Source organism: Magnolia sinica, chromosome 4 (genome assembly GCF_029962835.1).
Source record: "Magnolia sinica isolate HGM2019 chromosome 4, MsV1, whole genome shotgun sequence".
Classification (NCBI taxonomy): Eukaryota; Viridiplantae; Streptophyta; class Magnoliopsida; order Magnoliales; family Magnoliaceae; genus Magnolia; species Magnolia sinica.
The window spans coordinates 15,394,031-15,466,119 of NC_080576.1; the positions used below are offsets into that span (position 1 = coordinate 15,394,031).

Consider the following 72,089-nt stretch of genomic DNA (forward strand, 5'->3'; position numbering starts at 1 on the left):
TTGAAACATATCCAAAGCTCAAGTGGACCACATCAGAGGAAACAGTGGGGATTAAATGCCTATTGTTGAAACTTCTTGGGGGCCGCAGAAACTTTGGATCAAGCTGATATTTGATTTTATCCCTTCATCCATGTCTGTGTGGCCTTATGAACAGGTTGGATGACAAATAAAAATCACTGTGGGCCCTGGGAAGGTTTCAACGGTAGACATCATTATCCCCACTCTTTCCTATGGTGTGGTCCACTTGAGCTTTGGATACACTTTGATTTTGGTCTCATTCCCTAAAAATGAGCTGAAAAAACGGATGGACTGCGTGGATAAAACACATACATCACGGTGGGCCCCACAGAGGTACGTGGTGTTGGGTTCACCACGACATAGCCTACACGTACGAGCACGAAAAAATGTGCTCCACCGGATCTGGAGGTGTAGGTGGGCCCCACCATTGATCGGTTCCAAAACACCTAATTTGCCGGATCCTAATAATTTGAAAAGACAGGAAGCTAAAAACATAAATGGCCAACGGTTTGCATGGACAGGCAAGACTCCGTAGTCATCCAAATATTTGATTTCTGTTCTGTGGCCCACCTATGGCCTGTCCACATCTCCACATACTCCAATTACCCTATTGGTCAAAATCCACCAATCACAATCACCTTTCTTGCAAGAGACACCGTTGATTCCTCCAACGGGCGGCCGTCAAAGACAGGAGACGGATGGAATTTCATGTCATCTGAAAATCATTATTCGCAGTAGTCAGTCAAGTCAACACGACCCACTTTGCGTGGCCATTCATCAGGTGGGGCCCAATGTAATAATGACCTTAACCGCAATTCAGGACCGTCCATTCGCCTTGTAGGAAATTGGCCGCGGATTAGCTACTGACAGGGTCATGTCCCCACTGAAGTGACGTCACCAAGTTCTGTGAGCTCCACCATGATGTATATGTTGTATCCACACCGTCCATCCATTTGGATATAACATTTTAGCAGGGAAAGTTTGATTTAAAAGTGAAGTCTTATATGCCGAAGTGAGTTTCTAAATTCATTAAATAACAGTTACCTCATTCATTTCACTAAAATGCTTACTCCCATCTGAACATCCAAACGGCCCTTTAGAATTTTGACCGTTTATAAAAAGTAGTCATGTATCCAAAGAGTGATACCCACTTCGTAGAAGCCGTGTATCTAAAATGTTTAATCGTCTTGTCTACCAGGATGGCAATAGCTTAAGTAGCCTGCTCTATCCAATTTTGTGATGGACTTGGGCCCATAGGTTGGGCATGGACCTAGCATGGTCCGGTCAACCGTTTTCCAAACTGACTCGGCCCAACCCAACTTTATATGTATATGTGTTATATCTCATGAATATGTCATTCTAATCCTTCGCTGGGCAATTCAACCATCTTGAATGCAGACCGTTGATTAATGGATGAAGTAAAAGCATTTAAGTGAAAGTTATGAATTTCTTTAATTTCGTGTCAGGGCAAGTTGGGCTGGGCCTAACCAAGTTTTTTGGGCTTGGGCTCGGGGTTGTTATGCTCAGCTCATGCTGGGCTTGGGTTGGGCCGAGCCTTGGGTCGTAAGTGTATGAAATGGGCCCGTTGCCACCCTTATTTGTGTTTGGAATTTGATTTCCATTTGCATATGGATTTTGTATATCCAAACATGTCCTGAATTATAGCCTTGGGGGGTTGAGATAAAAATCGTCTCTTGTATTGGCCGCAAGCAATGCTTGCCAGTCTCTAATGTTTGAAAATATTTTGTTTAGGGCAGGATTTGTTGGAATATATAAGGAGTGCTGTGATCGATGTGATCACTAATTTTATCTTTCATGGTGTCTTTTAACATTTTAAGGGATGTGCTTTCACATTTTAAAAGAATGTACTTTTTTTAAAAAAAAACATTTTATAGAGGTGATTTTTTTTTTTTAAAATTTTATTTTATTATTATTGTAGGGTGATAATAATTTAGCAAAAAAACTTTTGAAATACTATTGTTTAATTAAATAATTTTAATTAATTAATTGGAGGAGACAGAGTCACACAATTAATTAGTTCTTTTAATAAGTTTGGAACCATATCATCTTTAAATTTAAGATTATTGGTTCATTTCTTTGTTGACTCAACATTGCAGTTAAATATATTGATCATATCTAGAGTTGTACACGAATCAAGATAGCTTGGTTAGATCGCTCGACTCAACTTGAAAGAGCTTGATTCGACTCTGTTCAAAATTGAGTTCGAGCCTAGTCAAGCTGATATTTTGAGCTTGTAAATTTTTTGAGCTGGAGCTTGCTTAGGCTCGAGTCGACTCGGATCGAACTTCAACTCAAATCGAACTCGGATCGAATCAATTCGATGATTTGGTTATTTTGATATTGATGTTGCTCACCAAGTGTTTGATGAAATAACTCAATGAAGTGACAGTTGGTGGCTAGGAATGTATGGATATGAAAAAAATACCTTGGTATCTTGATTTTGATGTTGCTCACCAAGTTTTTGATAAAATAACTCAATGAAGTGACAGTTGGTGGCTAGGAATGTATGGATATGAAACAAATACCCTTGTATCTTGATTTTGATGTTGCTTACTGAGTGTTTGATGAAATACATGTAAGTTGCTGTTGCTGTTTTACATATCGTGATAAATTGAAGGTGCACTCCATGTGTTTGAGAAAATGCCGCACAGGCTCAATCTTAGCTCGAACTCAACTCAAACTGGCCTGCTGACCAATTCGAGCCGAGCTGGCTAGTCAAGCTCGAGGACTGATCCGAGCTGAGTTCGAGTTGGGGTTAGCTAGTGGCTGAGCTGAGTCGAGCTATGTTAAGCTCGACTCGGTTCGACTCGCGTATAGCTCTACTCATAACCATTCATGCATAATAACGAATTAAGCAGAAAAAAGATCAAACTTAATTGATCTAAATTGTTAAACAAGCAAGAGGTGTTGCATAGTATAGATCTAAACCTTTGAAATTATTTAAGCAATCACTCATCACCATCAAGCTTCATCATTCGGTTCAATAATGCAAAGCATCTCGTGTGTCTTATTCAAGCACAGTTGCTAGTCTTATATATGAATGCTATGGTTTGTAATAAACTAGATATTTCATATGTGGTTAGTGTTATGAGTAAATACATGTTAAACCCCAACAAATAACATTGGGAAGCGGTGAAATGGTTAATTCGATATATATGAGCTGGTACGATGGAATACATCTCGTGTTTCAGAGATTTAGAAGAGAGACTTGTAATATTCATTCAGATTATACAAGGTCTACTTCTGATTATTCATTTATGTTAGCGGGTGGATCTATTAGTTAGATGTCTAAGCTTTAGTATATGGTTGCATTTTTCATTACTTAATACATGACAGTGACGAAGGCGGTCAAGGAAGCTGTTTAGTTGAAAGGGATGATAAATGAGTTGGGACTTCAATATGAAGTTGTGCTTGTGCATTGTGATAGTAAGAATGCAATTAATTTGGCGAAGAACTCGATATATCACTCTCCAACTAAGCATATTGATGTTCATTATTACTTTATTCGGCGTATGCTAGAAAAAGAAGATATTACTCTTGAGAAGATTCACATTAGTAAGAATCTGGTATACATGCTTACGAAGGTCACTCCTACAGAGAAGTTTAAGTTTTGCTCCACATCTACTTAGTAAGAAAAAAATAAGGGACAAAGTGTGCACAAAAGTGATGGTGGTAATACTTAGAAGAAAATTGGCAAGGGAGGGAAGTGATTTCACTATCAAGGTAAAGATTATTAAAATTGTAACACCAAAATCACTATGGGCATGTTTGGAAGCGTGGATTTGGAACCCCCTGGATTTGGATCCTCCAGGATTTGAAACCCCCTGGATTTGAAATCCTCCTAGTGTGTTTGACACCTTGGATTGTGAATCAACTTTAATCCAAAAGTAGCTATGTATGGTATATTTACAAGGGTTTGAATTTAATTACTAAATCAACTTTAATATCTCTAATTAGTGAGATATGTATTTTTTTGACACAATGGTTGTGATAAGCCTGCTAAAATATATGCCTTGCCTGAAAATTATGAAATTCCAAATCTCGGATAAGCCACAAGCACAAGATCATGTCTGAGTGACTAGCCAATGATCTTTAATAATTGATTTACACGGACAATGTTTGGACGGTGCTAATCATCATTAGTGGGTCATATGCCCAATAGAATGATATTATAGTGACACACATGTTACACCTGCAACTATTGAAATGATTTTAGGTGTAATCCAAGCTCACTATAGATTTCAAACCCCCTCAAAGAGGGGATTTGAAACCCTTAGTTACTTTATGCTGCCAAACAACCGGGGGATTTGAAACCCCCTCAAATCCCCTCGAATCCAGGGTGCCAAACGACCCCTATGGGTCTATTCACTTCTATGAGCCCATATGATTCATTTTTCACATGCTAAGCAGGCCCAAGTGTTAGTGAACCATTTGAAGGGTATTTTTGACATTTTCCTCTTAAAATAGTGGCTTTTACAATAAGTTATGTTAGGGTTAAGAGATAGCTATGATTTTTGGATTATTTTTTTAGTGTTTTGAGAGTATCCATCCTTGTAATCTTCTTCAAATAAATTGTCACTTTGTGCAGTGATTTTTTTTTTTTTTTTTTACAAGAATTTTTCACGTAAAAATTGTATGTTCTCTATGTGTGGTTGCTTAGATATTTCATTTTCTTTTTTTTGTTTTAATCTAAATTAAGGTGCTTCCGCAAGGCCAATTCTTTAAAAGGAGAAATGTTAAAATCCCTTAATATACATTGATATACCATCCTCCAACTACTCAAGCTTTTAGAGCAAGTGGTTATCTAATTTAAAGCTTATCTAACATTATGAAATTAAAATCTCATCTTGTTTGTGAAATTATATAATCATTAACAGGTTTGTTACATCTAAGGAAAAAAAAACACCAATTCTTAAAAAAAAAAAAAGATGTTCACCTTATAATGCTATATATAAAATATATAGTTACCAACCTTTTTCACCATCGTCATTCTCTAGATGATTTTCAATTATCAAAATAAATAAATATTATCCGTATCCCTTGATTTAGCAGCTGTAGCTGTTGTTAACTTTGGCCTATTGTTGTTGTTCTAGTTTTACCTTTTGCTACAAATAATATTTGTACGGGATGCATATATCGTTATCGAAATCATGGCTACGGATTTAATACGTAGCTATTTTTTGGAGTCACGGATTAAGACAGTGATTTTGTTATAGACTATTACCGTAGCTATATAGTGGCATTTTTCCACGTCCTCGATGTCTCATGCCCGCTGTTATTTACGTTAAAACCGACTCCAGTTGACATGAAGGCCAACTTATTTTTTTCCTCGTCCAAAAACTGCACCATTTTATCGCGGGGCTAGGAAAGAAAGAAATCATGTACTCGTCTACAGATAGGGTGGGTAAAATATCAGTACAGTTGTGATGTGGAGCCCACCACATGAAAAGAAGTCTTCAAACGGCATTGTGATGTGGAGCCCACCACATTGACATGCCAGTGATGGGCTACTGTCAGGGATGATGTGATTGGTAGGCTAACACCTGGTCCCACATCTCGTCCTTGCATAGACCATTACTCTGATAGATTAACTAAGCCATTGTTCTACTAGACCGTGATGCTCATACACGTCGCACTTCACTTTTAACGACTATAGAAAGACACATTTAGAAGACCACGGCTGTATTCTTTCGCATGGAATTTAGTGGTTTTCTTCATTGCACTCGTAGAAACATGGTACACTTGGGGAAGATCCAGGCCATTAAAATGCGGGGCCCAGTGCTTGCATGCCCTATACCAATGATCAGAAGGTCAGATCATCATCATCGTGGTTCTTTTTCTCTATCCATCCATTTTTCATGCATATGGAGCCAACATGATGAATGGATAGCATGATTTTACGTTCAGGGCATGTCCAAGGTGGGGAACACATGATGCATGGCTCTGATCTTTCACGTGCTTAACCACATTGCCATGTGCGGGGATTGTCGAACTACACTGGTTACTTTTGCAAGTAGCCGTAGCAATGTAAGAGCACGTGGGCCGAGGGTGATAAAATATGGACGCAGCACGCCACCTTTGCCAGACGAGAATATCTTTGATATTCTTGCAGAGTGTGATGGGTAATAAGCAGGCACTTAAGAAAAATACACACATTGATTATCTCATGTTCTAATTTGACGACATTTAATGGACGGCTAAAATTGAAAAAAAATCCAAGTCCCATTCTAAGTGAACCATGGCGTAAAAATCTCTAAGATCAGATGATAATAGCCATGAGTTTTGGGAACTGGTCTGAACCATCCATTTGCTGGACACAAACTGGAAAAATTAAGACTGGCCCAGGAAGGGAATTTTTATGGCAAGGTCCATCTACAACGCACTTCAACAAACCAATGGTCAGGATCATAGAAGCATATGGCCTCTGGTTCCAGTTGAGAACCCTAGTATGCAGTGCATGCTCATGATCATAGGGTGATCTTTATTTGCTACGGACAAACAAACTAAATGGAAGCGAGAAAGGACAAAAGATCCTATTTCAAGGGGATTTTTTTTTTTGATACTCTGGCAGAGTGTGATGGTTAATACGCAGGCACAGAGAAATTATAAACCTGGTGTATAACTAGCATGAATGGTCCCAATTCAGATGTATTATCGATAACTACACTGAATAAGTATTTCCTAACTGGCTAACGGTGGTTATTCAATGGACGGTTCAAGTGAAACATTGTGGAGGGTCCGAATTCAACCAACAGATGTCCTCTAATCACGGTTTAAGATGATTCAATCAATGAGACTTTGGGTGTATGAACCACCGTGGGTCGTGCAAACTTGACGGTATAAATTGAGTTAACGTATCCACGTGTACAATTTCTGAGTGCTGCGTATCAATCATCGCCGTTGCCAGAGTATTAAATAATTCCACTTTTATTTTTTTGCAATTGAGGTGTCCTAAATTTGAATAGGGCCGGCCCGACGGCCCGACCCGAAACAGTTTAATATACGGGCTGAGACCTGCCCGGGCCTGGCCCATTGACAGCCGTAGGTGTCGGTCAGGACGGGTTGTTAGTCGTCCACGCAGTCAGTCGTCCTGCCTCCATTATTTTTGTCAGTCCATGCGACATTCACATGCTTGGAACGATGGGTTGCCTATTAGAGTACAGGTTTGCTGGTCCTACGAGCCCTACTCTCCACATGTACTTTTACGTGCATCACGCGTGCCACTTTGGAAAGCGTGTGGGACATCTGATCGGTGCATAAGATGGTTTCACTCTGAAGATGGCTTAAAAATCTGGCCCATCTACTCGTCATGCAGGCCACATGTTTACGTCGAATGTGGAACGTTGTCAGTTTAGTTAAAACCGTTCATTATTTTTTAGTTAGGTGGTCCATCTGATGAGTCGATCGGTCTCTTTTTTTCATATTCTCCTCTTCAAAGTGGGGACCACCTCTCGGGCCAGCTGTAGTCATCTTGACCATAGACAGTCTGACGCTACTTGAAAGTGACTACTCAAGGCTAGGACGGCCCAGGATGATTTGGTGTGCTGGACTTGACTTGTCCAATTGGACCTGTACTGAATGGGTGAGTCAGTCCCAACTGAGTAAGCATTGCACAGTCTGAATTCAAATTCAGTCGAGTTTGAATTACGCAGTAATTTTATTCCGCTCAAATAGAAACTCAGTCTGACCATGTCTGACTCGATTCATAAACAAGCCAACTTAGACTCATGTATGTATAATAAAAAAAATCATACTTCTAAGTATATCCAACATTATATGCCGCCGACCTTGAATTTACCACGATTCGATCCCAATCTCTCTCCATCCCTCATCTTCTTTCTCTTTTAAGCCTGACAACCACCCATCTCTTTTAAGTCTGGCAACCACCTGCCATTGCGACCCCCCCCCCCCTCTCTCTATATATATATATATATATATCGGAATCGGTGCCGACCCAAACCGGCTTGGTACTTTCGACCAGGTTGGACTCGGTCCGATATAGTCTATGCCAAACCTAAACTCGGATCAGTTCGGACATGATAGACTCAATACCGAGTTGAGTCGAGTTCGGATCAGGCTTATTCCAAAACCAGATCGAGCCGGGTCAGCCTGACTTGGTCCTACTCGGCTCGATACGCAGCTCTATTAAGGGTGGGATATTTAATTCAGGCTTGTAATTTTTCTCTGTCTTGGTGAGTTAAGCACAAGTGAATCATGTTTGCTCACACTACGGTATAAGGTCACACCAATTATGTGCCAGCGTGGCATACGGGCATGAGATCCAACCCGTTCATTGTGTGAGTGGGGCAATGTAGATCTCGTGGGCCAAAAATCATGCAGGTGCACTGATCAGGTGCCTCGTAGTGAAATTATTTTGCATGAGCCGCAGAAGGGTTCTGTATGCTGTCTGCACGGTCGGATGATCCAAAGCGTCCATCTGGTATTTCTGCTCATAGGATAGACAAATTAAGCATTCAAGTCTACAATGTGGGGTTGATGAGAACTGCTCCAGCGACCTGCGTTCCATGGGGGGGTAAAAACATATCTACAGTCTCTTTCGGGATTCGGCTCAAACACGTGTGGGCCATGCGGCTGACTTAAATGCAAAACGAAAAAGAAAAAAAAGAACCGCTGTTTAATTTAAACGTCTCTCTTTCCTGGGCCACCGCTCTGATCTGATGGCCTACAATTTTAGGAATCGACTCATACACGTTCGGCCCCACTATCAGCGATCCTGATCTTCGTGCACAATTTCCAAGTAGACCTTGTTTTGGGCTTTGTGAACGGACTTCCGCTAAGAGTCCACAGAGAAAAAAACGAAAATGGACGTAGTTTTGACACAATTAATTAATATATAGTCATACATCCATCCAAATACCGCACTGACCATATTTTCCCAATTATTTCAACTGCTGCAAAAGATTATTTTCAACCATCCATTTTGTGACAGCTGATTGGATGGTTAGAATGGACCCTTCATGATTTGGACAGTATGGATTGACGCATATGAATGCCACATGGCCCACTAAAAAGAAACCGAGAATCTGGTGGGAAGTGATGCTTAGATCTGCTTCGTCCAGAATCAGGCAGTCCCACGATTCAGGTGGGCCACAACGTAAATAGTGAATTAACGGATAAAACATTTTTTTTTCCTAGCCGTTCATTTCTTTTGTGTAGAATTAAGAAACATCTTTAAAAAGAACCTAACAGTTTCACGTTGGAGGAGACCCAAGTGGGCCCCACCCTCTTTACCTATTTCTGTATGCCACGGTTGATGCCCTCAAGTGTCTAGGAACAATCTCTTGACTACGTATAAGAAGTGGGGATCAGCAGCATGTGGGTCCCAGGCCCCTTGGAACCACACATGCAGAGATGGTTGGAGGATCGGAGCCGTACATTCTCTATGCAACATCTTGAAAGTTATATGGTACAGTAATCATAGAGAAGGGATGATCGTGACCGTTGATTTTTTAGCTAAAATACGACCCATTGAGCACTTTCTTTCAGGGATCCACGCTCAGCTACACGCATCGATGGACATGATAATCCAATCCGTTCAAGTTTCTAACCTTGGAATGTACGGTCGAGATTCCAGTCATCTCTTATGTGGGCCCCAGTGGGGCGACAAATATGCATTTAGATGGCTAATCAATTCCGACATTCCAGTCTTCTTGTACTATTGCATTTAGAAGTATACACATAGATGCAGTCAATGTTCAAAGACGACGGCTAATCAATTCGTTGCTGACCGTTCATTTTTCTTTTAATCATAGAATTTGAATGTGGAAAGTTTCTCATAGGCTCCCAAGGAATGTAAGCCCAACTCTCTATAAAAGACATCTTTCCTCCCACTATCCAAACTCACTCAAGACTGCAGTGTTGAGTCTCTACCCTTCTCTAATTCTCACTACTTTTTCTAACTGAAAGAGAGAGAAAACAAGAAAGAGAGATGGCCATGAATGTAGAGAGAATGGAAGGAGGAGTCTCAACATCACCACCAAAGGACACCCAAAAACGGACCATAAACTGGTGGATGATAGCCATTAACTGCACCTTCACAGCGGTGGGGACCATCTGCGGCCCACTCCTCATGCGGCTATACTATCTCCATGGCGGGAGTAGGAAATGGCTAACCAGCTGGTTGCAGACAGCCGGTTTCCCTATCGTTCTCCTTCCACTCTCCATTCTCTACATACGCCAACGGGCTAGTGGGATGCCATTCTTCGCTGAACCCAAGCTATTGATGTCGAGTGCCGTGATCGGCCTCCTCATCGGTCTCGATAACTTCTTGTATTCTCTGGGGTTATCTTTCCTCCCCGTCTCCACCTCTTCTCTCCTCTTTGCCACTCAGCTTGCTTTCACCGCTTTCTTCGCTCTCATCATTGTAAGGCAGAAATTCAGCCCGTATTCGGTCAATGCCGTGGTGTTGATGACGCTTGGTTCGGTACTGCTCGGGATCCGAAAGAGCGGCGACCGCCCTCCAGAAGTGTCGAATGGGGAGTATTTGCTCGGTTTCATTATGACTATTGGTGCAGCTGCTTTGCTGGGATTCATACTGCCATGCACGGAGCTCGCCTACGCCAAGGCTAGAAAAGCAATCACTTATCCAGTGGTGTTGCAGTTTCAGTTCAACACGACCATGTTCGCCACCATTTTCTGCACCATTGGGATGATTATTAACAAGGATTTTCCGGTAAGGAATCACAAACAAATGTATAACCCTTCACTCAAAGCCTTACTAATGGGACTCGTACAAGCACACGTGAAAACATGATGCGCATGTGAAACATCAAAGCCACTCATCATCTTGCTAGTTGGGTGGACTAGATATGTACAAACAAAAGAAATGGGTAGTCGAAATTTGAAAATTCAACCCACAAGGAAATGGCCCACGAGATAACTGAACTGACCTGACATTTGGCCAGGGAACCTATACAATGAGAGGCTGAGATATTGCACACGTGTGTCATGTTGGCACTTGCCTCTCTTTGCTTTCACATATATTAATTATCTTTCTTTACTAATGAAAATATTTTATTTCAGGCGATTGCTAGGGAGGCAGCTGCATATGAGCTTGGGGAGGCAAAGTACTACCTGGTGCTGGTTGGTGTTTCAGTAGCGTTTCAGATGGTATTCGTGGGAACTCTCGGTATCATCTTCTGCACTTCATCTCTCTTCGCTGGCGTTCTCAGCGCCACTCTCCTTCCTGTAACGGAGATAGCAGCAGTCATTGTCTTCAAAGAGAAGTTCACTGGAGAGAAGGGAATGGCCCTGGCTCTCTGCCTTTGGGGCTTCACCTCTTACTTCTACGGTTCCTACAGGTTGAACAAGACGCAGGCACCTGAAGAAGAAGAAGAAGAATCCAAATAGCCCAAAAAATCAAACACAACCAAATCCGAATTCTAATGTTTCTGAATCAAGATGTGTGTGCATGTTCTTAGTTAGTTCATAGACGTTCTGTAACTGTACGTGGATGCCCCTTCTTGATTTCTATGGTTTCTCTCTTTTCCTTTTTTTATTTTTATTTTTTATTTTTTTGTATTTTTTTCTTCTCCCATGATGAAAGAGAAATGTTAACTATGATATTGAGATGCTTTTATCAAAATTTCATACCGCTTCCTTCCTTGGCTATAAGAAGATCATCCAAGCAATGTGGTTTTAGAGATAGACCCACGATTTGTACGGTTCAGATTACGCAGGATGTATGTATCTATCCGTTACGGAAGTCAGATCTTTGGTCCATTCTCCAGCAGCTTTTTGGGAGTTTTATGATACTCAGGCAGCGTATGACACTTGATGCGCAGCATACATTACCTCAAATTAAACCAAGTAAATTGTGGACCCCACTGTTGCTCCCAAAATAAGATTGAATGAACAATCCTAACCTGTGATTCGTGGACATTTGTTTGTTCAAATAGGACAATGTATTTTTATTTTTAACCGTCCAATAAATGTCCACAAATCCAATGATCAAATATTGAAATAAGCATATTTTATGGTTATTATACATCTAAACTGGGACCCATAAGACAGCTTAATTAGATTTAATTCAATGCCACGTATGCAAATTTAATTGCGTTGCTATTGTCATCCATCACACTTTGCCGAAGTATCAATCCAAAGTTTAAAAAACAGGAATTAAATTAAATTATACGTGGTCGGCATCAAAAGGGGCACACCACCGGTGGAATTTTCTTGGGCCCACTAAAGTTGATCAGGCTAATATTAGGTTTTTCCTTTAATTGTAGTGGGTCCACCTTATGAATGGGTTGGATGGCTTATAAACATTGTTGTAGCCCAAGGAAAGTTTCAATGGTGGCGGCTCCATTCCCAGTGTTCCCACTAGTGTGGATCACTTGAATTTTGGATCGCCATTAATTTTTCGATTATGTCATAAGATGTTGTGGCACAAATGATCGACGGAGTGGATATCACATGCATGAAAAGCTTTGTGTTGCACGGGCCACCAATCGCGGAAACGGATTGGCTGGCATACCACACACTACCGATCTGGCTGTTGCGTTGACGCCACCAAGTTCTGTGTTATATCAAAACTGCCCGTTCATTTGGGGAGCTCGTCGTGAGGCTTAATATGAAAAATAAGACAGATCCAAAGATTAAGTGGACACTGAAAAAAAATAGTTGGGGACTGAACGTCTACTTTACAGTGTGGTCCATTTGATGGTTAGATCTGTCTTATTTTTCGTCTCAAGCCTTATGATGAACTCGTAAAATGGATGGACGGTTTGGATATAACAAATACCTCATGATAAGATCCACAGAACTTGCTGACTTCAATACATTAGCTATATAGCTGATGTGCACCAGCCAATCCGCTTCCGGGGACACAACTCAGTACCAGCAGCGAAGGATGCTTCGCACGGATCCAGCATGTGCTGTTGCCCACTGGCGCCCAATTGCTGAGTGGTCCAGTGATCGATCGGGACCGTCCACGTTGTGGAATCTTCAGAAACTAAGGCTGAAAGTTTGAGTATTGTCGTCACTATCCGTATTCAATTTATAACAATGAAAAGAAAATTTAAATGGTTTACATTCAACTCTTAAATTCAAGGCTTAGATTAATTATTGATATCTCATAAAGAAGTAATAGCTTATCTATGATCTTAGTTACAGTATGGACGGTTCAAACCTTCAGTCTATCTTATCATGTGGGCCGCAGAAGAAGAAGATACACGCTGAATCCGGAACCGCTGCGAGTAGCAAAACGAACTACAATGAGCCTTTTGGACTTTCTTACATTAGTTCGTCCGTCTCCCGGCAAATGAATCTGCGAATGTACGTCGGTGTCGTCAACGTCAACAAAGGTTGACTGGAAATCGCTACCGCACCGTTTTGAATGCGGCGTGTACAACACCCGATATCTATGAGCCAACCGTTACTGTGTATGCTACATCCACTCCGTCCATCAGGTGGACCCTCATATTTTCGACTTGGACCAATAATCTCGATCCACATCCTAGATGGGCCACACAACAGGGAAAATGGGTGGAGATGCCAAGTGGGCTCAACATGGTGTGAGTATATTTCAACCACCTATTCATCAGATGTGAGTGATGAAAATTTAATCATTGAAAAACGCGATCGGGATCTCAGGTGGGCCGCAGCGCTGATTTTACATTGCTCTCCTTCTGAGTTTTGAATTGAGCTGATCTTTTGGACTGTACCGACTAGTTGAGAAGGTGCATCAGACGTAAGGGTGTATATCAAGTCGAACCGAGTTGAGCCGGTCTCAGCTCGACTCGGCTCGAACACCGGCTGACCTCAGTTTGAACTCAACTTGACTCGGTCCTCAAGCTTGACTGGCTAGCTCAGCTCAGTTTGGTCAGCAGCTCGGGCCAACTCGAGCCGAGTTCGAGCTAAGATCGAGTCGAGTTGGCCATTAAGGCATTTCCACAAACACCTGAATTGCAACTTCAAAAACTCACTATTTTACAAACAGAGGCAATGGTTTTACAAGTGTTTTATCAAACACTTTCTAAGTAACATAGAAACTAAAAAAAAAAAAGAGAGAGAGAGAAAAAAGGTATTTGTTTATTGTACGTACCTTGCTTGCCACTGGCTAAACCTTCCTTGCCACCCGCCACATTTCATTAAGTCAATTTATCAAACAGTTGATGAGCAACATCAATGGCAAAGTAATCGAGTCACCAAACTGGTTCAATCCAAGTTCAATTTGAGCTAGATTCGATCTGAATTGAGTCGAGCTGTGGCCTACTCGAACTCGGCTTGAACTCATTTTCAAGCTCAAAAAATCAGCTTAACTTGGCTTAACTTAGCTTCGAACCAAGTTGAATTGAGCTTTTTCGAGTCGAGTCGAACGAGCTAACTGAGCTAGCTCGGTTCGTGTACACCCCTAATCAGACGTGATGGACGGAGTGAATGTCACACTCGCCACAACATGAGTTCCACGAAACTTGGTTGTTGTACTCAATGAGTTGGGCTTGGGACCGTCGATATCTGTCCAAGGCCAGCCAATAAAGTAAAACCTAAGCCTGGGCTGGTGATGGACCGTGAACAATATGCATGACCTGAGCTTGAGTTGTGGATTTGTTAGAACTGTGGGCCCCGCGTGTTTCAATGGTGGCCATTTAACGTCCAAAATTTCCTTCCGTGTGGCCTACTTGTTCTGAGAGCTGTACGCAAGTCGAGCTAGCTTGGTCAGCTCGCTTAATTCGATTTGGAAAAGCTCGACTCACCTCGGCTCGAAATTGGATTTGGATCGAGTTAAGCTGGTTTTTGGAGCTTGAAAAACTTTCAAGCTTGCCTGAGCTCGACTCGACTCGGATCGAACCTCAACTCGAACCGACTCGAATCGAATCAGTTAGGTGACTTGGTTTTTTTATATGAATGCTGCTCACTGAGTGTTTGATGAAATGACTCAACGAAGTGTTGGTGAGGAGGGAATGGATACACCGGGTGTTTGATTTTGATGTTGCTCATTGGTTATATGATTTTGATGTTGCTCTCCAGGTGTTTGATGAAATACCTGTAAAATGTTATTATTGTTTTGCATTCGTTGAGAAATCGAAGATGCATTATATGTGTTTGATAAAATGTACCACAAGCTCGAACTAGCCCGAGCTGCTGACCAAACCGAGCCGATCTTGCCAGATAGGCTTGGGGACCGAGCCGAGTTCGAGTTGGGGTTAGCTAATGGCCAAGTCGAGACGAGCTGTGCCAAGCTTGAATGGGTTCAACTCGTCTACCACTCTACTTGTACTTTGGATCTACCTAATCTCTAGGCTCACTACCTAAAATGATATGTGGCTAAATTGTTGGAGGCAGATTTGTCACAAATATCACTGTGGGCTTAGGATGTTTCAATAGTGGCTGTTCAATATTACTGTATCATGACATGTGGCCCACTGAACTATTGGATCTACCTCATTTTTTGTCTCATGCCCAGAAATGACCATGTGAACTGGTGGACCGTGTAGATTTGTCAGAAATATAATGGTGGGCCCCAAGTGTTTCAATGGTGGGTGTTCAATCATCACTGTTGCCTTTTGGGCAGCCCACTTGAGCTTTGGATATGCTTCATCTTTGGGTTCACCACCTAAAATGATGTGGTAAAATTGTTGGACTGGGATTTGTCACAAACATTATGGTGGGCTCCTATGTTATATCTACTTCATCTTTGGCTTCACCACCTAAAATGATACGGTAAAACTGGTGGACTGGGACTATTTGTCACAAACATTATAGTGGGCTCATTAACAATGTTCGTTCAATACTTACTATTTTGTGTCATGTGGCGCCCCACTTGAGCTTTGGATCTACCTCATTATAGGGCCCACCACCTAAATTGATCCGGAGAAACTGGGGGACGGGGTGGATTAGTCACAAACATCACAGTAGGCTCCACCAAGCAATCCGCATCCCTTGCGCACATACTGACTAGTGAGAGGGAGTAAACCCTCACTATCCTCTCATTTCCTCTCACCTAGAGAGGCAGTAAACCCTCTCCAACCCTCGCTACAAAAAAGAGAGTTCAATATTGGGTGTTTCCATCTCCACTGTTTCCTATGATGTGGCTTACTTTTTTAGATATATCTAACTCATTTTTGGGCTCATGTCCTGATATGAGTTTCAAGAACTGATGGATGGATTGGATGTCAAGCAGGAAGGTGGGCTCCACAGAGCTCTTGGTTGGATGCAGACTGCGGGCCACTCCTGTCTCCAGAGATATCCCTACACCAGGGCCTGGTCTAAGATCTATGGGGCCTACCGTGATGCATGTGTTATCCACGCCGGCAATCTGTTTTGCGAGCTCAGTTAGGGCATGAGCCCAAAAATGAGGGAGATCCAAATCTCAAGTGGACTACAACATAGGAAACAGGGGGAATAATGACGCCCAGCGTTGAAACCTTATTAAGGCTCACCAGGCTGTTTATTTGCCATCCAATCTGTTCCTAAGGTTACACAGACCTGGATGAAGGGAAAATCACAAATATTAACTTAATTAATCCAAAACTTTTGTGGCCGCAACAAGTTTTCAACGGTAGGTGTGTAATCCCTACTGTTTCCTACGGTGTGGTCTTAGCAAACCTTCGGGTTTTTGCTCCAAAAGTCCCCAATATTTATGAATTTATCATGAAAGAAAAACCCTTATCTAAAGACTCTCTCAACAATGAGATTAGGATGAAACGACCAGAATACTATTTTTTCTATTCATGATCAGGTTGAGATGACACGGAATGGGAATCCATACATTGACAGGTGGTTTACAACAAAAGAGTAAGCCACCGTCAACAGACCACGTACAAGGACAAAGATACATAAATATTCAAAGGAACATAAATATATATATAAACGGAAACAGCAAAACCACTTCAAACAACTGCACAAAACAAGAGATAGCCGCCCAGAACAAGGGATATTAGCCGGTCTTCCTTGACCATTTTTTAGGGCTTCTTGGATTCGCTTTTGGTTGTGTTTGATTTTTAGGGGTACTTGGATTCTTCTTTTTCTTGAGCTTCTTGCTTCCTGTTCAACTTATACGAACCATAGAGGTAGGAGGTAAAGCCCCAAAGGCAGAGAGCCAGGGCCATTCCCTTCTCTCCTATGAACTTCTCTTTGAAGAATATGACCCCTGCTATCTCCGTGAAAGGGAGAAGAGTGGCGCTGAGGACGCCGACGAAGAGAGATGAAGTGCAGAAGATGATACCGAGAGTTCCCACGAATACCATCTGAAACGCTACTGAAACACCAACCAGCACCAGGTAGTACTTTGCCTCCCCAAGCTCATATGCAGCTGCCTCCCTAGCAATCGCCTGAAATAAAATATTTTCATTAGTAAAGAAAGATAATTAATATATGTGAAAGCAAAGAGAGGCAAGTGCCAACATGACACACGTGTGCAATATCTCAGCCTCTCATCGTATAGGTTCCCTGGCCAAATGTCAGGTCAGTTCAGTTATCTCGTGGGCCATTTCCTTGTGGGTTGAATTTTCAAATTTCGACTACCCATTTCTTTTGTTTGTACATATCTAGTCCACCCAACTAGCAAGATGATGAGTGGCTTGGATGCTTCACATGCGCATCATGTTTTCACGTTTGCTTGTACGAGTCCCATTAGTAAGGCTTTGAGTAAAGGGTTATACATTTGTTTGTGATTCCTTACCGGAAAATCCTTGTTAATAATCATCCCAATGGTGCAGAAAATGGTGGCGAACATGGTCGTGTTGAACTGAAACTGCAACACCACTGGATAAGTGATTGCTTTTCTAGCCTTGGCGTAGGCGAGCTCCGTGCATGGCAGTATGAATCCCAGCAAAGCAGCTGCACCAATAGTCATAATGAAACCGAGCAAATACTCCCCATTCGACACTTCTGGAGGGCGGTCGCCGCTCTTTCGGATCCCGAGCAGTACCGAACCAAGCGTCATCAACACCACGGCATTGACCGAATACGGGCTGAATTTCTGCCTTACAATGATGAGAGCGAAGAAAGCAGTGAAAGCAAGCTGAGTGGCAAAGAGGAGAGAAGAGGTGGAGACGGGGAGGAAAGATAACCCCAGAGAATACAAGAAGTTATCGAGACCGATGAGGAGGCCGATCACGGCACTCGACATCAATAGCTTGGGTTCAGCGAAGAATGGCATCCCACTAGCCCGTTGGCGTATGTAGAGAATGGAGAGTGGGAGGAGAACGATAGGGAAACCGGCTGTCTGCAACCAGCTGGTTAGCCATTTCCTACTCCCGCCATGGAGATAGTATAGCCGCATGAGGAGTGGGCCGCAGATGGTCCCCACCGCTGTGAAGGTGCAGTTAATGGCTATCATCCACCAGTTTATGGTCCGTTTTTGGGTGTCCTTTGGTGGTGATGTTGGGACTCCTCCCTCGATTCTCTCTACATGCATGGCCATCTCTCTTTCTTGTCTTATCTTTTGCAATTGAAATGAATCGTGCATCAAAACATGGGCCACGGAAAAAAAATGCAGTCTTGAGTGATCTTGGTTGCTCACCAAACCTCGGAGAGATTTCTGCGCATAGAGCATGAGTACTGGCCCAAGCGCATACTGCTTAAAGCCGCGGGCCTTCATAGCAATGAGAACACGTTGGAAGATATCGATCCTTTTACAACAAAAGAGTAAGCCACCGTCAACAGACCACGTACAAGGACAAAGATACATAAATATTCAAAGGAACATAAATATATATATAAACGGAAACAGCAAAACCACTTCAAACAACTGCACAAAACAAGAGATAGCCGCCCAGAACAAGGGATATTAGCCGGTCTTCCTTGACCATTGACTACAATCATTGTCTTCTTCTTAATAAAGATGAGAAATGCTCCACTGCTCTCAGAGCACTGTAAGTTATACTGCTTGTAGTTGGTTCAGTTCACTTACACAACGCAACGAAAGATCTGAACTGTCCATTGAGTCCAGAACACATTTATCAGACTACCATGCATGCAAGAATAGCATTTATTAGGAGATCCAATCTGTCCTTGATTTGGCTAAATTTTCTATAGTTATTCTTTTTCCAAGCCATGGATGGAATGACTACAATTTCCTAATAAAAGTGATACTTTAAAATCGTAATCAATCCGTTGTGGTCTCTAAAAATCAGATGGATCAAATTGTTGATTGGACCTATTTTTATGTAAATGATCTTAACCGTCCATATTAAAGACCATTGAGAGATAGTTAATTTTGTCCCATAATGAACAGTCTAGATCAACGGATTGGACAGTCCAAGTGTGCCAATACAACTAACTTGAAATTGGTGCGCTATAATACTAAATAAATATATACCTGCCTAACCAATTTCTTTCTTAATGAATACCGGTACTGGAATAATTTTCAGCTCTAGCGAGTGGATTGATCACGCATGCCCAGCCTTTAGATTTGTAGTCTGCAAAAAGTCCGTTAACCAGAAAAGTACAGTAATGGTCCACCTTCAATTGAAATAGACTAGAGAATTTTGAACCAATGGTCTATCCCTGGTTAGACAACAAAAACCAATGGTCTGTATCACTGAACAACGGAATCTGAATAGTGGAAAGTGGGGCAAGCAAACAAGTCTGGAACTCTAGCTGGGGCCGAAAACTTTCAACGAATCACATGATCAAGCCCACCCGAGGACAATGCACATCATACACGGTTCCAGTTTGTACAAGTGGTGCCTACAGTTCAGTCGTCAAGATCATTAATCAGTTGGGCCCACCGTGAATGGTCTCTCTGCAGTGGGGCCCATCAGATCAATAGTCAATATCACTGACCATCAAACCCACCTTCACTTTTCTCTACCAGTCAAGTTATCAAGTTCCACAATTGGCCAAAAGGGTGGGCCCACCAGGCCCTCTGCAACTTTGGGTCCCACATCAATGATGTGGCAGAGGGACATCTGAACCCACACCAAAGGAAATTTAGTACAGTTTGCTTCCTTCGGCAAAAGGAGCTGAACCCTTGGATTGTAGGCGGTCCAGTGTAACCCATGCATTAAATTCCACGATAAAAAGCAAAAGGGGTGGAATAACTGAAAGACATGTCAACAGCCACTAGACACCAAACTCCACACGAATGGGGCCCCAGTCTGGTGATCCATACCGTTGATCTAATTGGTTACTCTAGATTTGAAGATACTAGCGATTTCTATGTTTTTAATTTTTTTAATTTTTTAATATAGGTTGGACGTGGATCATTGCAAACAACATGATCCGATGGCCCCAGACGTCCATATTTTGCCCTTCAAGAGCTGAATATCTCAAGTGCGGGCATTCAGCGGGGAGAACTGACGGCCAGGATTGGCGATCAGCATGAGTTTCAACCGTGAGCCATCAATCTAGGGTCCACTATAAAGAAAATGATCAGATACCCCAGGAAAGAAAAATACGAATTTGGTGGGACACATCTTAGTACCACCACCGAAGGATGCTTCACAAGGAATTAACCAGCATGAGTTGTGGCCCACTGGTGCCCAATTGCTGAGTGTCCAATGATCGGGACCGTCCACGTTGTGGAATCTATACCACCAGAGCTATTTTCAGAAACTCGTTGAATATGGACGGTTCAAATCCTCAGGCCATCTTTAGCATGTGGGCCCCATTAGAAGGAGATTACGCTGTATCCTGAGCCGCCGCAGTAGCAGAACGAACTAAAATGAGCCTCTTGGCCTCGTCAGTGTCGTCAACGACGTTTCAGCTTGACCGGTACTAATCGCTACAACACCTCTTTGAATGCGGCGTCTATAAGTCCACCGTGATTATGTGTCCTACATCCACTCCGTCCATCAGGTGAAACCTTGAGGTTACGATCTGGGCCAATAATCATCTCGATCAACAACAAAGATGGGCCACCTGAAAAGGAAAATGGGAGGGGATGCTAACTATATATAGGTCTGTGTGCAGTGAACATGGTGTGAGTATATTATCAGGTTTGAATGTTGAGAGTGTACTCCGTGGATAAACCTGATCAGAATCTCAGGTGGGCCACAGCGCGTCAACTTGGAGGCTTTGGGTGTGATTTTACATTGTTTCTGCCTAGAGTTTTATATTGAGTTGATTTCTGGACTGTACCGTGAATGGCACACTCGCCCCAGTGGGTTTCATGGAGCTGGGGTGTTGTACCTACTGAAGCTGATTACGTGGTGTGCCACACACCACCGACCTCAATGGTGTGTTGAGGTCTACAAGCCCCGTGAATCCTACTATAATTTATGTGTTATATCCATTCTGTTCATCCATTTGAAGACATAATGTTAAGGCATGAGACAAAAAAATGAAGCAAATCCAATGCCAAAATGGACCACACCACAAAAAGAAGTGCGGACAGTATTCCTATTGTTGAAACCGTCCTAGGGCCACCATGAATTTTATTTTCCATCCAACATGTTCATAAGGTCACACAGACCTGGATGAATGGAAAAAAACAAATATTATATTGATCCAAAACTTCTGTGACCCCAAGAAGTTTTCAATGGTAGACGTTCAATCCCCACTTCTTTCTGTAGTGTGGTCCAGTTGAGCTTTGGATCTGTCCCAGTTTTGGATTCAAACCTAAAAAAGATTTCTCCAAATGTATGAATGGTTTGTATATAACACATACAACATGACGGCCCCCATAGAATTTGGTGACGTCAACACACCACCGAGGTCGCACCACGCAATCCGTTTCCTGTACCTATGTCAACGAAGCTGGCTTGGGCCGGGACGATTTCTCTCCAAGTCCGGCCCACAAAGTGAAACCTAAGCCCTGAGTCTCTGATGGGTCAAAACGAAAGCCCCGGGCCAAGCCTGTAATGGTTACGCACAGCTTGTGCCCGAGCTCAGACACCCATGTTCAAGATCTCATCTGTTCATTACCCTCTCATGCATCGTATGTGAAAAAAAAAAATGCCTTTGAAATCCTTATTTTTTTGACCGAGCTGATGGGCTTAAAGACAGACCCAGAGTCCGGCCCAATTATTAAACGAATTATATTTTAGGCCCTTACCTGACCGCGGGCCTAGAATTATATTTTCAGCCATATGGGCCAGCCCGGACAATGGACAGCCCTGCTTGTACTGGCAACCGCTCAAAAGAGTACCGATCGAACTTGGGGCTGCTTACCTGGAAAAAAAAAAAAGAGTTAGCTTGCGAGGCTCTGGGTTAGACCGCGTCCTGGTCTTCATACCAGGTCATCTTAATGAGACGGCCCACAAATTACAATGGATTTTATATACAAAGACAGTTCAGCTGAAAATGAAAATATTGTATGTTAACATGCATAGTTGTATATGGTTATTTTCCCTTCAATAAAACCTCAGGTAAGGGCGAACCTCACAATGTAAGAATGATTACATCCAACCATAATATGTGAAGCCCATGATGCTACAATGTTTTTCCCCGCAGTGGGTCCCATGTGCAGGACGTCCAAGCCGTGTAAAGAACGAGTCCCATCTTGAAGATCACCTGGTGGAAAAAGCTTGGTCGATGCTTCGAAGATCTAGACCATTGGTCTACTGGGCCACACACGAAATGGACTACTACCCATTATGTATAATGTCCAGGGTTTGTGAAATCTACTTCCCAACGTCACTAATAGAGTGGCCCCTCGGGTTCCAGTCAATCGGATGAGGGTTGGAACGAAACGTGCTGTATTCCTCTTATTAACAAGTCGACAAACTAAAAGGTTAGGATCGTCCTTCAAGTTTCCCACTGGAGCTCTGGACGGGAGCGCATCAGTGGTTGGCCCCATCAGATCAGACCAGTACACTTCTTAGTAAACTCTATGGGCCCACTGTAATGTATGTGTCTTATCCATGCCATCCATCTGATTGACCTGCTCATTCTAAGGCATGAGCATAGAATTTGAAGCATATCCAAAGCTCAAGTGCGCACCTGCCGTTGCAAAATTCACGTAGGACACTGAAGTTTTGGATCAAGCTAATATTTGTGTTATCCTTTGATCCATGTCTGTGTGAACTTATGAATAAGTTGGATGACAAATAAACATCACTATGACCACTATGAATGTTAGATACCAAATAAATATCACCGTTAGGAGGGCAAAACTAGTGGAACCCTTTGCCAGCGGAAACCAAATCTGGCCGCCAGAAAAAGGTCCCTATTAAATCAAAATGCAAATGCCGTAATCTCATTTTCGGTCCTTTCCCTCTCCCCTCTGCGCCTCTCCCTCTCTGCTCGATCTCTTTCTTTGCACCTCTCTCTCTCTCTCTCTCTCTCTCTCTCTCTCTCTCTCTCTCTCTCTCTCTCTCTCTCTCTCTCTCTCTCGTTGGGGCGAAGAAGGTGGAGAGGGAGAGCGTCCCTCTCTCCAGATTCGGAGTCTTAGACTCCCAGCTCGAATCGATAGTAGCTTTCTCACCACAGCAGCCTCCAGATGCCTTGCTCTGCTTCGATCTTGTCTCCGTCTTTGACGATGAACCAAAGGCCAGTACTTCTCTCAATTCCACTTCCTTCTTCAAATCCAATCCCCGTCTTCGATCTCAACTGTCCGTGCATTTCTTACTTCTAGTGACGGATCTGATTTCTTGATTTTTTTTTTAAAATTAATTAGTGGAGAAGAAGTAGATCGCTTCGACTCTGCTCCTTCGACGCTTCTACTGCTGCAGTGACAACACCAATGGAGTTTCTGCTCTCGACCCAACAAGGAAGAAGAAGCAACTCGTTTTCATGGGCTCTCTTTCTCTTGTTCAAGAGATTTCCTCATCTTTTTTTTTTTTTTTTTCTCCATCTCAATCTTCTTCTCAAAAAGGAGCATGAGCGTTCTTTTTGTCAAGTCTGATGCAGCTTCTCCTGCCATGGGAATCCGAGGGTTCGCACTGGCAATTTGATCACCAATGCAGTTGCAGTTAAAATTTTCAACCCTTCCATTTTCTTTTTCTTTTCTATTAAAAAAAAAAGATATGCATTTTCCTCATCTCGATTTGCATGATTTTTGGTTCTTATACTTACAATAATGATGCCAACTGTGGTAGCATTGATGATGCCTTGAGGCTGTTTGGTAAAATGTCGGAGAGAAGCATTGCACTTGGGATTCATGAAATTTGTCTTTCTTTTAATTTCTTTTTGAAAGTAGAAATTATATTAAGAGAAAATGAAGCAAACAGGACACAGAAGCTAAGGAAGAAAACAACCATTATGATCTACTATCACTTTTTAAATTTTTAAATTTTATTTTCGGATCCATTAGTAAAATATAGCATATCAATTCAACTTTAGAATCTCACGAGGACCGAAATGTATTAAGGGATGAAGTTCTCTCTTCCATGGTATTTAGTGTTGTATTAGATCCTTGTTAGAAAGTTATTATGCATTCCAAACATTTTTCACATTGTAATTTTCGGATCTATAGAGATGATATCATAGTCTAATTTCTTCTCTTTTGAACAGATTGTGCAGGCCTACGCTGACAATTATTTTCAAATGGATGATTTTGCATTTGTTGCAATGGAACTCTGTGTAAAGTATCAGTATGAAATATTTCAAAGGTAGTTGGTCTGTCCATGAAACTCAAAGTTTTAATATTTTCTTATTCCGAAAGATGAGCACATGTGCCAAAAGTCTTCCATTTACAATTTCCATCCTGTTAGACAAATCTTGTGCTACTTTGTACTTGCACCTAGTCGTAGATGATAAAATCATGCAACTAGCTGCATGTGGGGCCCACCCTAGTGTGTGTATTGCATCCGACCCATCCAGGAGGGTCACCCTACCATAAAAATTGAGGCCACAGTAATAGGCTGATCCAACTCTTATGCAGGCTGCTACTTGAATTTGGAGGTTCTTGGGTGACTCTTCCATTGTTTTGTGTGGTGTGATGCACAAGATGATTGGATCAGTTCACAAGAGTTTCAACATGAGGTCATGGGTTCAATACCCATTGTGGTGAAAATCCATTATGATGTGAGTGTGTGGGTGTGTGTGGGGTGGGCCATATGAATGTTTCAACAATGCAGGTCATTATCCTCACTGTTTCTTGTAGTGAGCCCCTTAAGCTTTGGATATACTTCAATTTTGGATTCAATTGTCATTTAATTTTTAGTTTTGAAATTTTTATTTAGATATATTTGAGCATTGCATGTATAAGAAATAATCAAGGCTACGCTTTAAAGTTGAGAAAAATGCTAGTAAAGATCAGCTAGATTATGTGCATTTGGATGTGTAGGGGTCGGTGCTTGTTGTTTTTGGAGGAGGGTCATAATTCTTTGTTACATTCATTGACGAATTATTTAGGAAGATTTTGAGTTTACTTTCTGAAGCATAAATATAATATTTTCTCCATTTTCAATACTTGAAAGTTAATGATTGAATATCCGACAAGTCAAAAAGTGAAAATTCTGAATACAAATAATGACAATGAATTTACTTTAAGGGAATTCAACCGATATTATAAGAGTAAGGGGATAGCGAGGTACAGTATAGTAAGGCATACATCAGAGTAAAATGGTGTAACTGAATATACGAATCAGACTCTTTTAGAAAGGGCCTAAAATATTATATTTTATGTTAGGCAAGGAGCTATGGGTTGAAGTCGTCTTCATGTTTTCCTAGTAAATCGATCTCCCTCTATAATTATTGATTGGAGTGGTCAGATAGTTGATTACTTAGGGTTGTCAATATTTTGTTGTGATGCTTATTCTCATGCACCATCAGTTGAGAGAGAGAAGTTAGACCAAAGGGCTAAGAAGTGTACTTTTGTCGGATATGGTGATTGGGTGAAAAGTTGCAGATTATATGATCGGATTTCATGAAAAATAATATTTAGCCGGGACGTCAAGTTTGATAAAGGATAAACATAAAGAAATGGAAAAATTAATTGTTGATGTTGAAACAGACAAGGGTGAAATACTTAAAGAACTTGAGTTGCTAGAACGGATATAAGAAGAGGTGGATTAATTACCAATTGTGAGAAATCAACCAAGTGATCACGGGTTACTGTTGAGATACAAGGATGACTCAAATATTACATTTGTTCTCATTACAAATAAGGGGAATTCATTATTTTTTCAGGAAGCATTGAAAGATAGAGATGCAGAGAAGTTGATGATAGCAATGCATGATGAGATAGACTTTTTGTACAAAAGCCAAATGTGAGAGCTACCCATTGGGCAAAAAGTGATCGATTGCAAGTAGATTTATCGAAAGAAATTGGATAGGTACAAAGCTAAATTGGTAACAAAGGTTTTACTTATAAGGAGGGTGTCAACTTTAGTGAGATGTTCATGCCAGTAGTAAAAAAAATATCTATCATATTTGTATTGACTTTAGTTTCCTAATATAATCTGAAATTGAAATAGTTATATGTGAAAATTACGTTTTTTTACATAAGAAACTAGAAAAGCAAATATACGTGAAGTAACTTAAAGGGTTCGAGGTATAGGAAAAAAGAGAATTTAGTTTGTATGTTAAAGAGGTTGTCGGTATATAGCCTGAAATAGTCGCCGGGCAGTTGTACAAGAAATTTAATTCTTTCATGTTAAGTCAGTGGTTTATCAGAAGTGCATTACACATTGTGTTTATTGTAGAATACTGAGTGACATAAAATTCATTATTCTGATGTTTTATGGTGATGATATGCTTATCGTAAGGTATAAATTGTCTGAAATCAACATATTAAAGGTTTAATTATCCAAAACATTTGAGATGAACGATCTGAGAGTTGCAAAGAATACTCTCGGTGTTGATATACATAGAGAGTAAAGGAAAAGAACAGGCTATGATTGTTTAAGGAAGAATATCTTGAGAATGTCTTAGTCAAGTTTGAAGTAAAAAATGTAAAATCGGTTAGTACTTCCTACGCTGCTCACTTTCAACTTTCTTCAAAATTATGTCTTAGGTTAGATAAAGAAAATTGATATATGTCTCTTGTGCCCTACTTGAGCATGATTGATAGTCTTATGTATGCCTCGGTCTGTACTAGACCGCAAATTTCATATAAAGTTGGTGTTGTGAATAGATACATGTCAAACCTCGGCAAACAATATTAGGAAGCAGTGAAATGGTCACTTTGTTATATATGATGTATGACGGACTACATCTTGGTTTTCAAAAATTCAGAGGAGAATTTCGTACGGTACATTAATACAGATTATATAGGGAATGTGCATGATAGAAGGTCGACCTCTAGTTACTCATTTGTATTAGCGGGTGAAGGTATTAGTAAGTTTTAATTTGTGGTTGCACTTTCCTGAAGATGAATATATGACAGTGACAGAAACATTTAAGGAAGTTGTTTGGTTGAAAGGGATAATGAATGAGTTGAAACTTTAGCAGGAAGTTGTGGCTATGCATCGTGACAACAAGAGCACAATCAATTTGGCAAAGAACTCAGTATATTACTTCAGAACTAGACACATTAATATTTGTCGTCAGATGTTAGAGGAAAGAGATGTCACTCTTAAGAAGATTCACACTAGCGAGAATTTGAGAGACATGCTTACGAAGGTTGTTCCCGTAGAGAAGTTTAACTTTTGCTCGCTTTATCTGAACTTGGTAAAAAAGAAATGAAGTCAGAGCGTGCATAAAGCGATGATGACATTACTTTGAAGATGATTAGAGATGATTGTATCAACTTGAAGTAGTGGAGTTAGAAGATTAAAGCCATTGTAGAGATTGTTGATTAAGTGTCATTAATCCTAATGCAGAGAAGACCCCTATATCAGCTTGACTAGTGTCCTATTAGATTTAATCGAATTAGTGGGCCGGTCATGAATTTTTAGATGCACACTATCTACTTTTGCATGCTTTCGGTTTGACTAAGGGTATGTGAGTCGATTCCAATTGGTCCGACCGACGGTCTCATCAGTTTGATCAATGGAATGTGTAAATGCAGGTTTTGTTTCTAGTCTTTTAAGAGAGTGTACAATACCATTTTAATTGTGATTATGGTCAGTAGAATGGGGGTTTTGGAGCTTAGCACGAATACTCAAAAATTTTGAAAGAAAAGTTGTGATTTCTATTGTAAGTTATTGCATCTCTTATAACCTTCTCCTGATTATAGTGAATTGATTGTCACTTTGTGTCATAATTTTTTTCTACTAGTATTTTTCACGTAAAATTTGTATATTATGTGTATTTGCTTGGATTTTTTTTTATTTCTATTATTTGTTCGATTCGATCTCAAGTTGCTTTCGTGCTTGACACAATCTACCATGAAAGACTCAAAAAAACTAATGGTCTGAAATAGTAGGCTAAGATGGCCACCTGTCCAGATGCGTATACTATGAAAAAACATTATCCACATGTTTTTTTTTTTTCCGCGGCAAAAGAAGGCACTTATTATCTTAAGACATTAACAGTCAAGCATTTATTGCTAATGGCTTTGCCTATTAATCAACGTACACTCGCTATCCTTCGCAGTTACCTTCAAAGGGCTGGATTCTAATCGATGGTCTAGTGATAGTCAAAGTGAGTCTCAACATTGAGGCCATGGGTTCAAGCGCCCATGTAGAGTTTGTGAAAAAATAAAAGAGAGAAAAAAAATCTATTCACTCCCCAAGTATAGGGTTGTGATGTAGTAATAAACTCGGTGAGACCGAGATCGAATCCCAAGGGACTGAAACCTGTACGTTATCTGAAACTAGGTAGAATTAAACTTGGACTAAGATGAAATCTAAATTGTTTATAATTTGAAGAATAATGGTGAAATATTAATGTAAAACTTAAAAAATTTAGAGGTAGGAAACTAGGGATTCAGAGGATCCACTTGTAGAGATCAGGGAGATCTTATGTCTGTTTCAAGAATTCAACTGGACTTAGAGTCTCATCTTCATCCAGTTGAAGGGTATAACCATGAAAATCAACTGAACTTCCTTTGATATAGTTTTCAAGAGATAAAAGGTGTATGAATTAGAATGGAATCTATCACCAAACCATGCCCAGGAGACAAAGTAAACAACAGAATTAAACTAATTACCAACCAATCAACAATGTATGAAAGTTAGGAAGGGTACCGTCATCCAACCATGCTTAAGAGACGATAGTGAACAACAGGGCTTCCTGACGTCATAAACATCAAAAGGAGGAAGAAATACTCAAAGCTATCGCAGACCCATTGTAATTTTAGTCACAACAGACCATTAAAAACTGAAAGTATTCCATATAATTAAACTAGAATCAAACAGAAGGTTCATCAACATGAATCAGAGCCGTAGAATCATTCCCATCGTGTTACAAGCTTCACCTCTTAGCCCTAGCTAAAAGGTTTAGCCCATCATAGACATGGTGGGACTAAAAGACTCTCTAAAGGAAAGAAATAAACAAAAAAATAGAAAAGGAAGAAAAACACTCTTGATGTCGGCCTGTTCCACGCCTCCATGGCTGCTCACGTCCCCCCCAGATTAGATCCCCTTTCTCTCTTCTCTCTTGTCTCTTTATAGACGTGAAAGGACCGTGGAAAGGAGCCTCCTTTGCTGCTAAAGATAGTACGGGCGTGCGTAAGTGAGTCCGTTTACACAACTGACTCTAATTCGTAGTCGGAAGAAACACAAATCTGTTGCGTTTGAAGGAGATTTTCGGATGATTGACAGCTTCTCCTTTGAATCTTTCAGTATAGCTAGGGTAGGCTTGGGCTTGTGCTCTATCTGAACGGTCCGGATTGGTGGTACGATAGCCCCCAAAGCCGCACAATGGCCGGAGAAACCGGGCAATGTCCGGACGTATCCCGTGCGTTACGCATGCGCAGGGGTCGTCTCTGTGATGATCGGTGGGGCCCACTGCAGCCGACGTTTGAGAGATCTACGCCGTCCATCGGATTTAACTCGAAAAACCCATCAGGAATGGACAGTTCTTGAATGATTTCGGTGTGGTCCATAGACTTTTTTCACTCTGTTGTCCGACCTGTAATTAGAAGATTAGAAATCGTTTCTCAATACCTTCTGAGAATCTTCCACCTAGGCGATGGTTGCAGGGCCCTTTGGAGTCCACTGGATGGTCCAGATTGAACCGCTGAAGCACGGAGGTGGCCCACGAGATTCATCCGCAGGCTGTTTGCGAAACAGAGCCTGCGCCTTCGCGCTGTGATGGTAGTGGGGCCCATGATCGGTGATGTTACAAAAATCCACTCCGTTTACTCGTTACATCTCGAAAAACCGTTTATGATGGTCGGTTTTGGGAGAACTTTTGGCGTGGCCCACTGAATTGTAAGCCAGCCATTCATTCTGCGTTTAACGGCTGAAAATGCACGTACACTTGCATAGGGGAAAAATGACACCTAGACGTGGGTTACACCCATCCTCTGGATGCAATGGACGGATCCGATCTTCAAACTAGATGATGAGTGGGGCCCACAATGCAAAACAGCGTCGAACGGCGTAAACGCTGTTGCGTTTTGATTTTTGGGAGAAGAAGTCGGTCAAGAGTTGGTTTGATCGACTCTTCGTTTCTGTGCACGGCTAGTGCGCTTGTGCACTATGCACACCATGCTCCAATGGGGTCCATTATGATGTTTTCGAGAAATCCGCTCCGTCTATCCGTTTTGTTAGCTCATTTAAACGGTTCAGACCAAAACTGGAGAATATCCAGATATCAGGTGGGCCTCGTTTAAGGATTTAAGGGGATGATCTATCCGTTGGACCACTTACACAGCGATCCAATGGCTGATTTTTGATGTGTACAGTTAATTTTTTATCCTCAGCCTACATATAGAGTTTTGAACTGAATGAATGGTGGGAACCCTACGATCTTGCATTCTGGACGTCTTTCGGGCTACTTGAGCATCAGTTTCTCGATTTTCTTGGATCCCTAGCGTGCAAATCTGTCGATCTTGGTCTCCTAGGGTCCGTCCCATGCTTTGGTGTCATCAGAGCGTTAAATTCATGCTTTAAGCACCCTTTTTCAGTCCATGCTCGTAAATACACTCTGCATCTCAAACACGATTAAATCGTGCCATTAAACGGTATCATGCTTGCAAATCCATGCAATAACTGGGTCTGATATGCAATATTTGACCCACAACAAAATCTCCTCAAAATAGAGAGAGAGAGAGAGAGAGAGAGAGAGAGAGAGAGAGAGAGAGAGAGAGAGAGAGAGAGAGAGCTGTGAAATTTCAAAACAATTTAATTTCAAAATTTTGTTGTTGATGTAACTTTCTGCATGTATAGTGCGTGAAGTTCCCCGTGGGATTGAATTACCAAAAGTTACACCCTAAATATTTTATAATAACTTCTTTATGCACATGGTCACAAAGTCAACAATGTAAATTCAACCAAAATGACTAAAATAAACTGTTTAATAAAATCCAGCTTCCTGTTTTGTCCACAGTGGTTTGAAATCGTCTACCACACGTGTTTTACATAGCCATCACAACATAACTATTATGTTCACCAAATAATTAAGATGGCCGACAACAATGGGGAACAATGTATAATTGCCTAAAAGCTTTTAAGTAATTAAGTTGTGGCCGCTTGAGTTTTGGACCCAACTGATTTTCGTATATGCTGTTTATCTTTGTGACTCACACCTAATGAACGGGTTTATGACATATGGATACATGGAGACCCGGCAAAAAAAAAAAAAACCAACCTATGGTTAGCGTGCCATCCTCACTGTTCTTGTGGTTTGGCACCCACGAGTAGTGGTTGGGACCTAAAACTATGTTTCGTGTGGGGTTCTCCATGGTGTTTCGAGGAGCACACTTGATGAATGAAGTGGATTTCACGTATACAAAATGCTAGGGCCTAATTTTAACCAGGCGATTAATAGGCAGTCACTGTAATTATAGCATAAATGTAGGAGTTTGACTATAGTTTTTTTTTTTTATTTATAAATTTGGAAAGAATTCATTTCATTTCATTTCATTTCATTAAACAAGGGGGAGCTACACAAAGATAAACACATTCGGCCGGAATGGAGAACATCCCGTGCCAGCCTATCATAAACCCCTCAAACCCAAAACTGGAACAAAGACTACAAACTACCCAGCCCCACAAAGATTATCTTATTTATTTATTTTATTTTTTATAAAGCAAAGCTAATCATACTCTTGAACAGCACACAAAACAGAGAATAAAAAGCATGGCAAGGGACTTATCTCAACACCAGGCTGCTCCATGAACAGAATGACCAGGAACACTGGAACTTGGACACATTGGGATATTTGCGCCACACCACCGCTGGCACACCTGCTTCTGAAAGGATCTCACTTCACTTGGGATCTACGACTCCCAACCAAGCCTTCTCTGGGGCACCAGAAACCCAAAAGCAGGAAAAGCCATGCTTCCTCGAGAGCATTGGATTCTCCAGCCACACCTCACCTCTACTAGCCAAACACTAGAAACCAAGCCACCAGCAGATAGCACCATCAGCCCTGATGAGTGAACCGTCCTGATCTTGACAACAGAGAACCTTCACAGTCAGGCAGCGAGCCACAATTTCTATATCTCCTCAAGCGAACTGCCACACCATTTCTGAGTGCGGATCCTCTGTGTTGAACGAACGGGAACTTCCAGTGCCGTCACTTCTCATTGGACCACGTCATATCCCATGACTGCAGCTTAAAAAATGCGCAGAATTTTTCTCCTCACAAATGGACTGTTTACTACACAACACAACTTTTAACGTCTATAACTTTTCTGGATCTTACCGTGACTTTTGTGTTAGATTGACACCGTCCATCAATTTTTTCAGATAATTCTAAAGCATGATCCCTTATGCTCATGTAAAACACACGTAGGATACTCTAGCCACCCAACGGATGAAGAGTTATACTCAAAATTAAAACTTACTAAAAACAGTAAAAAAGAAAATAAAATGAGATTTTAACCTTCGATCTAATGGTATTTCACAAATTCGGCATGGCCAACCTGGCATAGCAGGGTTCGGTGGCTAAAGTAGCTCGTCCTATCCCAAAATCATATGTGGCACGTTCGATAGCTCATTCCGGTTTGCAAGATGCATCTGTTTTAAGTTCTTACGGTCCAGATCACCTCCGCTTCTGATTGAGCCTTTTCTGATCCATCTTGGCCATGAAACTGTCCGCGACCCTCTCTACATCAATTGGGCTGACCTTTCCGGCTTAGTCGTCAACGCCCGGCTTTCTGGGGAGGCCCCTCTTCTGTTCCCACTCCATTGCCATCTCCTCAGCTCGGCCATTCGCCCGTTGCAGTTGGTCGCTGGCCCTGCTGTTCACCCTTCTCTGCCTGGTCTTGTTTGTGGCTTGCTGGAGAGCTTATCTTCCTCAAAAGTCAGAAAAGACAGATGTAGAAGCAATATTCAGATGGGCATAGTCATGTTTCTGGAAGTCTTACAATATCAGATGATGTTGAAGATCAAATTTAAGATGGAAAGTGCCCTTCCTATGATGATAAAGATGCCCTGAAAGAGCAGGTTGGGCGGATTGGGCGTGCTTAGCATTTCTGCTGCGGATGGCTGATGCTTCTTCTGTTTTTGCTTCGTCTATTGCATGCTTGGGAGTGTGGGCTGAAGATTGATGGGTGTTGCTTGTTTCTGCTGCTTGTTGTGTGATGCAGCTCTTTGTGAAGGATCCCAGCACAAGGTATTCTGCGGAGGGGTGTTTTGTAAAGGAGCCAACTGAGGTCACAGGGAATATGACAGGCGAGTCCGAGCCCGGTGTCCTCTTTTTGGCGGCTTAGGGCTAGCCCGAATCTATGGGACTGGGTGTATAGCTCAGTTTCTCCCGGAAAAAAATCTGTCCCCAAAAAATAGTGACAGTAGGCTCTTGTGGCTGCTATCTTCTCTCCCGGACGTCCCAGAAGCAGCCAGGTGCTCTTTCATCTGCTGGATCATTTCAGATTGTTCTCCGGGGCTTTGAAGGCTGGTTTATTGTTTCTTGTTTGCAGAGGGCTGCTGTATTGGTTTTCTTTTGATTTTGGCTTGGTTTATATGATAGGTGTGGCCCAGTTTTCATTAGGCATACCCGAATGATTGTAAAGAATTTTCTGTTGTAGATTATACAAATTAATAATTTTCCTATATAATGTGGAAACTGAAAAATAAAATTGTTTTGAATGGGACAAGCTGAAGCATGTCTGAGACGATATCCTTAAAGCGTTATTTGCCCCTACTAAAAAAGATTGAGTATGCTGATAGGTTACAGGCAAACTATTTCTAGAATACGACGAGCATGATGTGGGTATGCGTTCAGCAAACACGAAGGCTCACCTATTGGCACTCTGTTACACTCAGTCTGGTAGAAATACAATAAAAGTAAAAAATCCTAGAAGAAAGAAAGACAAGAAAATTGTGATTTAGACCACTGCACTGGTCAGTTCAAGCAAATGTTTAAAGTTGCTGAATTACTGGAATCACTGGAGTATAGAAGATGTATGGCTACTCAATTCTCGAATTGGTCTGCTGAAATGGGTTGAGAGATGGTTTGGAAACCCATCCAGGCAGTTACAGTCGCGAAGGGAAGTGCAAAGTGCGCCACTAGCGCTTCTACAGCCACACTGCCTTACATACCCACGCCCTCCCACCGAGCCCACGCTCGTGCCCGAGTCCGAGTGCGGGCACGCGGGTGTTCCAATGCGACGCAAGTCCCATAGTCTATGGACTATGTGAGCAAATAATAAGGTACTCCACACTTTTCATTTAAACCACAAAAATTCCTTCTCCTTTTCCAATGTGGGACTATTCCCAAAACCTACAAAAAGTTATTTTTCAAACACTTTTATATATTATATATATTATTTTTTATTTTAAAATATATTTATAAAATCAATATTTTATAACATTTTCTATTATCAATAAATTCAGGTGGTGTGCTCCCACCCTTTCATGAAAAAAAAAGGAGAGAGAAAAAGATGGCAAATAAACCTCACAATGAACCTTAGAAAGCTTTCAAAAGTAGTTGTTCAATCCCTATTGCTTTCTATGGTATATGGTCTACTTGAGATTTAGATGTACCTCATTTATGGGCTCATGCACCATAATTATCTAAAAATAAAAATAAAAATCGATGGACAATATGAGTCTAAACATAAATCATGGTATTATGGTGAGGCTTAGAAAAGTTCTAAATGTTAGAAGTTACCTCTTTTTTTTTTTTTTTTTCCTTTTGCTAGCTTGTTAGTACACCCACTGCTTGTTACGCCCCAAAATTCGAGTACAGAGTGTGCACCCTCAGACCCAAGTTTCGGCCCATGACACATACATTGAGTGTACTAATTTCATTCAATTATACAATTATTCATCTACCTGGTAGCTCTACCGTAGATCTACATTTCATTCATTCTCAACAACATCTCAAAAAAATAAGAGACGATCATTTATTCCAATAATCAATCATAAACATAACTAAAGACCCTCCCATTCGGAGTCTTATGAGTGAAATAAGTATGTTTAACAACTGAAAAGAATTTATTAACAATCTAAGAAAACTAAATATAATTAAAGTAAAAATATCATGATTAGTTTAAGGCAGCAACTTCTTCCTCTATCAAATAGGGCCACGTGTCCCTTAAGTCCTTTTCGGCTCGACCACATATTCCTGTTCTTAAGCCACCAGCTCACCCTCATTCACATTTGTACGGTTTTTCTTTCAATAAAAAAGATAAGCTGGTTAGGCCTAATGAGAATTTTTGACATGATTTTTTACATCAAATTATAATAGAATGCCTAAAAATCATACACAATATAATTTTTTTAAAAAAATGCAAATGTAATGCAATAATGCATCAAGTGAAAATCCGTCCACTTGCTTGAGTTGGAAACCCGTCAACACGCATCTGCTCCTTGGCGGGCTTCTATCATTTAGTAGGCATACACAAGGCCCACATCTACTCCTTGAGTAGGCTTCCACTAGTATAGTTTGCTTATGGTAACGATTCTACCAGGATATACCATCCAGGGAGGTCCTCCAGGAATTTAACATATGTTGTGCATGTAATTGATAGATACACCATGAAATCATGAATCGTGTATTGCATAGGTTCTTTCAATTATCACATTTGAATCATCATAGTCTAACATATTAATCAAATCATATCATTATTAATACAGAAATCATGATCCTTTAAATCAACTAAGAGTACATGACAATTAAATCATGTCAATTAAATCATGGTAATTAAATCAAGATAATAATATAACAAATCAACAATCCATCTATTTTAACTTGATGGATGAGAAATACATCGGGATCACTTACCTTGATGTGGTGGAGATGATTCCGTGAACCAACGATTTGAATTGATTTAGGACTTCCTAAAATCACATAAATAAAAATTTTCTTTAAATCTTAGGATTACACATAATGAATAAAACGTATAATTTATTATTTATTCAAATCAATATTACCGATCAAATGGTCTGATCTGTATAGAATTTAATATTTTAATTTATTTTAATCTTAAGGAATTAATGAATGGTGATGATTTAATCACACATTTCAAAATATGTTATATAATTCTTTGTGCCAAATTGTATCTTACGTAGAGAATTATTCTTCCATTTTTTTAAAGCTAAGAAAGAAGATTGATAGATATATGACCAGTACGGTCTATTAAGGTGTCGAATCGATCTGATTCTTAAAAAATATTATATAATTAATTCTTATAACACCCATGAATAGTACGGATCATACTGATATCTGCCTATCATAAAAAAAATCACATTTTACATATTAGCCTTAAAGCTCTACCCATACCTTAAAATCTCAGGTTTTATACTTTAGCAAGTTATGCACATACCTTTTTATATGAATTAATTAAACCTACACAATGGATGTCTAATGGATCCAATCCATCCAATGTGTAAATCAGGTCAAATTAACTATTACATAAAGAAAATAAATAAATAAAATAAAAATACTAACCTAAATAAACAATTTTCAAAATCCCCCTTCCAACTTTCCTTTTCGTGTTTTTTTTTTACGAAGTTTTCTTTGGTTCTTTCTGTTTTGATAGAACTCTTGCTCTCTCTCACGTTTCCTTCTTAAGAAAGAAGGTTCGTTGGAAAACTACGAGATACGGGAAAAATTTGAATAAAAAGAGATAAGAAGAAGGATGATGAGATCAATAAATCTCTTTTCACTCAAAATTTAAAATATAAAATTTTAAATTTTAAATATTTTTTAACAAAATTTGGGAGCGTTACACTGTCAATTCACACTTCTCTGTTAGCCACCCCCTCTAGGGATTCGATACCAAGACCTCAGTGTTGAAACGAGGTACCTTTAACTCAGTCTACCGCTCGAGCTATTGATCTGGGTGTATGTTAGAAGTTACCTTGTGTAATATATATGCAATATATTTGGGAGAGAAAAATTGCAGTGTTGTGAGCATGAGCATGAGCATGAGCACGAATTTCCCTGTACCTTCAACACAGTCGACCCACTGTCTTTATTTTAACACCCCACTTCCTAGGCAGCTTGTGGTGGATGATGAGCATGAGCACATACAATTAAAATTGCAAACGTGGCGTTGAAGTCCAATATAATTATTCAATTAAATTATCAGGAGCCAAAATTTTACATCAACTTCATCATTTGACCATTGGATTGGTGGAGATTTATTGGAAGTTTAAAAATGAAAAATATCCAGTCATCCTAAGAGAACAAACAAGTGTCCACGAATCAAGGTTAGGATTGTATCTTGTTTTGAGATTTTGGTTAGCAACAGTGAGTTCCACAATTTTGTGGGGTGAATCGGAGATAATGAGTGCCTGAGTATCGTGTCATAGCCCGAGTATCATAAGCACCCAAAGAAAATGCAGAAATAAACAAGTATCTGACTTCTGAAACGTATAGAGACATGCATCCTGCCCAATCTGGACCGTACAAATAATGGGTCAAGCCCAAAAACCACCCTGCTTGGATGACCTTCTTTTAACAAAAGGACGAAGCTGTATGAATTTTTTATTCGTGAATATGGTTTCACTTTCACTCAAAAGATAAATACATCTCAATATCAAGAGTTACACATTTTGTTTCGTTTTAGGAGAAAAAACTTACAAAAGAAGAAGAAGCAATGTAAATCAATAAGGGGGCGTCCACGTACAAATTACAAAACATGCATGGACTAATTAAGGCCATGCACACGTATCTTGATTTTGAAACAAATTCTGCTTCCGCATTTGATTGTGTTTGATTTTCAAGGCTACTTGGATTCCGTTCTGGTTGTTTTTAATTTTTAGGGCTACTTGGATTCTTCTTCTTCTTCTTGGGCTGCTTGCTTCTTGTTCAACTTGTAGGAACCGTAGAAGTAAGAGGTGAAGCCCCAAAGGCAGAGAGCCAGGGCCATTCCCTTCTCTCCCGTGAACTTCTCTTTGAAGAAGATGACCCCTGCTATCTCCGTGAAAGGGAGGAGAGTGGCGCTGAGGATGCCAGCGAAGAGAGATGAAATACAGAAGACAAGCCCCAGAGTTCCCATAAATATCATCTGAAACCCAGCAGCAATTCCAACCAGCACCACATAGTACTTGGCCGCCCCAAGTTCATACTCTGCCGCCTCCCTTGAAATGGCCTGAATATATGAAAGATGCAAATCGTTAGTTCAATTCACTTGCCTTGTTCTTCTACATTACCAACAAAATTGCAGGTGCAGGTGGTGTGCTTCTACCTTTCTTTAAAAAATATAATAAAAATCACATGCTAAAGTGGCAAACGAGTATTAGATCCTAGCCGCTCATTATGTGGATTCATCAGCCTAGGTAAGGCCCGTTTAATCTTCTTCCGGGCCAACCATGTATCTTGGCAGCTGAGTTATTGTTATTCGTTTTATTTTCTATAGGGTTTCGCCAGGCCCATGGGTCCTACTAGCAAGCTATTTTGGTCGGCGCTCCATCACAAGACATTATTTTAATATCATGTGGGGATGGTTCCACGTCTCGGGTCCCAGATGAATGGCTTGGATCTCAGAAACGTGTGCCACGATTGCCACATGTGGATTAGTCCCATAAGTTAAAACTAAATAGTTCCTTACAAGGAAATCCTTATTAATAATCATCCCAGTAGCGCAGAAAATGGTGGCAGACAAGGTCGTGAAGAACTGAAACTGCATCACAACCGGATAAGTGATGGCTTTCCTTGCTTTGGCGTAAGAGAGCTCGGTGCATGGATATGCGAATCCCAGCAACGCAGCGGCCCCCAGAGTGACGATGAAACCCAGCAAATACTCCCCGTTGGTTACATTCGCAGGACGATCACCGCTCTTGCGAATCCCTAGCAACACCGACCCCAGAGTCATCAACACCACGGCATTGATGGTATAGGCAGTGAATTTCTGCTTCACGATGATGAGAGCGAAGAATGCAGTGAAAACGAGCTGAGTGGCGAAGAGTAGTGAGGATGTGGAGACGGGAAGGAATGAAGAACCCATCGAATACATGTAGTTATCGAGACCCATGAGGAGTCCGATCACCACACTCGATATAAAGAGCTTGGGCTCCAGCAGGAATTGCATCCCACGAGCCCGGTCGCGCATGTAGACAATGGAGAGCGGGATAAGGAGGATGGGGAAACCAGCTGTCTGCAGAGAGCTGGTTAGCCATTTCCTACTCCCGCCATGGAGATAGTAAAGCCGTAGAAGCAGTGGGCCGCAGATGGTCCCTATTCCGGTAAGGGTGCAGTTGAGGGCAATTAACCACCATTGGACATTGCGTTTGTGGGTTTCCTTTGGTGATGAGGATTCTGGAACTCCTTGCTCCATCCTCTCAATGCCATCAATGTTCATGGCCATGGTTCTTAATTCCCACTCTTTCTACACTACTTTCTCAAGTATGCCAGATGTGTTTGGAGAAGAGCAGCAGACTCAATGCTTCTATCTTGAGTGAATTTGGATAGTGAGAGGAGAGAGGTTTATATAGACTATGAAGGGAGAGAGGGGCTTACAACGTCATTAGTGACTATGATGAAAATTTCGACGGTTCAGATTTTATAAAGCAAAATAACGGCTTCTGTTGCATTCATAAGCCGTCGCCATTGACCATTGACAATTATGTATACACATGCTCTAAAATCCAAAATACAATACCAACATCTACCCAGCGTCAGCATCGATCAAAAATCAAATGGAGATATAACAACCCTTGTTTCTTTATTAGGGTTGTTTACGTACAGGACTGGAGTTCTCTGCAACACAGAACACCCAAGGTATGTGGGGTCCCCCAGTTTTGTAAAATCCACTCCCTTGTAGCGACCAGGAACTTTCTCCTTTCACTTTCTTTTTGATTTAGGTAGAAATGTCTTCATTAATCGCACCAACAGAGAGGAGTTTCAGATGAGTGGGTGTAACATCAGTTATGAGTTAGAGGGACATTTGAACCCACGTCCAAAGAAATTCAATACAGTTTGATTCCTTCAACAAAAGTAGGTGAACCCTTGGATTTTAGGCTCTCAGTGGAGCCTACGAAATTTGAAATTTAGAAAGTTTGGGAGCGTACTTGTTAGACAATGCCGTCACCCGTGCATGAAATTTCGAAGGTAAAAGCAAGTGGATACAATAAAGTGAAAAAGACATACTAACAGCTGTTAAAAACACGAGTGGGGCGTCCAATCTGTTGATCCATACCGTAGATCTGACATGTTAGTCTGTGGATTGGAAGATGCTCACGATCTCTTTGTATTTTTAGGTTGGACGTGGACCATTGCCTTTTGTTTGGGCCATCTTACTTATGATTAGGACGCCAGAGACCTCACACGTAGATGATCACCACCTAGTTAGCCCGTGGTTGGCAAACAACGTGATGGGATGATCCTAGACGTCCATATTTTGCACTTCAAGATGTTCAAAGATGAAAATCTCAAGGCCCGACTTTCAGCGGATAGAACTGATGGCTAGGATTGGAGATCAGCATGAGTCTCTAACTTCAGTCATCGAAGCATGAATGTCAACCGCGAGCCATCAATTTAGATTCCACTATAATAGAAAATGATAAGATAGCACACGAAATAAAGAAAATTAAAAAGAGGGATTTGGCGGGACGCAACTTGGTACCAATGGCGAAGGATGCTTCACAAGGATCCAGCGCTTGTTACCGCATACTGGTGCCCAATTGCTGAGTGGACCAATGATTGAGACCATCCACGCTGTGGAATTTATGATATAAGGGCCATCTTCAGAAACTAAAGTTGATAGTATAATCTTGATCGTCACCATCTGTATTCTATTTATGACAATTAAAAGAAATTTTAAATGGATTACATTCAACTTTAAAAATCAAGGGCTAGAATAATTATTGATGCGTGATCAAATGCTAATTGCTTATTTTTTTTATAGTAACTACGATATGGATGGTTCATATCCTTGGTCCAGCTTAGCATGTAGGCCCCAGTAGAAGGAGATATATGCTGAATCCTGCGCCGCCAAAGTAGCCAATCCGTTTCCCTTTTTTTTTTTTTACTTAACTTTTTTTTTATTTTAACGCAGCAAGTACAACGGACCCGATTCCGTAGTGTCCCTCTAGCACGGCTTGGTACTGGTCGCTGCTGCTCAAAATTCTTCTGGCCCCACCACCGGAAACGGATTGGCTACTCCCCTGCCACCAGCCAATGGCTGGTGGTCGGGGGTCTGTGGCCCCAGCATGATGTATGTGTTTCATCCATGCCGTTCATATAATTTTTCAGATCATTTTATGGTATGAGTCCGAAAATGAGTTATATCCAAATCTCAGATGGACCACATGACAGGAAACAGTGTTGAATGAGCGTAGACCATTAGAAACCTTTTGGGAGCCATAAAAGTTTTGGATCAAGCTGATTTTTGTTTTTCCCTTCACATGGGCTTGTATGACCTAATCAACAGATTAGATGTCAAATAAACAGTACAGTGGGCCTTAGGTGAATTTTCATTGTGGATATCCAATCAATATTGTTTTCCTGTGGTGTGGTCCAGTTGAGATTTATATCCCTCTAAGTTTTTGGATGAAGCCCTAAAATGATCTTTAAAAATGTATGAATGGAATGGATGAAATAAATACATCATGGAGGGTCCCACAGAGCACCGACCACCACCCACGGGGGCTGGTGGCGGGGGGTAACCAATCCGTTCCCCACCATGATGTACTTTTTTAGCCCATTTTGCAAGGGAAACGGATTGGCTGGTGTATAGCCGATATAGGCACGTGTTGTGCGAAGACGGGCGCTGACGCTCCTCGAGCTCCGAGTTGTACTAAACAGTTTAAAGTAAATCAAAGTTACATGGGCCTTACAATGACGATGTATTTATTATATCCTTATTATTTATCCATTTTTCGATATCATTTTATACTACTGGACAAAAAAATGAATCATATCCAAATATCAACCGGACCACACCACAAATAATAGCAGATAATGATTTTCACCGTTAAAAATTTCTTAAGCCCACTATAACCTTTATTTTCCATTCAATCTGTTCATAAGGTCAAAAAGACCTGAACGCATAAGAAAAACAAATTTCATATTGATCCAAAACTTATGTGAACTGCATAAAGGTTTCAGTGGTAGACATTCAATCTCCCACTGCTTTTTGTTATGTGGTCCACTTAATCAATCTGTCTTATTTTTTGTCTCAAGCCTTACAACGAGCTAAAATAATAGATAGACAGTTTAAATATAACACATACCTTATGATGAGGCCGACAGAATTTGCTGACGTCAATACATAGGCTATATAGCCAGTGTGTGGTACACCAGCCAATCCGCTTTATCCAAAGCTCAAGTAAACCACGCCTCACGAAACAGCAGGGATTGAATGCCTACCGTTGAAAACTGCTTGTGGGCCATTGGAGTTTTAGATCAAGCTGATTTTTATGTTTTCCTTGATTCAGTTATACGTAACTTGTTATATGTAACTTTATGCACACGTTAGATGACAAATAAACATTCAGGTGAGGCCTAAGAAGATTTTAGCGGCAAGTGTCACTACCCGCACTCTTTCCGTTAGTGTGGTGCTTAAGCTTTAGATATGCCTCATTTTTAGGCTCAATTCTAAAAAGTGAACATGGATAAAATACATGAATCATGATAGGCCACAGTGCTTTGTACTAGTTAGCCAAAAAAGCTCCAAGAGCCACCATGATTTGTGAATATTATCCATGCGGTCCATCCATTTTGCCATCTCATCTGCACGTCTGATTATTTTGTCAACTCATTTTAGGGCATGAATCTAAAAGTAAGGCAGATCCAAATCGCAGGTGGACCACACCATAAGAAAAGTGATAATCAAATGCCCACCATTAAAACTTTCTAGGGCCACAAAAGTTTTAGATCAAGCTAATATTTGTGTTTTTCCTTCATTTAGGTCGGTGTGACCTAATCAACTGGTTGGATGGCAAATAAACATTAAATTAGGCCCTAGAAAGTTTCTTAATGGACAATCAATCACCACTTCTTTCTATGATGCGGTCCACGAGATTTGGATCTGCGTCGTTTGGCACTCATTACCTATAATGAACTTTAAAAACGATTGGATCGCATGATAAAACACAGACATCATGGTGGGGCTCACAGAACTTTTCCAGCACCCATCAAAACTGAGGTGGGTTCTGGGTCAATACCGAATCCAAGTCCGAGCACAACACCCCTGATCTATGAGCCCACAGTCCTTGTGTGTGCTACATCCACTGTCTGTCGGGAGGGTGAGCCCTCATCGATTCAATCTAGGGCCAGAAATCATCTCGATCCACAACCCAAATGGGCCACACAACAGGAAAATTTTTTGGAGTCGCCAACTATACGTAGGTTTGTGTGCAGGCCTAACATGGTGTGAGTATATTCTAACTGCCTATTCATCAGGTGTGAATGATGAAAGAGTATAAACCTGATCGTAACCTTCGGTGGGCCACAGCTGGCCAACTTAGTGGTTTTAGGTGTGAATTTACATTGTTCTCCACTGGAGTATTAAATCTAGCTGATTTTTTTTGTTGAAATTTGGTTATGAATCATTGATGACCATCTAGCAACCGTCTACTCCCCCATGTCTATATAAACCGGACCATTCCGGTCCAAATCATCAATCAAGTCCAACAGATATTTCCTCATCTATAAAAATTTTTCAGACAACATCTCCATCAAAGAATATTGCAAATAAGTCCATTGTTCGATTATGCTAGAAGATCAGCTGTATTCATCTGTAGCCCATCAGCAATTAATAAGGGGGTGAATGTCAATCTTCATGTAAATTCTGCCTACTATGAATGAGAAGGTCTTTTGACTTTCTTTTCTTTTTTTTTTTTTTTTGTAAAAAAAGGAGGCGAATCACACTTTAAAGACATCATAATCTTTACGTGAGTCAACCAGGTGAAACAAAAATTAATTAATTTTATTTTATTTTTATTTTCAAAATTTCCAACATATTTTTCAACATTTTTGTACTATACCGGGATCGGGAAAAGGTGCATCAGACCGGATGGACAGAGTAGCGAATATCACACTCACCGCATGGTGGGTTCCATGAAGCTCGGGTATCGTATAGGGCCGTCTTTCAGATGTCTTTCCAAGCCCAGCCGACCAAGTAAAATCTAGACCCTGGTTACTGGCGAAAACAAAACCCCCACGGTTGGCCATGATGATTATGGGAAAGCCTGATCCTGGTCCAGTTCGCGCCTGCGTTCAGTCACTCATGCACGAGATCTGAGCTTTTCATTAAATGTGTCTTGTCATGCATGGTATATGAAATAAAAAATGCAAAATGCCTTTGTAATCCTAAACGAGCTGGGCCGAACTTATGGGCTTAAATACGGACCTTGAATCCAGCCTCTTTATTAAACAGGCTTAAATTTTAGGCCCTAGGCTGGTTGTCGGGCCTCGTATGCCAGCCCAAGCCTGCCCGAAGCAGGCCATGTGTGAGGCCCAATGGGCCAGCCCGGACAATTGACAGCCCTAGTTGTACTCGTAACCGTTCAAAAGAGCACCATCCGACTTGGAATAGCTTACCCGGAAAAAGGAGTCTGCTTTTTTCGGTTGAAGGGAGACTTTTTTTTTTTTGTTTTTGGAAATGATCATGACTAGGATTTTAGCATGTCTATACCATCCTATTGGGGGTTATCTTCTTAATGGATTGGATGGTATTTAAAAAATACGTTGGATCCCACACACAATCTAAATTTTTTTTAATGGTGGACAATTCAGTCCCAACATTCCTTGGGTGGCAAACCTGAGTTTTGAACGGGCTAATTTTCTTGGCACCAAAGAGGACATTAGACGGTATAAGTGATGGATACATTGGATGTCCTACACATGTCATAATGGGCCGCAAACATTGAAATGCAGGAAGGATGCACTTAAAAGTCTTTTCCAAGTTATTCAACTGGACTCCTTGGACTTGTGAGGCGTGTCAAGTGAGGTTTTGAAACTTTGACACGCATGTGCTCACATATAGCAACAGTAGCACTTTTTTCTTTTTTCCTGTTTTCTAATCATTGGACTTTTTATTATGAAAAAAATCGTCCACTGGGAACCAAGTAATGGGTATGTAGTCACGTATTTAGAGTATACTGTTCTCACCTATGGTAATGACCCAATTTTTTATTTTTATTTTTTAAATAAAATAATAAATATATTTTTAAATTTGAATGTTAATTTAAAATTTGAAATAAAGAGGAGAGATGAGCAGGCCACGGTTGTAACATCTCTCCGTAGCCGAACTCCCTTCTCACGGGAGGATACGGTGGAAGTTCCCTTTTTAAAAAAGGAAACTAAAAACAAAAGGGATTTGGAGCCTCCATTGTAGGAAAATGATGTAGAACATATCACAGATACATTCCTAGCATGGTTGGACCAAAAGAAGGTGGATCGTAAATTAAACATAACTTTTGATCCAAGTATCATTACAGTGCACCAGATCGAGAATCAACAACTGAGGCAGCATGAAAACTCGAGGACGAGTTCTTTTGAAGTGGAGGGGACTGATTTAGAGCGGGTCGCAGACACTTTCATGTCTAAGATGGATCAAAGAAGGCCCGGTCGGAGACAGACGTCATTAAGATCATCAGAACCTTAAAACAGGCATATCTCGCAAACCGAAATGAGTTACTCGACGTACCATATATAATTTTGGGGTAGGATGAGCTACTTTAGCCAACTAGCCTACCCATGTCGAGATTCCCACACCGAATTTGCGAGATTCCATCATATCGATGTTCGAATGTCATGTTTAATTTTATTTTTACTATAAATAGCAAGTTTTAATTTGATTATAACTCTTCATCCGTTGGGCTTTAGGAGTTGCGCCCAACATGAAAAGTGTTTAAAAAAATTAGGAGAATAACGTGGTTAGGCCACATAGGACATTTACTATAAAATAGAAATTTATTACTTATAGTAAGTTACAAATTTTAGGGAGTTTTAGTTATAATTTAATTCCTAAACTTCTTCCAAGTATTGGTATTCCTATTTAAAGGGTTGTAGACTCATTTATTAATAATCAAACAAGTTTCTTTCATATATTTTAAAATTATTTATATTTATATTCCTTGTAGATTCGAGAAATCTTTGCGAGGAATCTAGAAAAGCTCCATGTATTCGGAGTAGTTATCCTTGAGGAAGACGGTGATCGACCTCATCAAATCCTTCCCTGCGTTAATTGGTATTAGAGTGAAGACTCTCCTCGGACTGATGGCAAACAATGAAGGTATAGATCAAAATCATATGGACGGTGATCGAAGAATTCATTATCTTTTGGAAAGAATGGAAGATTTTTACCTGGAGAGTCAATTGACCATGCAAAGGCTGCAGGAAACCCTTGACTGTCTTGCGGTTACGTTAATTCCATCCTGAACCCTAGATGATGCTCAACCGCCCGTTGTTGATGTATGACACAACCTCGATTTTCGTAGAGCACTACCAGTGGTGAATCGTAGGGCTATACCAGATAATGCGAGTTCTAGCGTCAAAGACCTCGATGACGGGTTTGCCCGATGACTAGTTCATGGAGGAGATCATCTACATCATGTTGAAATAGACTATCGACGTAAGGCTGAACTTTCTAGTTTTAACAGATTATAATATATAGAAGATTTCCTCGACTGACTTGTTGAAGTAGAACGATATTTTGATTACATGGATGTGTCAGAGCATAAAAAGGTAAAGTTGGTGGCCTGCAAATTAAAATTCGGTGCTTCTGCATGGTGGAAGTAATTATAACTCTCACGTGTCTGACAGAACAAGACACTCATCTCATCTTGGTCACGGCTGAGACGCCTTCTTCAATTATGATTCCTCCCTAGTGATTACGAGTAAATATTGTTCTAGCAATACCAAAATTGTTGATATGGGAATTGAATTGTCAAAGATTACATTGAGGAATTTCAACGGTTGACAATATGAAACAATCTGTCAGAAACATAATCACAGAAGGTAGTACGATTTATATGTGGGTTACGATCGGCGATTCAAGACCGAGTTAAGATGCACCAAGTCAGGACCATGGACGAAGTAGTTTAGTTGACAGGTAGGGCAGAAACACAGCTTACAAGAGTTCTTATTCAGCTTTATCCTTCAACTCGGCCCCCCATGATGGGTCCCACTCAGGATTCAAAATTGACACGAGAAAAAGAACTAGTAGTAGGACATCTTCAACCTTCTGTAACTATTGAGAGCGGCCCATTTAGGCTTCAATGTCTCGCAACCCACTTGAGCATTAACAAAGGGGGCATTGAAGAGGAGGCCGTAGAAGAAGACCTTAGCTTTGATGAAGATGAACAAGTCACTGAGGAAGGAGAACATGGCGAAGAATGGATGGGCGAGAATCGTAGTGAATCTCTAGTACTCATGAGACGACTAATGTACACTCCATTGAAAGAATTACATCTACAATGACATAATATATTCCGTACGTGGTGCACCATCAACGGTAAGGTCTATGATGTGATTAGACAGTGATAGTAGTGAGAACATCATCTCGAAAGTGATGGTGAACAAGTTGTAACTATCTATGACAAAACATCCTTCCCCTTATTCAATTGGTTGGATTAAAAGGGTGAACGAGACCAAGGTAACTGAACAATGCACTGTTTCATTTTCAATTAGTAAGACTTATAAAGATTAGATACTTTGTGACATGGTAGACATGGAAGGATGCCATATGTTACTCGGTCAACTACGACAGTTCGTGATGCGACCAATCGAGGAAGAGACAATGTTTATATGTTTGTTAAGGATGGTCGAAAGATAAGCATTACCCCTATGACACCAAAAAAATATCCCGAAGCTTATAAAGTGGAGGGGAACTCCCTCTTGACCATTCGAGGTGTCGTGGAGAAATCTAAGGAAACGGCGAGGTATATGCCGTAGTGGTAAAAGGCAGAGAATCAAAATCCTTAGACATTCCTTCAAATTTAAGGTCTTTCCTGAACGATTTTAAAGATTTATGGCCCGAAGATTTACTCGATGGATTGTCCCCTTGAGGGACATCCAACATTACATTAGCCTTGTCTTTGGGGCTAACTTGCCCAACTGCCCTCACTGTCAGGTGTGTCAGAAAGAATGTCAGATCTTGAAGGCAGGAGTGAAAGAATTGATCGATACTAGTCAAGTCAAGAAAAACATGAGTATATGTATTATGTTAGCTTAAGAGCTCAATGCCAAGCATAAGAAATTGACTAATAAACATATGCGTCAGAAGTTATCTTAGAATCATAAGCCAACTTCCTTGAGTAACTCGAGGACGAGTTTTTTTTCAAGTTGAGGGGTTTGATGTAGAACGTGTCACAGACACATTCCTACCATGGTTGGACTAAAATAAGGTGGATCGTAAATTGATCATAACTTTTAATCCATGATAGAACCGGATCCGATGAGATAGAGCCCTGAAAACAATTTTCAACATATGAAATCATTTGCAGCCACGCTGGCAAGAGATCTAATACGGTTTCAGATTTATGAAGATCTATTATGGGAAGAGCATATAAAAAGTTGTGCCACAAAAGATTTTGAACAAGGAAACCTAGTGAGGGTTTTGCTGCCTCCAGAAGCTATTAAAAAAGAACATGATGGAAAGCTCAAAGTCCACGCCAAACATAATTTATCTTCATAGCATTTACTTTTACCTTTATATTTTTTCTTAACATAGTTTAGCGCCTAGTCTTAGATTATATCACTACTATCCAGCATCATCGTTACAATATCACATGAATATGATAAATATCCACAACCTTCCGTTGTTGGATCTCAATCAACCGAGTTCTTACTTGGAAGATCAAACATCCTAGTCACATAATTACTATATATATATATATATATATATATATATATATATATATATATATATATATATATATATATATATATATATATATAAAGGAGGAGACACATGCTCATAATCTTTGATAAAATAAACGAAGATATACAAGCTACACTTTCGGGTGGGCTCCATAAAAAACATCGGGCCTCACCTATCATATCAGAAAATAGAAGACTGAAAAGGGGAAAAGAAGAAAAAATTAGAGCATGCCAAGCAGCCACTTAAAAGGCAGAAAACTTCAAATCTACGCCACCTTGTGAACCTACAGCAAGGAGACATTTTCTACTCCTCCACTTCTTAAGCCCTATACTTACCCTCCGCCAGCTACTGCCCATCTCCCTGCAATAACCAGATACTCCTATACAAACAACCGGCAGCCTAAGTCTCTAAAACAAATAGACCGAATCTGCCCTGCCCTTCCACACAAAGTCTCTGAACGTAGACCAATCTACTACTAAATAAATCACTTCCTTTAGCGATTGCATCTAATGAATGAGCTCTCCATGACTGCCAGCGATCACTAGAAGGCTCCATTTGCCTTAAGTGGAGACCCTGCACAAACGTTCATTCCTCGCGTCTAGTAGAGCTCTCTAAGTTACATTGCTGCCATGCTATGTGCATTTCCACCTTGCACCGTTCGGAAAAACTCTCGGCAAAGGACCGAGAGAAGGCCTATTATAAGGAGAGATGAAACTCAAAAAACTCACTACCAAGTACAAACTGGACTGCCAGGAGCCGATCTCCCATAAGGGTATTGCCTAATAGAGCCCAACCCCACTCTATACAGTAGAGTCAGCCATCGAATCTGGGGCGGGAGATCATACGTTTGCCGGAAAAGGAGCTTGTTGATCACTACCCATCCGAGCTAGCCTATCCGTCGGGGCGTTACCTTCTCTCAGAACATGATAAAAAGAAAACTGACCTTTGTCATTTATATTCTTGATCCGTGAAACCTAGTATTTCCAACACCAAGACACTAGAGGCATTCCATTCAATAAATCGACCACCAACATGGAGTCTGATTCAATCGCCACCTTGGTTAGGCCCATTTCTAGGCAGACGAACAAACCGTCCCATATGTCCCTGAGTTTTGCAATGTTATTTGAACCCGCCCCGTAGCCAATCAAGAATGCAAACAAAAACTGCCCTTTCTCACCTCTATGCCTCCTGCTCTAGCCAGGCCCGGGTTGCCTTTGGATGACCCATCGACATTCAGCTCGACCCAACTAGCTACCGGTAGAATCCACTTTACTATTTATGTTTTCATCCTTTGAGGAGGCGACATCTCTACCCCTATATCATCTATTTATATGGATGGTTCATGTATTTATCACTTTTATTTTATTCTCTAATTATTTGTTATTCTATTAATTGTAATGAATATCATTTATAAATTAATAAAGAATTGACATTGTTTTTAAGCTTTTTCTAAAAAGAACCACTAATATACATACATATATAAGTTTGGATATAAATAAGTTGACAAAAGAAAAGGTATCAAAGTATCTATGTCATAAAATCACATCCCAAGAAAACACAAACTCTTGATGGGAGTTTGAAAAAGCGTATCGGGCAATCATCTTAGTAAGTGGATCAACGACCATCCTTCCAGTAGGTACATACGCCAAGAATACTTTTTTCTTTTCCTCCATATCTCGAGCATAGTGATAACGGATCTGGATGTAATTCGATTTACTATGATATTTAGGTCATGATATCATAATGTAATTTGATAGAGTCATTAATATACGGTACACATTTCAAATGTTGAAGCAACCTCCTTAACCATACAACTTCCTAACTAGAGCAACCCATAATATATTTCAACTTCATGGCAGAAAATGCGATAGAGGGATGCTTTTTACTATTCCAAAAGACGCCCCCCCCCCCCCGGAGTAACAATACATATCTAGAAATATAATTGTGCTCGTCTAAATCGCTAACCCAATCTGCATTGCAGTATCCTCATAGATGAAGATTTTTTTCCTGGTAATATAACATGTAATATGCAGTCACACGCGGGTATCAAAATATCCTTTTAACAACCCTCTCATGAGCCAGTCTCGAGTTACTTTGATAATGACTTACCAACCCTTACATCAGACTAGCAACTGCACTTGTGTTTGGAATAAGTTCCATTTCAGTTCTTTCCACATTTGTCTTAAGGTGGAGATTGAGACTAGCTAAGTCCGTGACTCTTCTTAACAAGAGTGTCGATGGGTTTTGCTGAGTGTCAAATATTGCATATTTTTCCTTATTTATCTCTTGGTTTTATGGACATGATAATGCTTCATGTTACGTTTTATATATGTTTATATTGCAAGGTGAATCTGCGAGCTTGGATTGAAAAGAATGCTAAGAGCATAAATTTGATGCTAAAGTGGCTCGTCCTACTCCAAAATCATATATGGTACGTTGAGTAACTCATTCCAGTTTGCGAGATATGACTGTTTTAAGGTTCTGACGGTCTTGATGACTTTTGCCTCTGATATGGCCCTCTCTAATCTATCTCGGACATTAAAGTGTCCGTGACCTGCTCTACATCAGGTGCATTGCCGACATTTTCTTAAGGTCCTCTTTAATTGAGACCTGAGTGTCAAATATTGCATATTTTTCCTTGTTTATCTTTTGGTTTTATGGACATGATAATGCTTAATGTTACGTTTCATATATGTTTGTATTGCAAGGTGAATCTGCAAGGTTGGATTGAAAAGAATGCTAAGAGCATAAATTTGATGTTAAAGTGGCTTGTCCTACCCCAAAATCATATATGGTACGTTGAGTAACTCATTCCAGTTTGCGAGATATGACTGTTTTAAGGTTCTGACGGTCTTGATGACTTTTGCCTCTGATATGGCCTTCTTTGATCCATCTCGGACATGAAAGTGTCCGTAACCTGCTCTACATCAGGTGCATTGCCGACATTTTCTTAAGGTACTCTTTTATTGAGACCTAGTATCAAATTAATTTGAGAGTCAAGGCTCTTAAGTGAGTAGTGGTGGTTCTAGCATAAGCAAGCGTCAGGGTGTTCTCCATTAATATTTCCAGGGGTGGAGTACCCCTTGAACTCATCGTCCAATTTCTCAGTTATTATTTTATTAAAAAATACATGATTAAAGTGATAAAGGCACGCCTCTCAGGCTTCGATACCAATGTTAGATACGTCCGATGATAGATCATTGATCCACTTGCAACGGAAGATGGTGGTGAATATGTTGAATATTACCAGATGCGTCTCACGTCACCGGAAAATAGGTTTGCTCACTTCACAAGTGAAAGATGAGCTTACTAGAAACTTTTCTCTTAGACTGAAATTCCACACAGCAAATCATGTCGATTTTAAATACACTTCTTAAACTTTTTCAGCTTTCTTAATTTATGGTAAAGTAGATTAGAGTTACCAACAATTGAATTTACATTTAGTCCTAGCTTAAACATGAGTGGGGCCCACTAAGACATTACGCCTTTCACGTAGGTCAGTAGGATCTTCCATACTACAATATTTTGAAGGGTATGGTCCATATACCATGGGAGTAGAGGTGGGTAGGATCCAATCGGACTCGTCGATTCCTATCCGACCCGAACCGAAAGCCAAGGTGGGTAGTATCCGATTGGACTCATTAGATCCGATCCGACCCGAACCCAAAGCTAAGGTCAGGTCGGATCGAGTAGACCCACTTGGATCAAACCCCAAACCAAGTTGAGTTTGCGTCATGGAGCAACTCAATTTGATCTGGAATCCGATTCGGTCAAATCCAGTCCGATCCAATCCAGACCGGAATTGGGTAGTATAAAGTCAAATTTTAGATTTTTTTCTACCTTTACCCTTCTTCTACCTGAACCCTAACCCTACCTGAGCCGGCGTTGCCAGATGAACCTTTGAGGCATGTAAAAGCTGCAACCATACTAGTCTTCCCGTCTTGCTGGTTGAAGCACGATCAACGAACAGGGCCTAGCATGGTTTTGAGGTCCTACCTGGTGTGAGAGGAGAGTTTGGGTTGCTAACTCGGGTTTGGCGGACGGCTTGGCGTGGTGCGGCACCACAGCCTGAGCCGACTTCCTCTCCTTCCCTCCTCTTTTCTCTCATCCTTTCTCTCCCTCTTTCTCTCCGAATTTTCCTCATTTCCTTCTTTCTCTCCCGATTTTTCTCATGTTTCCTTTCAGCACCAGAGTCTCCGATTCAGCTTGACCCAGTCCGAATCAACCGAACAGACTCAACTCAATCCGACTCGATTTATCTGACCGAGTTGGACTCATTCAGGTCAGGCCAGCAAGGAATCGGTTCGGATCAAGTCAGCACTGCTGGACTCGGTCCCGAATTAGATAGAGTTTAGATCAGGTACTTGCAAAAACCGAATCGAGTCGAGTTGTCGACTCGATGCCTCCCTCTACATGGGAGAGTCAACAAACAAATGACCTGGAACAACGAACCATGATGGCCACTTGTCAAGATTGAAAAGATATGTATATTATGAAAAATAAAAATAAACGCTAGCCATATAATTATTGTTCTCCATTGTTAATCATTTAATTATAGTTACACTATAAAAAATTATAATAATTTCTTTTATACACATGGTGACAGAGTCCACAATCTAAAGTTTTTACGTCGTCATTAGTACACCCAGGCTCTTCAGGTCTAACAGTTGGTACATAATGATAAAAAAGAGAGATTGGGAAAAGATCAGCCCAATCAGTGAGATGGATAGAGGACAACAGTAAAAACAATGTAAAATTGCCTAATATTTTTAAGTAAATAAGCTGTGGCTGATTTGAATGGTTGATTTTCATATATTCAATTTATCTATGTGGCTTACGCTCAATAAATGAATTTAATGACACATAGACTGCGCACGAAAACCAATGGTTAGCCTGCCATCCCCACGGCTCCTGTGGTACGGGTGCGGATTAGATACTGACAAGGTCAGTAACCAAATTGCTACTAAAGTGACGTCACCAAGCTATGTGGACCCGACCATGATACATGTGTTATATCCATACCGTCCAACCATTTGTAGAGATCATTTTTTGGCATTAGAAAAAGAATGATATAGATCTAAATTCAAGTGCACCCACCGCGGAAAACCGTGGGATCAGTCACACCCACCGCCGAAACATTTATAGGGCCACCATGATGTATTTTTTAGATCCAACCTATTCATAAATTAACATAGAGATAGATTAAGTGGAAAAAAAATATATAAGCTTGATCGGAAACTTCCGTGACCCCTAAGAAGTTTTAAATGGCACGTCCCCACTGTTTTCTATGGTGGGGTCTATTTTAACTTTAGATCTATCTCATTATTTTTATCATGCCATAAAACAATATCTTCAAATGGATGGATGGTATGGATATAACAAATACATTATGGTGGGGACCACATAACTTGGTGACGTCACTTCAGTATCTAATCCGCGCCTGATACGGCCTACATGAGTCGTGGATGAGGCATGACGTAGGCCAACGGGGATGGGATGCTAACCATAGGTTTCCCGTGTAGGTTTCCATTGTGTCTCATGGAGACTCGTGGCGGATGGAGCGGATTTCACGTTACAACATGGGAGGAAGTAACTGTAATTAAATGATTACTGAGTAGTGATTATAAGGGATTTTTCCTAGGTTATTTCTGGACAAACGCATGCGTATTTTCAAAATATTTAAAGAACGATACTCTAGTTTTGCAATAGTACCATTAAAAAAAAAAAAAAAAAAGACAACGCGGAAGTTCGGATCAAGCTGATTTTGTATCTTCCCTTGGCCATGTTTGTATGGTCTTATCAACAAGTTGGATGGCCCTGAAAAACATCAGTGCGGCCCTAGGAAGTCTGCAAGGTATAAAAACATGGAACACCGCTTGTGTGTTGGATCCTAGGATCCACCAAGGTGGGTGGGATCCCTGACCGAGGGGCCTACATCATGATGGGCCCTAGGAAGGTTTCAATGGTAGGCATCATTGTCCCCACTGTTTTTGTATAGGGTGGTCCACTTGAGCTTTGTATCAGCCTCATTTTTAGGGGTGTCCTAAAACGATCTATCTACTTCATCCGGTAGCTACGTAGCTAGTGCACGGTGTTTTGTGGGCCCCTCCATGATGTATATTATATATTATCTATGCCGGCCATCCATTATTATTATTTCAGGGTGTGAGCCCCAAAATGAGGGAGAACAAAGTCTCCTGTGGAAACACAACGTAGAAAGCAGCAGGGATTGAAGGACGGCGGTTTTATCCATTTAAAAAGTACAGTTGATAAACCGACGGTATCTGACAGCAAGCGAATTGAATGTCTAACAGTGCAAGTCTCATGCATTTTACTTTAAATATTTTGAAAGCATGCATTTATTCAGGAATAACCTAAAAGGTGGGCAGTTATATGAGAAAATCCTTAATTATAATTATGACTTAAATATAGGGTTTGACTATAATTGCCTTATATTTTAATACCTCATTTCTCATGCAGCTTGGGTTGGATGGTTCGCATGCACTAAAAATTACAGACATGGCATTAAAGTCCAATTAAACTGTTGAAGATATGGGTCCCAATTTAGATGTATTGGGAACTAAAAATTTACATTTAGTTCATCATTTGACTTTCGGATTGGTGGAGATTCATTTGACAGTTAAAAATGAAAATTATCCAATCATCCTAATTGAACAAACGTCCATGAATCAGAGGTTGGGATCGTCCACTCACTATTCAGAGTAACATATTTATCTTGGGAAAAAAAAAAAAATCTAAATACAATACTACGATCAACCCAACCCTTGTTTCTTTATTTGGCCCATCAGTTGAATTATTAAAATCCACTCCATTGATCCGACCAGGAACTTTCTCCTTGCATTTTGTTTGGAATTTAGGTAGAATGGTCTTCATTACTGGCACCAATACAAAGGAGTTTTAGATGAGTGGGTGGCACATCAGTGATGCGGCAAAGGGACATCTGAACCCACTACCAAAGAAATTCACTACAGTGTAGCCCACGAAATTTGAAATTTAAAAAGTCTGGGAGCACCTGTTAGACATTGCTGCCACCCTTGTATGAAATTCCAAGCCAAAAAGCAAAAAGATACCGTAAAGTGAAAGACATGGTAACAGCAGTTAGACACCAGAGTCTACAAGAGTGAGGCCTCAATCTGGTGATCCATACCGTTGATATGTGGACTGGAATATACTCACGATCGAACACTTTGGTTTGTTATTTTTAGGTTTGTCGTGGACCATTGTTTTTTGTTTGGGCCATCTTACTTAGGATATATTAGGACCCCAGAGGCCTCAGACGTAGATGCTGTGGGAGGAGAGAGACACCACCCACCTAGTTAGCCCATGGTTGGCAAACAATGTGATCAGATGATCTCAGACGTTCATATTTTGCCCTTCAAGATTGTCAAAGATGAAAATCTCAAGGGCAGATATTCAGCAGGAAGAACGGCCAGGATTAGAGATTAGCATATGTTTCTGCCGTGAACCATCAAAGCATGAGTTTCAACCCTGAGCCGTCAATGTATAGAGATTCCACTATAATAGGAAATGATAAGATATATAGCACAAGAAATAAAGAAAATGAAAAAGTGGAATTTAGGGGGATACAACTTAGTACCAACGGCGAAGGATACTTCACAAACGATCCAGCGCATGTTATAGCCCGAGTGGACCAATAATCAGGACCATCACAATGTGGAATATATGCTATAAGGGCTATATTCAGACAGTAACGTTCACAGCATTATTGTGATGGCTGCCATCTGTATTCAATTTATGTTAATTAAAAGAAATATTAAATGGCTTGCATTCAACTCTAAAAATCAACGGTTTTAATAATTATTAATGTGTGATCAAATACTAAATGTTTATTTATGGTACTAGCTACAATATGGACGGCTCATGTCGTCAGTCCAGCTTAGCATGTAGGCTCCAGTAGAATGAGAAAAATGCTCTATTCCGAGCCGCCAAGGTAGCTAAACGAACGGGAATATGTTGGTACGTCTCCCAGCAAATGAATGTGATCGTCGTCAACGTCGGCTCAGGATGTCCGGAATTCTTTACGACACCTCCCTTTTGAACGCAGCGAGTACAAGATGCAGACTCGTAGTGACCTTGCTGGTCAAAGCTTGTGGGCCCAACGATGATGTATGTGTTTCACCCTGGCGAGGTTTAGGTGGATCCCCTGATCGGTGGATCCCTAACTGTGGGGTCCACTGAGGTTTATGTGCCTTACATCCGCACCGTTCATCCATTTTGACAGCTTATTTTAGGGCATAATCCCAAAAAATAAGCAAATCCAAAACTTTGGTGGATCATCCCACAGAGAACAGTCAGGGATTTAATCCTCTCCATTAAAAACTTCATGGGGGGGACTGGAATGTCTGTTTACCATCCAACCCGTTGATAAGGTCATGAAGACCTCGCCGAAAAGACCACACAAATATCAGTTTGATCCAAAACTTTTGTGGCCCATGATAAGTTTGATAAGTTTTTAATGGTCAATTACCACTGTTTCCGGTATTATCGTTCAAGTGATATTCCGATGTGATTTATTTTTTTGGGATCATGCCTTAAAATGAGTTTTCAAAGCTGATGGACAGCATTTATATAAGGTGCATACATCACAATGGGCCAAACGGTCCAATATCCCACCCACCACAGTGGATCCATCGACGTGCCTACTTCACTGATCACCTTGTCTATCCATTTTGCCGGCTTTTCAGGCAACATCCCAAAAATGAACAAGATCCAAAGCTCAAGTGGACCCCACCATAGGAAAAGTGGAGATTAAATGCGCCGCCTAACATTGAAAACTTTTTTGGGGGCCATTGAAGTTATGAATTAAGCTTTATTCATATATTTTCCCTTCATCTAGGTTTACATGACTTTATGAACAATTTGGATAGTTGATCAACATTAGGGTGGGCCCGATGAAGGTTTCAGTTGTGGACATCATTATCTACACTACTTCCTATGGTGTGTTCTACTTGGGCTTTAGATCCGCCTCATTTTTAGGCTCATATCAAAAAATGAGAGAGTGGGTCAAAAAATGAGAGCATTGATAAAATACACACATCATGGTGGGCCCATAGCTTTACCAACACTAAACGCGTACATAAGGGGTCACTACTAGATCGAGTTCAAGTACAATGAACTTAGATTCAACGGACTCAGATTGAGTAGTTGTTTACACCCATTTTTAACACTCCTACGTGAACTAATAAGATGTCACCGTGCACATGTTGACACTACATGCTTAATAATGACATAATTGTACTCCCATGAGGATATATTTTGCCCTTTGTCCTTCAATGATACTTTTTCCATCATAAAAGCGGTAGCACAAAACCGTACACATGCCTTTAAAAGAAACGAAGCGATGGATGACACATAACCTTAGCCTAATTTGTGTGGCACATGACCATGGAAGTGTACTCAACATATTTATAGAAGACTTGCTGAGACAAAGATCCTATTACAAATCTAGATTTGCTCAGTAAGGTTGTCTCACAATCCTTCCAAAATAGGAGATTTTCTCAGAGACGTTCAAAGCTCTCATGACAATTATGAAGATTCGAAAATTAATAAATATATGAGTAGATTTGCACTAATGGATTGGGGCCTAATCCAGATCTAGTGGAACCAGATCCACTAGTTCGAGAATCTCTGAGAACAGTCTGTGATCAAACCGAATCCAATGAGACAAAGCCCTGAAAACAATTTTATGAAATCATTGCAGTCATGCTAGCAAGATGTCTAAATATAGTTTCATATTTATGAAGATCTATTATGGGAAGTGCATATAAAAAGTCGTCACTATGAAATATCTTCTTGAACCAAGAAGGAAACCCAGTGACGCTTTTGCTACCTCTAGAAGCTATAAGAGAAGAGTGCTATCAAAATTAATCTCCAAGTCCACTCTAAACATAATTTATCTTCATAGCCTTTACGTTTACCTTTATATTTTATATTAGCATAGTCTAGCCTAGTCTTAGATTATATCATTATTGTCCAACATTACCTCTTCAGTATCATAGGAATATAATAAATTATCCACAACCTTTCATTGTTGGATATCAATAAACCAAGTTCTTACTTCAAAAATTAAACATCCTAGTCACATCATGTTGACTAATCACCTAGATCATTTGTTCATATGGACGGTTCATGTATTTATTTTTTTAATTTTATTCTATAGTTATTTATTACTCTATTAATTGTAATGAATATCATCTATAAATTAATAAAGAACTGATATTGTTTTCAAGCTTCTTTTGTTTTAGCATCTCTATCTTCATTTCTTTGAGAAATACATTGACAAAAGTTACTAGTGAAAGAACAAGTCCTTAAAATACAAGGCAAACATAATCCGTGAGGAAAAACTAACCCCATCCATCCACTAATTGCCCAATCGTTGTTGCAACAAATGGCTAACGAGGGCAGCTGAATCCTAAAACTTGGTTTTAATTGATCCATCTCAGCGTGAGTGTCATCGGCATTTAATCAAACATTAAGTCGATTATGACTCTGACACGCGCGCTCACATTTCCTAATTGCATATATTAACCAAATACAACCCCTCTTTAACACTGTGACCTTGTGTTTGATTGAATTATGCAAACAATATTGACCCCTCCACAATTCTGAAGCACTGGTGAGTGCTGAAAAATCTATATGGGCCTACCATGATTTATGCGTTTTATTCATGCCCTCCATCCATTTTGCTAGCACATTTTGGGACACAAGTCCAGAAAACCAGCCCATCCAAATGGCAGGTGGACCACACCATAGGAAACAGTGGTTATTGAACGCCCACCATTTAAGCTTCCTGGGGCTAACAAAAGTCTTAGATCATGCTGATATTTGTGTTTTCCTTCATCCAGTCTATGTTACCTAATCAACAGGTTGGATGGAAAATAAACATTAAATTGGCTAGAAAGTTTTAACAGTGGACATTCAATCACCACTATTTCCTGGTATATATTTGAGATTTGGATCTATCTTATTTTTGGGCTCATTCTCTAAAATGAACCTAAAAAAACATAGATGGATAACATGGATAAAGCACAAACATTATGATGGGTCCGACAGAGCTTTTTCAGCACAGAGGTGGGTATTGGAGGGGTCACCGCAGAATCCAAGGTGGAGTACAACACCCCGTATTTATGAACCCATGCACTGTCATTGTGTGTGCTACATCTCCTTCAGGTGAGCCCTCAATGTTACAATCTAGGGATAGAAATCATCTGGATCCACAACCCAGATGGGCCACACAACTGGGAAAATGGGAGGGGATGCCAACTATACATAAGTTTGTGTGTGGGCCCAAGATGGTGTCATGAGTATATTCTAACCGCCTGTTCATCGGGTATGAATGATGAAAGTATAATCCATGGATAAACCTGATCGGAATCTCTGGTTGGCCACAGTTCTCCAACTTAGAAGTTTTATGTGTTATTTTACATTGTTTTACACCTGAGTATTAAATCAAGCTGATTTTTCAACTGCACTGGGAACGGGAGAAGGTGCATAAGATGTCTGTCTAAGCCCAGCGCACAAAGTAAAACCAAGGCCCCTGATTACTGGCAAAAACAAAAACCCCCACGGTAGTCTGTGATGATTATGCACAGCTTTATCTTGGTCCAGTCCGAGCCTGGCTCAGCTACCCATGCACAAGATCTGAGCTGTTCATTAAATGTGTCAGTCATGCATGGTATATGAGAAAAATGCCCTTGAAATCCTAAACAGACTGAGCCGAGCTGATGGGCTTAAAGACAGACCCTGAATACATCCTGTTTATTAAACAGACTTAAATGTTAGGCCCTAGCTTGGTACTCGGGCCTAGTATGCCAGCCCAAGACTGACCGAAGCAGGCCAGCATGAAGCCCAATGTGCCAGCCCAAACAGCTGACAGCCCTCGTTGTACTTGTAATTGTTTAAAAGAGCATCATCCGACCTAGGGCAGCTTACCAGAAATGAGGAGTTTGCTTGGGAGGATCTGGTGCGGACCATCCTGGTTTTCATCCCAAATCATCTTAATGATATGGCCCATATTCCAAGTCTTGGATCTTCTACACAAAAGACACATCGGTGCACTAGTAAAAAAAAACAGGGCAACGCTAACGGCTAAAAACCATTGGCATTGACCTTCCCCGACAGATTGTAGCTGTCGGACGGGCCATCGGGAAAGGGGGCATGGGCGTTGCTTGCCGACAAATTTAAACTGTCGAAATTTTCGATGGTCAAGTCCGATGACCATAACCGTTGATGTTTCCGACGGCTAAGTCCGACAGCTAAAATCTTCGGCTAGAAAGCCATTGGCCGACGGTTTTTAACCGTCAGCGTTTCTCATTAAATTAAATTAATAAATGAAAATGGATCTCGCCTAATCAATGCACACATTCAAAACTAGCTTAATACCCATTTCAAAAACATGTTCTCGAAAGCTCCAAACCAATCAACCTATTTGAAAAGGTAAGTCTACCTGAAGGAAGAAATCAAAATCAAATCTGCCATTCAAATTCCAAACATATAAAATTCGTATTTCCATAAAAAATTAACTATATATGATACCCCAACTCCATATAAAAGAAACCTTAAGAAGAATGTTGATACAATAATTAAATATATGCTAAATGTCATTGGGTTTGGTTAAATTACAACAATTAGTTCCTCAAAATTGTGAAATTCCTTCAAACATAGATGACGAAAAATCAGCTCCAACCTCATTAGTAACTAAGAAGGTGCTTGTAATTGGAACTAAACACAGCTAGGGGTGTACATCGAGTCGAACCGAGCCGAGCTGGACTCAGCTCGACTTGGCTCGGCCACTAGCTGACCTCAGCTCGAACTTGGCTCAGTCCTTGAGCCTGATTGGCCAGCTTAGCTCGGTTCGGTCAGCAGCTCAGGCCAGTTCAAGCCAAGTTCGAGCCAAGATCGAGCCGAGTTCGCCATTGCAGTATTTCCACAAACACCTGGACTGCACTTTCAAAATCCCACTGTTTGCAAAACAAAAGCAATGGTTTTACAGGTATTTTATCAAACACCTTCTAAGCGACATAAAAACCAAGAAAAAAAAAGGGTATTTGTTTCATAAACATACCTTCCTTGGAAACTGAATGAGAACAAAATAAATAAATTTCAAAATCCTTTAAATGTTATGCCTATAGAGACTAGCACCATTCATTATGACGACCCAAGAAGAGTTTGCATACTCACCATTTGAATCAGTTCTGGAAGATGGATCATGAGCTACCAGAATGCATGCAATCATGTCAATGATTACTAAAGAACTCACATGCACAGACTCATTTATACACAACATTAGCATATAAATAGAGAGGAAAGGGAACTGAGGACTTACACACTTTCAGGTACCAGCCACACTTGGTTGAGTCATTTCATCAAAGACCTGGTGAGCAACATCAACAGCAAAGTAACCAAGTCACCGAACTAGTTCGATCCGAGTTCGATTCGAGCCGGATTCGATCCAAGTCGAGTCGAGCTGGGGCAGCTTGAACTCGGCTCGAACTCATTTTCGAGCTCAAAAAATCAGCTCGAACTCAGCTTTGAACCAAGTTGAACTGAGCTTTTTTGAGTTGAGCTAAGCGAGTTAACCGAGCTAGCTCGATTCGTGTACACCCCTGAACACAACCCGTGGTTTTGAAGATCTTGTTTCGGTCCATCCGAGCCTTTTGATTTATCGAAATTCTTCATAACACAATATAAATCTTTAACTTGTTGAGATAAATCATAACAAGTATTTCAAAGATCATAACAATGATCAACAGATTGATGAAGATCTTCACCGTAACCAGGCCACATGCCATGAACAAGTTGGATGAAAAAAAAAGGGTTGGTCTACTCATTGGGTGGGCCACACATGAATAAAAGAAATGGATGGTTAGAAGAAAACAACCAATAGTCCATATTTGTTGTAAATGTGTGGCCCATCCAAGAGTTTTACGTTGGGCCCAGTCTAATAAATGGTTGCAAGCCTCTTCACACTGTTAGCATTTTGCACAATAAAGAAATATACCTACTGGTGATGAATGTGAGCATCATTTTTCATGTATGGTGTAGTTAAAACCTGAAATTATAGAAGAAAAAGATGAAATTAGGCATATGTTATTCTCTTTCTTGGATTTTTTCTTGACTTCTACATTTGGTTTTCATGGAACTTACACTGACTTGTTCATGGAGGAACTTGATGTATTCAATTGCTTCGAATAGAATGGATGTGGTGAATGTTTGAAATAAGAGAACAATTATATTCAATTCAACAAAACAAAGCTTTTTCGAATTCGAAAATAAGAAACCGTAGTAGAAATCTGTGGAAGTAAATGGGAGCTTTTCAAATTTACCTTTCCTAAAGGTGAAACCAGTTGCTAGAGTGCAATGATTCTGTCTCCTAAATTCTCTTTTCGGACCTAGAAAAAGAAATATAGAAATCCTCATATGTGTATAGCAGATAAACCCCAAATCCCTCTCCAATCAAAAACTCATTAGAATCTGTTTTGTACCTTAAAAGTCAGTAATGGCAATGGTATTCCAATAGGCTTTTTGGGTGCGGGTTCATTGCCACTTTTCTTCGTTGTTGAGCCCCAATCACAAACTTTTAGATTTGGCTGATAAAATATATGAAAAGATTCAATCCCACTAAATAAGATGAAAAAGAAGCCATGAATGATAGAGAAATGCAATTGCCTAATCGCAAGTGTAACTATTCAGGTTGGCCTAGTTCTTAGGTGGACCATGCACGTATGCATATGTCAATGGTTCATGATCAGACTATCCTGATAATGCACGATCGACAAAGATACCCATACCAGCCCACTTGAAGATTGGCTTAGATGTCACTCATGTGCTACTTTGATGTTGACAGTTTGTAGTCATTAGAACAGAGCAAACATGAAGAAATAGAACAGAGCAAAGCCTCAAATTTGAAAGAAGGATTTTTTACGATGGATTTGTATTGTTGGGTTCTTCATCTAATATCTTTGTTCTACTCTTTAATGCCTTTAATGGACTATTTCAGGCATAATATACATCTATGCTATATATAAGAGAGCAACTCTAGGAATTGAAATTTGTAACTAGCCCATTTGTTAATTCCATTTCTAATGCAGGTCAGCCCAAGCAACATCTTCTTGCAACTGGATGGAGTGTGGAAGTGCAAAGAGGCTTGTTGCAGGTGATTCGGTCCTTTTTCATCTGGTATGCTCGTTCAGATCCTCATGCCACCTATCTTATGCATGTAGCATTTCAACCTGTCATGTCATATATAATTTGCATCTGACACTAAAATATATTGGTTTCATCATCAAGAATGAAAGAATCAGTTACTCTTGGGAATTTGGCATGCTAATCAGCTACAAACAGCCATGCCTTGGTCACTATATATATTAACTTCTTGAATTGTCTTTCATAAATTTAAAAAAAGAAAAAAAGAAGAAAAAAAAAAAGAATGAATGAATGAAAGAAAGAAATAGTTACTGACCATATGGACTAGTGGATTTCATGCATATGGGTTTGTATGTGAATTTAGTTCCAGGTACATTCAATTAATCAGTTGAATTGACTTTCCATAATTTAATTATATATAGAGGAAATGTCCAAAATGCAGGTATGACCATTTTAATTCACAATGACAACAAATCCCTATTTTCAGGCATTTGAAGTGGAGTTGGAAATATCAGAATAGCTATGTGGTTGCTCGTCTCTCATTATGAATTTTGATCATTTCCACTTCTTTGAATTGTATAGTTGCAGATATTAATTGAGCATCCAAACATGGATTTTGTTAACATTCAGTGTCAGTGAAATATCTTGACTTTCTATAACTTTCCAATAAACCCCCAAAAAATAAGAAAATTGAAGCAAATATGCCCACAGGCTTTTTGGCTAAAGGAAAATGTACAAGACCATTTGGCCAAAATTTCCCCCAGATTCAGCAATGCTCTCATGACAAGAATACCAGAAAGAAGAAACAGAGGAAATATGGATAAAAAAACTAACTTTGTTTGGCTGCAGAATTAAATTGAATTGCAATAATCAATTCAATAAAGTGGCAATATTACCTCATTTGCAGGCCATGATTGTCGAACCCATCGACGCAGTGTTGGGTTGAGCACCTACGGTTGGAATTAGGGCCAGGTCAGGTTGCAGGCTGGGTCCTCTTGTGGTCAGGTTGGGCTCAGGTTGACCCTCCAACACAACCCCACATGCCCAAGTTGTACGCAAATTTACAATGGCTCCAGTTATTTGTAGTCCCTATATAAAATGACATAAAAGAAAATCCATTACCCTTTGAAGACTCTGTATTGTGCTCTGTAGGAAATAAGTAACAACCAGCAGAAGAAACAATTCACAGTAGTAACTCCATTGTGGCAAGTATATCATAATATAAACATCAATTGTCACTAATGGTACAGACCCACAAACAATAGTACTGATCCAAGACAAAAATCAAAGGATTATTAAAGTTGCCAAAACCACTGAAAACTCACAATTTCCTCAACCGTGGATATACCATATCAGATACTACATATTCTTCCATCCAAGGCAAGGAGTGATGAGGTACTCATCCATCTCTTTGAGTGTCCTTAACAGTTGCATCACAATCAAATTTTCACTCATACAATTTGGAATGTACAAAATAATGGAAAGTAGATTATTGAATCACAATTTCATGTAAAATCTTTCTGCCAGCTCCAGATTCCTGAGGTATTTCAAATCTACCCTATGATTAGAAGCTAGATTTGAAGCAATGTGCATGATGAAAATATTAAGAAAGTTTTTTAGTGAAGTATATGTGAATTTAAACTGCACTAACAGCAAACTATTAACTATAAGAGGAACTAAGGCAATGGTAATTAAACGATTGAAAAAAAAATGATAAACATAAATCTTTTACATGCTGCCTTGTCCCAGAATGCACCCAGGAAATCTCTGTTCTTGGGAGAGTCCTACAAATCTGATAAAAAGCATAGCAAGGGAATGTCAAAAGAGGAAAAATGAAGAAGATAAGTACTAACATTGACATAGAATTACAAACTAACTAGATCTCACCAAACCAAGGTTGCTTAATTTGAAAAAAAGAGTTAAAATGTCTAAATATGTAGAAATGACTGGAATAGAATTCTGAAACAACATTTACAAACTTGCAAATACAAACACAGGTGCATATCTATAGTTCAAATTATAAATTAGTACCATTGGCTCAAATTATACATGATTACATAATCAAACAAGAACATAGCTACATCAATGCAAGATAAGTACTTTAAAGAATAGAAATAATTTCTGATATTGCAGTGCAGAATACCAAAATCAAGCATAAGTCATTAAAAAAAAAAAACAAACAAACTTAGCCTAAAACTGCGAAATAATTGATGGCCAATAAATATAATAAAAACAGATAAAAATGCATAATACCAAAACCAAACATCCCATAAATCCAAGTCAATTCAAAACAGAAAATAGAAATAACACATTCTGAACTTAACAAAACCAAACCAATAGCATGGATGGAACTTTGTAGGATGGGAGTAGGTAGAGACTCCTGTACTGGAAAATCATTCCTTAACTCATTCATATTTGCATCCGTCAAATGCCAAAAAAAAAAAAAAAAGTTTGATCAGATACCATTCAGTCCCAAGTGATAATGGAATAACGATTTAACTGGCAGCTGAATGCAAACTATTGTCCAGCCAGCCTCACATACTCAAGCATTGGCTGAAAATGATTGAAAAGACTGGTTGAAAATGATTACCCTGGAAGCATACTGTTGAGTTTTGAAAATGGTTGACTTATGGAATGATTGATCATTTCTCAAAATTAACTCAAGTTTTCAAGTCCTCCAAGATAAGGGAAGAATTTCTCAAAATGATTTATGGAATCGAAGATTTTGATTAGGCATAAGTAGGACTTCTAGAAAAGATATGGAATTTGGAAATAACTGCATGGACAGAGAAAATGAGAGAGATCAAGATGGTCAGGATCAATACCTGTAGCTAGTGTGGCATCCGGCTCCATTCCAATCCCCCTGCATTAACCCACACAAGCCCAACACCGAACCAAATCAAGCCCAACAATCTAAATAAACGGAATTCTTCTAATTGCTGTAACATGTGATGAATGACAGAAATTGATTGCTAGAGCAATCAGCAACGATTGACAGTTTTGCAGAAGAATCAATTATTCCATGAAATCCTAAGATGACCCCAAGCCATTGATGTAATTCAAACTAGAGTACCTGATAAAGACGTCCAGCATCCAAAGCATACAGAGTGGTCGCTGCTACTGGCCTGCATTAGACCCAATGAATCAGCACATGAGAAACTACTAGCTTACAACATCCAGAAATGCAAACTTGTGGGATGCAGATACCTGAGATATCATGATAACATTAGCTCCAGCATCTTTAACAGCACCAAAAATGGTACTGGCGGTACCAGGAACATCGGCCATTCCAGTTCTGCATAGAAACCGTCAGTAATGTGTAAACAAGTGGAAATATACAACCCTTGAAATATCCAAGAATTCAAGCAACAAGCCATTTGCCTGTTAGGCCTCACCATCAATATCACAACCTCACTAACTGCAGAAAAAAGATGCCTATTAATTGTTGCAAAAATCTTGATGAAAGGGTTAGGCTCCAGCACTTTTTGCAATGTATTAGCCCATGGCAGCTCATTCATGGAACACATCACATATGCGCATGCTGATCGAGACGTCCAAATGAAGGTCCCCATTGTGGATGGATCATCGCCTGAAATCACACTGATCAGACGATCTGAGTAATCAGGATCCACTTGTCAACTCTCTTCTGAAATTCTGAGTAATCAGGATCCACTTGATTGGAATTGGTAGGATTTACAATAAGGACATCCCTTGTGTCCATCCAGTTGCAATTCATTCTTCGCAGCACCAAAAAAGACAGAGAATCATTGTACACTCACAACCTTTAAAAACCTTGTACACTTTCTAAAATCGTTCTGCAACCACTGCACCTTTTTTATTATTATTATTATTATTACTGATGACAATATTTGGGCAACCCATAACTCTCCATGACCCACAACGGAATCTGAAAAAAGGCTCCATAGCACGACTAGCTGCAATATGTGAAAGACGTCAAGTCGTTCGGTAAAAAATAGTCAACAACACAGAAAATCCATCATCATCGCCATCATCGTCATAGCCTTGTCACAATTATTTGGGGTCATCTTTATTTATTTAAAATTTTTCTCACAATTGCTTAGCAAACGTTCAACAGCCAGCTGCCTACTTAACATCAATCATCCCTTACTTGGGATGGGGAATGTTTGGCACATCACTACCAGGCAGAGTTGATCACAGAGAACCCATAATTGCAAAAAAAAAAAAAAGGTTGGCATTTAGGGCTTTGAACCTAAAAGAAAAGTTTGCACGCATATGCATGCAAACACAAACACGCATGGAGATACATGTGAAGATGTGCACACATGTTTATAAGGGAACACATGTTTGATGGAAATGGGGATTGAAATCCAAGACAAGGTTGACCCAGCTAGTTTTGATTCCGCAAACTCATGACATCCTATAGCCTCAAGGTACATCTGGATTGCCCAGGGTGGCAAAGAGATGCAATCAACCTAAACCAATAAATCATCCTCCAATGCCGACCAAACCATCCACAATATGGAAAATGGCTTGTATTCACAGTGAACTCTGCTTGTTAGTTCTGAAGAATGGGGTCCGCTGAACATTCAGTAATCCACTCCATTGGTTTATCTCGCACTACCCTCATGGACTATGCATTTAGAATCTCCTCAAAATGACAACCCTTAAATTTCTGAACAACAGATAGGTGGTTTACAAGAGAAATACGGCAGCAGTCCACACTCAACTGAAAAATGAACCCAAGATTAGTGGCTATGACCTTCTAATCTGGGATTTGGGGGCATGATCCATCCAGACTAATGTGAAACAGATCAGTGGTCTGAATCGCTGAAACATGAGCCCACTTGTCAGAACAATAAACCTAAGTACACTGCAAAGCCTGTATAATTCCTCATAACATCAGATTCAACTAATAATTAATGACTCAAAAGTACCTGTGAAAAGATTCAATTGTACTTTTATAGAAAATTACCTCAACGTTAAGCCCATTTCCATTTCAACGCAATCCATGAGATTTACAATCAAAGTTAAGCCCATTTCCAATTCAACGCAATCCATGAGATTTACAATCCTTGAACAGAGTATCAAGTGTCATACGATGCCTTAGTATCATAAACTCCCCAAAGAAATGCAGAAGGGACCAATATATGGCCTCTCAAACGGATAAAGACATGCAACCAGCCCAATCTGGACCGTGCAAATAATGGGTCAATCCTGAAAACCAGACTGCTTGGATGATCTTCTTTTAACCAAGGGATGAAGATGTATGAAATTTTGATACAAGAATATGGTTTCACTTTCACCCAAAAGATAAATGCATTTCATTATTCATAGTTACATAAAGTATGTTTCATTTTAGGAGATAAAAAATTACAAAAGAAGGAGAAACAATAGAAAATAAAGAAGCGGCTGAGGGCGTATGAGTTAGAAAACATGTATGGACTGATTAAGACGACGCACACCCATCTTGATTTTGAAACAAATTCCATTTCTGCTTTTGATCGTGTTTGATTTTTAGGGCTTCTTGGATTCGCTTTTGGTTGTGTTTGATTTTTAGGGCTACTTGGATTCTTCTTCTTCTTGGGCTGCTTGCTTCTTGTTCAACTTGTAGGAACCGTAGAAGTAAGAGGTGAAGCCCCAAAGGCAGAGAGCCAGTGCCATTCCCTTCTCTCCTGTGAACTTCTCTTTGAAGAAGATGACCCCTGCTATCTCCGTGAAAGGGAGGAGAGTGGCACTCAGGATTCCAGCGAAGAGAGATGAAATGCAGAAGACGAGGCCGAGAGTTCCCACGAATATCATCTGAAACCCAGCAGCAATCCCAAACAGCACCACGTAGTACTTGGCCTCGCCGAGTTCATACTCTGCCGCCTCCCTTGAAATGGCCTGCTTATAAGAAAGATGTAAATTGTTAGAATCATTCACTTAGCAGGTTCTTGAGCTTTGTCCGGTCCAAACATTAAAGAAAATCACACGCTGACGTGGCAGATGAGTATCAGATCCTAGCCTTTCATTTTGTGGATTCATCACCCCACAGGCCAGATTATTTTCTATAGGGGTGCACCAGACCCAGGGGTCCTACTAGCAAGCTATTGTGGTAGGCCCTCCACCACAAGAAATTATTTTAATATCATCTGGGCTAATGGCCTAACTTCTCGGATGTTGAAAAGTGGGGAAGAAAAACCACAGTCGTCTTAGTCATTTTATTTTACCTACCACATCTTTTTGTACAGGTGGTTAGACTGACTCAGATAAATGGCTTGGATCTCAGAAACGTGTGCCATAATGCCCACATGTGTGAATGAATACATTAGCAAGTTATGAGTAAATGGTTTCTTACCTGGAAATCCTTGTTAATAGTCATCCCAATAGCGCAGAAAATGGTGGCAGACATGGTGGTGCAGAACTGAAACTGCATCACCACCGGATAAGTGATGGCTTTCCTAGCCTTGGCATATGAGAGCTCGATGCATGGATATGCGAATCCCAACAATGCAGAGGCCCCGAGAGTCATGATGAAACCTAGCAAATACTGCCCGTTGGTTACATTCGCAGGACGGTCACCGCTGTTGCGAAGCCCAAGCAACACCGACCCAAGAGTCATCAACACCACGGCGTTGATGGTATAGGCAGTAAATTTCTGCTTCACGATGATGAAAGCAAAGAATGCGGTGAAAGCGAGCTGGGTGGCGAAGAGTAGAGAGGATGTGGAGACAGGAAGGAATGAAGAACCCATCGAATACATGAAGTTATCGAGACCCATGAGGAGTCCGATCACCACACTCGATATAAAGAGCTTGGGCTCCAGCAGGAATTTCATCCCGCGAGCCCGTTCCCGCATGTAGACAATGGAGAGTGGGATGAGGAGGATTGGGAAACCAGCTGTCTGCAGCGAGCTAGTTAGCCATTTCCTACTCCCACCGTGGAGATAGTAAAGCCGTAGAAGCATTGGGCCACAGATGGTCCCTACCCCGGTGAGAGTGCAGTTGAGGGCAATTAGCCACCATTTGACAGTGCGTTTTTGGATTTCCTTTGGTGATGAGGATTCTGGAACTCCTAGCTCCATCCTCTCAATGCCCTCAATGTTCATGGCCATGGCTCTTCCCACTCTTTCTACGCTGCTTTCTCACCTTTCTCAAGTAAGAAAGAAGTGTTTAGAGAAGAGCAGTAGACTCAATTCTACTGTCTTGAGTGATTTTGAAAGGTGAGAGGAGAGGTTTATATAAACTATGTAGGGAGAGAGAGAGGGGGGCTTACAATGTCATTGGTGACTACGACGAAAATTTGGACGATTCAGATATTATAAAGGAAAATAACCGTTTCCGTTGCTTTCATAGGCCGTCACCATTGACCAGTGATTATATGTATACATGTGCTCTTGCTGCCACCACGAAATTTCTTATTTCCTTTTGCTTGGAATATAGGCAGAACGGTCTTCGTTACTCGCACCAATACAAATGAGTGGGTCACACATCAATGATGAGTCAGTGGGACATCTGAATCCATCCCCAAGGAATTTCAGTACGGTTTGCTTCCTTCAGCAAAAGGAGGTGAACCCTTGGATTTTAGGAGATGGAGCCTACAAAATTGGAAATTAAGAAAGTTTGGGTGCAATTGTTAGACATTGCAGCCACCCGTGCATGAAATTCTGAGACAAAAATCGAAAGACATGTTAACATGACACGGATTGCTTACTGAGTAAACTCAGTATGCTATACTGAGTAAATTCTGCCGAGCCCAACTGTGATGTATATGTCATATCCATGCCGTCCATCCGTTTTTCCAGCTCATTTTAGGGCATGATCCCAAAATTGA

General features: G+C 40.4%; 4 protein-coding genes and 1 long non-coding RNA gene across 6 annotated transcripts; 1 reads left to right on the plus strand and 4 right to left on the minus strand.

The window, feature by feature from the left end:
* The first annotated feature begins 9,884 nt into the window (after window positions 1-9,884).
* On the plus strand, window positions 9,885-11,938 carry LOC131242555 (purine permease 1-like). Its single transcript, XM_058241274.1, has 2 exons — window positions 9,885-10,732; window positions 11,083-11,938. The coding sequence occupies exons 1-2, from the start codon at window positions 9,989-9,991 to the stop codon at window positions 11,407-11,409; spliced, it is 1,071 nt and encodes a 356-aa protein (XP_058097257.1). The 5' UTR covers window positions 9,885-9,988; the 3' UTR covers window positions 11,410-11,938.
* Window positions 11,939-16,974: 5,036 nt separating this feature from the next.
* Window positions 16,975-18,441, minus strand: LOC131244377 (purine permease 1-like). The gene is made up of 2 exons (XM_058243996.1): window positions 17,684-18,441; window positions 16,975-17,333 (listed from the first exon to the last, which is right to left on the minus strand). Exons 1-2 carry the CDS (start codon window positions 18,425-18,427, stop codon window positions 17,004-17,006), a joined length of 1,074 nt encoding a protein of 357 aa, XP_058099979.1. The 5' UTR covers window positions 18,428-18,441; the 3' UTR covers window positions 16,975-17,003.
* A 19,397-nt stretch (window positions 18,442-37,838) lies between these two features.
* LOC131242556 (purine permease 1-like) lies at window positions 37,839-39,718 on the minus strand. The gene is made up of 2 exons (XM_058241275.1): window positions 38,892-39,718; window positions 37,839-38,432 (listed from the first exon to the last, which is right to left on the minus strand). The coding sequence occupies exons 1-2, from the start codon at window positions 39,645-39,647 to the stop codon at window positions 38,106-38,108; spliced, it is 1,083 nt and encodes a 360-aa protein (XP_058097258.1). The 5' UTR covers window positions 39,648-39,718; the 3' UTR covers window positions 37,839-38,105.
* Window positions 39,719-63,117: 23,399 nt separating this feature from the next.
* LOC131242558 (uncharacterized) lies at window positions 63,118-68,045 on the minus strand. 2 transcript variants are annotated; one of them, XR_009169663.1, is made up of 7 exons: window positions 67,691-68,045; window positions 67,503-67,590; window positions 67,369-67,420; window positions 67,121-67,158; window positions 66,759-66,848; window positions 63,635-63,739; window positions 63,118-63,541 (listed from the first exon to the last, which is right to left on the minus strand). It is a non-coding gene; the product is annotated as an uncharacterized LOC131242558 (long non-coding RNA). The 2 variants fall into 2 exon arrangements; XR_009169662.1 differs by having other exon boundaries at window positions 67,503-68,045.
* Window positions 68,046-69,568: 1,523 nt separating this feature from the next.
* Window positions 69,569-71,464, minus strand: LOC131242557 (purine permease 1-like). The gene is made up of 2 exons (XM_058241276.1): window positions 70,615-71,464; window positions 69,569-70,160 (listed from the first exon to the last, which is right to left on the minus strand). The coding sequence occupies exons 1-2, from the start codon at window positions 71,368-71,370 to the stop codon at window positions 69,837-69,839; spliced, it is 1,080 nt and encodes a 359-aa protein (XP_058097259.1). The 5' UTR covers window positions 71,371-71,464; the 3' UTR covers window positions 69,569-69,836.
* Between the last annotated feature and the right edge of the window lie 625 nt (window positions 71,465-72,089).

What these genes read in the sequence shown, in the direction of transcription:
- LOC131242555 (XM_058241274.1), top strand. Translation starts at nt 9,989, where the DNA reads ATGGCCATGAATGTAGAGAGAATGGAAGGAGGAGTCTCAACATCACCA. An exon ending in TTATTAACAAGGATTTTCCG is followed by an intron (nt 10,733 to 11,082) that starts GTAAGGAATCAC and finishes ATTTTATTTCAG; the next exon opens with GCGATTGCTAGGGAGGCAGC.
- LOC131242556 (XM_058241275.1), bottom strand. Translation starts at nt 39,647, where the DNA reads ATGGCCATGAACATTGATGGCATTGAGAGGATGGAGCAAGGAGTTCCA. An exon ending in TTATTAATAAGGATTTCCTT is followed by an intron (nt 38,433 to 38,891) that starts GTAAGGAACTAT and finishes TCATATATTCAG; the next exon opens with GCCATTTCAAGGGAGGCGGC.
- LOC131242557 (XM_058241276.1), bottom strand. Translation starts at nt 71,370, where the DNA reads ATGGCCATGAACATTGAGGGCATTGAGAGGATGGAGCTAGGAGTTCCA. An exon ending in CTATTAACAAGGATTTCCAG is followed by an intron (nt 70,161 to 70,614) that starts GTAAGAAACCAT and finishes TCTTATAAGCAG; the next exon opens with GCCATTTCAAGGGAGGCGGC.
- LOC131244377 (XM_058243996.1), bottom strand. Translation starts at nt 18,427, where the DNA reads ATGGCCATGCATGTAGAGAGAATCGAGGGAGGAGTCCCAACATCACCA. An exon ending in TTATTAACAAGGATTTTCCG is followed by an intron (nt 17,334 to 17,683) that starts GTAAGGAATCAC and finishes ATTTTATTTCAG; the next exon opens with GCGATTGCTAGGGAGGCAGC.